At 43.8% G+C, this 55,335-nt stretch overlaps 1 pseudogene across 1 annotated transcript; it reads left to right on the top strand.

Moving 5' to 3' along the window:
- Nucleotides 1-5,682: 5,682 nt before the first annotated feature.
- LOC309889512 (mitogen-activated protein kinase kinase kinase 1-like) lies at nt 5,683-43,412 on the top strand (annotated as a pseudogene). The gene is made up of 20 exons: nt 5,683-5,943; nt 14,186-14,392; nt 15,528-15,728; nt 16,758-16,874; nt 17,398-17,516; nt 18,030-18,148; nt 18,792-18,873; nt 19,004-19,181; nt 29,642-29,932; nt 30,390-30,516; nt 31,077-31,187; nt 31,445-31,634; nt 31,963-33,241; nt 34,357-34,509; nt 34,867-34,950; nt 36,836-36,914; nt 40,107-40,238; nt 42,549-42,691; nt 43,151-43,282; nt 43,404-43,412. The product of its transcript is annotated as a mitogen-activated protein kinase kinase kinase 1-like (transcript).
- The last annotated feature ends 11,923 nt before the right edge of the window (nt 43,413-55,335 follow it).

The raw sequence follows: 55,335 nt of genomic DNA, 5'->3' as shown, positions 1-55,335 counted from the left end.
CCGGCTTTGGGATTACCGGATCTCTCGAAACTCTTTTGGTTGTTTTCTTATGAGAGACAAAGGGATAGCTTTGGGAGTACTAGCACAAAGATTGGGTCCCTATAAACGAGCAGTAGCTTACTTCTCTAAACAACTAGATGAAGTAAATAAAGGATGGCCCGGATGCCTTCGAGCTGTTGCAGCTGTTGTTATCAATATACAAGAAGCTTGGAAGTTTACAATGGGACGGAAAATGACAGTGTTAGTCTCCCATATGGTCTCAACAGTTTTGGAACAAAAAGGAAACCGTTGGCTTTCACCACAAAGATTTTTAAAATATCAAGCAATATTAGTGGAACAAGAGGATGTGGAAATTGTGGTCACTAACGTTGTAAATCCAGCTTCTTTCCTTAGCGGAACTCTGGATGAACCTATAACCCATGATTGTATAGAAACAATGGAGGCTGTGTATTCTAATCGACCCGATCTTAAGGAAGAACCTTTATAAGATGCTGATGAATCATTGGTATACTGATGGAAGCAGCTTTGTAAAACAAGGACAACGTAAGGCAGGATACGCTGTTACAAATGCTCAACAGGTAATCGAGTCCAAACCATTACTCCCTGGGATGTCCACCCAGAAAGCAGAGATAATTGCACTTACGTGAGCACTGGAACTGGCAGCAGGAAGGAAAATAAATATTTGGACAGATTCTAAATATGCATTCGGCGTGGTACATGCTCATGGAGCAATTTGGAAAGAAAGTGGATTACTGACTGCTCAGGGAAAACAGATAAAACATGCTGAAGAAATTTGAAAATTGTTAGAGGCTGTAAAACAACCAGAAAAGGTAGCTATCATGCATTGTTGGGGACACCAAAAGGGAAACGCTGATTTTGAAATTGGAAATCGATTGGCAGATCAGGAGGCTAAACGGGCAGCTGAAATAACTGAGGTGAAGGCATTGTCTTTGATACCAGACGGTAAAATCCAAACTATATACATGAACCAAAAAGCCAAATTATACAAAAAAGACTTAAAATTAATTGAAGATTTGAAAGGTAAAATGAAACCAGATGGATGGGTATATTTAAAAGATAGCTGCGTAGTAATACCCTCTAATTTGACATGGCCCATAGTTCTTACAGAACACAATAAAACACATTGGGGAGAACAAGTAACTCAACAATGTAGCATCTGTTTACGCAATAACCCCAATACCAAGAATAGAATAAAATTTGGGATAATCGGTAAAGGAAAGTTATCTGGGACAACAGTGGTAAATTGATTTTTTCAGAACTCCCTAGAAAAGGGGGGTATTGTTATTTACTGGTTCTGACTGACACGTTTTCAGGATGGCCCGAAGCTTTTCCTTGTCGAACAAACAAAGCAAGAGAAGTGGTTAAAGTCTTGTTAAATGAAATAATACCATGCTTTGGGATTCCAGTAGCAATGTCTTCTGAGAGAGGTTCACATTTTTGTGTGCAAGTGGTACAACAGATAAGTAAGATTCTAAAGATAGATTGGCAACTGCATACTCCTTATAGACCGCAGGCAAGTGGACAGGTAGAAAAATGAACCATTTAATTAAACAACAAATAGCTGAAATCGGACAAGAAGCTAATTTGTCATGGCTTCTATCCCTTCCTTTAGCATTACTTAGAATCAGAGTTAAACCTAGAGTAAAAGAGAATTTGAGCCGCTTTGAAATCTTATATGGAAGGCCATATCAATTTCTATTTAGTGGAGAAGATCTAACGCAGCTGGGATCAGAATATTTATATACTTATATAACTGAACTTCAAAAACAATTAAATAAAGTACATAAATTTGTGTTAGGGACCAGGGCTAGAGGGTTGGATCAACCAATCCACCCCTTTAAGCCTGGGGACTATATATATATAAAGACTTTTTCAGGACAAAGCCTTGAGGAAAAATGGAATGGACCCTATCAAGTGTTGCTGACAACTCACACTGCTATCAAGATTAGAGAACAAGCTGCTTGGATCCACTATTCCCGAGTGAAGAAGGCTCCAGGAGCTCCTTGGAAAGTAACACTAGGTGACGATGAACTGAAACTAAAGCTTAGTCGAACAAAATGAGGACATTATGGTTGTGAATATTTAGTAATACAGTTGGCAGAAAATTTGTTCATAGAATTGTTTTGTTTTTATGGCTTATAGTTGTAATTGTGATTCAAGAAGGTGCCTCTGTGATAACAGAGAATGGTGAGTGGCTTTGAACTAAAGCCGTAACAACCGAGGATAAGAACTTTAATGGAAAGTTAGCAGTTATGGTCATCTGGCGAACAAATGGTAACTATTTATATAAACCATCAGAATGGTGAAAATTAGGAGCACAAGATAATGTATCCTTAGCTCTTAGTTGTATGCAAGCACAGTTATGGTTGCAGGCAACGGCTGCCTTGATTATTAGGGAAGGAAGTGAAGGCATTTTTCCGGCTAAAGTCCGAAAGGCTGTTTGGGACAATGCCAATGATTTTGAGAAGAAGTTCCAGTCCTTGTGGACCCTGGTAAATTGTACTTATGATCCCATTGTTAACATGGCTACTGCCTTCGTGCTTACTATACGTAATGCCACAGTTTATGTTATCCACCTGATCATTGCACTAGGATTAAACCATGAGAAGACAGTGCTCTATCCTTCGGAGCATAGAACATGGGCACGGATGGAGAATGGGAAATGGCAGTCTGTAAATCTAGAATCATGTGTTACCCGTGAACAACAAGGATTTATTTGTGAAAGCAATACAATTGATGCTCAGGATGTATGTTTTGACACGGAGCAAGGTATCTGTCACTTTGAAATTCATCCAAATACTAGTCAAAAGACTGTGCTTGTATATGTTGGTCAAGGGTATGTGTGTTTAAGAACTGCTTGTGATTTTGTAGAAGTAGATAAGGAGAACATAACTCTCCATAGCAAAAATCATTCTAATTTTTGTATTTGTAACTTTGTTAGAATCGTCGGGTGTGATTTTCTACATTTGGCACCAGTGGTATCCCACCAGCTGATCAAGTCTAACAACACAGTGTATCATAAGTTATTACCTACACCTATTGGGATGAACCTCGCACTAGTGAAGCAATTAGTTAAACACCAAGACCTGATTAAAATTTTAAAAGGCATTCAGGAAAATGGAGAGAAGACTCTAATCACTGTCCATCATGATACAAAGGAAATAAGCAGAGTTTTGCAAAGAGTAAAACAAGACACAAGTCACAACTGGTGGGATACAGTCTTTGGATGGTCGCCAACTGCAACTGGGATTTTGAACACGTAGAGTCACCCAATTATTCTTTTATTGATATTAGTTGGTATAAGTTTAATATTGTCTTTTATATTACTTGCTTGGAATTGGAAATTTTTACAACGAATGTCCACATTAGCCTCCTTGACAAATATGTATGGCAAGGTATTGAGGGGTACATATCATAAGACTGGGAAGAAAATTTTCGTATTAAGTAAAAGAATTTACTAGATTTTCCAGAAAAGGGGGGAATGATATTGTATAAACTCACTTTAGGATAGAATAAAACTTGTGGTTAAAAGTTAGCAAGGACAAAGTAAATGACATCTTGTTATCTGTAGACCTTCTGTTATGTTGAAGCATCTTGTTATTTGAAAACATCCCGGTATCTGTTAACCGTTAGTCAGGCTGAGACTTGAGATAACTTGAGTCAACTGTCTGTTATGTCTTGTTAACTGAGACTTCCTGTTATCTGCCGACCCTCAGTTAAACCGAAAGCCAACTCAGCATATTTACAGCTTGGAAAACAACTGATTAAGCAAAAGGTGAAAAGTGCATCACGAGGAAGTCCTACGGCCTTCCTCCCAAAGACCACTGCCCACATCCCGAAGACCCCGGCCCACAATTCTTGGAAGGCTTTGCGCAAGCTCAAGGACTGATAAGCTAATTAGCATACGAAGCGAGAGTAGGCGGGGTTAGGTAATGAATATGTATAGGCGCTAATAGAATATTCATTGTTTCGGTGTATAAATATGAGATAGTTTGTCACTTCAAACATGCATGATAGGCGGAAAGATCCCCCGTGCATCCAGCGCTGCAATAAAGAATATAACACTTAAGGAAATTCGGCTTTGATCTTTAAATCACTGGTAACAATATTTTTCTGAATTCCTCAATTGGGCGATGTGGGAACACTTTTGATGTGGCTACAAATGCGAATGTAGCCGTGGCTATCAGATGAATCCTGCTACAGGAACCTGGAAAAGGCTATACGGGTATAGAAATACAAATAACACTTGTGATTACAATGACACTGCTAAGCAGGGCTTAGGGTTTATGGCACGGAGACAAGGGGTAACAACTACAGTGTTTGGAACAATTGTACAGCTTTGGTCTTACCTCCTGATGTTTTTCTGATTTGTGGGGATAGGACCTGGCAAGGTATCTCTGCAAATGTTATCAGATGTCCATGTTACTTAGATAAACTCATTGTATTTGCTCCTAGCTTGTTACAGTTGCGTGAGATCATCAGACATAAATGGGCATTGCTTGCACCGGATTGCAATGATAATGTTGAATTGTGTGGGGTTGCAGCTAGAGCGGCATTGGCAATTTTAGTGCCTGGAGTGGCATCTGCGGCCGCACGTAACAACTGCTCGGCTGCGGGGATCGGCTGCGGCGTGGACGCCCCTAGGTGCACCCTGAGCGTTTTGCTCGGAGGGGACTCCACTCTCAGCTGCTCACCGCAGGAGCAAAGATCTCCTGAAGCTGCAGACAAACGGTATGTTTTCGGCTGCTGGAGGGATACTAACTGGAGTGTTAATAATTGTATGTGTTTTTAAATGTCCAGGTATTTTGTGTTGAAAGTATTTGTGTAAGTGTAAGGATTTAAAACAAAGTGTTACAAGTCACTTCACGAAGAACACAGTCAGAGACAATACTTGTTTGTTTGGTTATCATTCTAAATTATATTCTTGTGGTATGAATGAGATGTGCAGAGGCCTCTGTGTGCGATTGTGCTGTGTGAGTGAGAGTGCGCTTTTGCCATAGTGCAGGAAGGAAGGTTGCCATAGTGCAGGTTTTTGCCATAGTGCAGGAAGGAAGGTTGCCATAGTGCAGGATATTGCCATAGTGCAGGAAGGAAGGTTCCCGGGATATTGCCATAGTGCAGGATATTGCCATAGTGCAGGCTGATAATAGGAAAATAGTGCTGGCAGGAATCATAGGAAAATGAAGGACGAAGTAGCCTTAGATTTATTACAGCGCTTTTTAGAAAAACGTTGAGTAGAATGCAAACAACTAGCGAGACTGGTTGCGATCGGTCGAGCAAAATCATGTTTCACAAGTACGGAGTCATTGTTTGAAGTAGCCGCTTGGAGAAATTTAAGGGAATGTACTGTTTAAATCTTTTTGATCATAATGAGTCAATTCACAAATCCATTACTTTCCTGAAAGAGCACATGAGAAAGAGTCAATATGGTATCCTTTCAATCAATGGTTCACTGATTTGTTTGAAACAATGCCTAGATGGTTACTGGGATTAGTCAAAGAGGGATTAAGGATTCTGTTTGCTGTGGTGTCAATCATCATTGCATGTGGTATTGTGATAAATGTGGTTAAAGGGTTACTTGCAAAAATGTTATATTGGGCATTTGAAGCGGTGCCGGAAAAATGTCACACAGGACCCTTTCAGGGCAATAGACCTACGGAAATGAAGGTCTACTATAGGGACTTATCCACAGGGCAATGGAGTGGGCCTGCCATAGTACAGTATATCGGCAAAGGGTACATGTGCGTGCTCGCGCCTACAGGTACCCAGTGGATCCCTGCAAAGTGGACTAAAGCAGCCATAGAATCGGCACATGCTGAAGACGACCATGAAGAGGTTCCTGATACTCATTCTGACAATGATACGGGCTGCGGCACTCAAGGACTGTCAAGGACAGCCTTCGATCCTAAGGAGAATGTCTGGGTATCGCTGGCTAGGGAACTGAATCTTCTGTGCAAGTCTAGCCAGCCCTAGCACACCTGCTGTTACATACCTTGTCGGGGTACCATTAAGTGATTATAGTAATTGTAGTGTTATTAGGTTTAAGTTGTGTTATGTCATGTATTCGACGTCTGATGGAAAACACCTTCGGCCAAGTACTGCTCGTACTAAAAGAAAAAGGGGGAATTGTTGGGAATTGGCACAAAGGGCGTGGACATGAGTCCGTGGAACAATTGTTCGATCTGAGCTTGCTTTAAGCAACCAGGAGTAGGCCTTAGCAAATCCCTTGGCCTGCTGTAGCTGAGCAAACCAAGCTACCAGGGCAACTATGAGAAGTTCCCACGAAAGTGTTCCCACATCGCCCAATTGAGGAATTCAGAAAAATATTGTTACCAGCAGCTGGCTTCAAGGACAAGGTCTGCGTGACTGCTAATCACAAGGGGGTTGTTTTCTTGCAGGTGGGGTTGTTTTCTTGTAGTTGTTTGTCTGAGTGCTTTTGACCAATAATCTTGTGTGAAACACTGTCTGCCCCTGTTAAGTTCACTATAAAAGTTAGGCTATTCCGGCAATAAAATGGAGCATGATCTGACTCTACTGGTGTCTGTCGTGCTTTCAGCCGTGCGTCCTCTAACACCCTGGCAATTCCAAAGAGATACAAATCACTGCAATGTTCTGGGACTTGGCCTATGCTTAGTGAACTGCAATCAACGCCAGCCCAAACCCTGCAATCGGCCCTACAGCACTTCCAACCCCTGTGACGGGCCATGCAGCCACTCCAACCCATGTGACAGGCTCCAAGGTTGGCCAGGGAACCAAACTGTGCTAGTATTAGTTGCCCCTGCATCCAAGATGAAACAACAGATGAGAAAGTAAGTTCATTTAGAAAGCAGAGGAACTCCTACTCAGACTGAGGAGGAAGAAGAAGGCTACACCGAAAGTGGCTGGGCCATCAGATGAACAGGAAGACAAAGAGGAAGCTATCATAAAAGCATCAATAACTACCCAATGTCTATCCTAGGGTGAGTTATGAGATATACATAAAAGATTTCAGCAGTTGTCCAATTGAACATGTTGTCACCTAGCTGTTCCAGTTCTGGGATAGCAGGACCAATAGCCTGGAATTAGAGGGCATGGAAGCCAGGCGGCTGGGATCTCCTCCCACAGACACAGGCATTGACAAAGCTATTCGAAAAGGAGCGCAAATCTTCAGCCTCTGGAGGTGTCTCCTGTCAGCTGTGAAGGAAAGGTATCCCTTCAAGGAAGATCTTGTATGTCAACCAGGCAAGTGGGTGACCATAGAGGAGGGAATCCAGTACCTGAGGGAATTAGCCGTATGGGAGGTGATTTATGATGACCTAGAAAAAGAGCAGCTATCAAAAGAACCAGATGAAGTCGAGCATACATGACCCATGTGGTGGAAGTTTGTACAGAGTGTACCGTGATTATATGACAGCTCATTGGCAGTAATGACCTGGAAAGACCGAGAGGAATCCATGATGGAAGAATTGACTAGGTAACTCTGGCAGCACGAAGAAAGTCTTTCTTCTTCCCTATGGGCCTTCATTTGGGCTGTGGAGAAGCTTTCTCTAGAGGTCCACCAACTTAAAGAGAATTTATCTTCCTCCCCATCTCTACAAACCAGTGTCTCAGCTATCGGGGTAAGCGTCCCTCTGTTCAAGAAAAAAGATATAGTGGGTATACACCCCATGCCACCCTGTGGTTTTACCTGCATGACCATGGAGAGGACATGAGAAAATGGGATGGAAATTCTACCTTGACCCTAGAGGCATGGGTACATGAGGTGCGAGGAAAAACAATTGCAAAAGGGGGGTTCTCTGAAAAAATGGCTGCTCCAATTTCCAGCAGGCAATCCCCCAGACACAGTAATGAATATTATGACCAGGAATAGAGGGGCCCTGCTTCCAGCCAGGAAGTAATAGTCCCATATGGCCAGTGCAAAAGTCTAATGGTGAATGGAGACTAACAGTGGACTACTGTGGCCTGAAGGAAGTCACGCCACCAATGAGTGCTGCTGTGCCGGACATGTTAGAACTCCAATATGAACCGTAATCAAAGGCAGTCAAGTGGTATGCCACAAGTGATATTGCTAATGCGTTTTTTCTACATCACGTTGGCAGTAGCGTGCAGGCCACAGTTTGCTTTTACTTGGAGGGCCGTCCGATACACCTGGAATCGACTGCCTCAGGGGTGGAAACACAGCCCTACCATTTGCCATGGACTGATCCAGTCTGCACTGGAACAGGGTGTGATGGTTTCACTCAGGTGGGCAGCCAAACTCCACCATAACCGCTCTCTCATTCCCGCCTCTCAAAGGGAAAGAGGGAGAAAATATGATGTAAAGGGCTCAAGGGTTGACATAAGAACAGAGAGATCACTCAACAATTATTGTCACGGGCAAAACAGACTCAGCATAGGGAGATTAATAAAATTTATTACCTATTACTAACAAGTTATAGAAGTGAGAAACAAAAAATTATTTTTTTTTAAATTAAAGACACCTTCCCCCCCATCCACCCTCTTCTACCTCCTCCCCACGAGCAGCACAGGGGAAGAAGGAAATGGGGGTTGTGGTCAGTCTAGAGCACTTCATCTCCGCCACTCCTTCATGGTCACTCTCTTCCCCTGATCCTGCATGGGGTCCCTCCCTTGGGATGCAGTCCTTCCCAAACTGATCCTGTGTGGGCTTCCCACAGGCAGCAGTTCTTCAAGAACTGCTCCAGATATGGGTCCGTACCACGGGGTCCATCTGTCAGGAGCAAAATGCTCCAACATGGGTCCCCCCATGGGTGGCAGCTCCTGCCAGGTCACCTGCTCCTGCATGAGCTCTTCTCCACGGGCTACAGGTACGGCCCAGAGTCTGCTCTAGTGGGGGCTCTCCACACGCCACAGAGTCCTTCGGGTCATATCCACCTGCTCCACTGTGGGCTCCTCCACGGGCTGCAGCATGGAAATCTGCTCCTCCGTGGTACACCATGGGCTGCAGGGGGACAGCCTGCTCCACCATGGGCATCTCCACAGGCTGAAGGAGAACTTCAGCTCCAGCACCTAGAGTACCTCCTCCCCTCCTTCTTCACTGACCTTGGTGTCTGCAGGGCTGTTCCTCACTCCTTACTCTCCCAGCTGCTGTTGAGCAGCATTTCTTTTTCTTTTATTAAAAATGCTCTCACAGAGGTGCAACCTACATCGCTTATTGGCTCGGCTCTGGGCAGTGGTGCGCCCTTTTGGAGCCAGCTGAAACTGGTCCTTAGCTGACATGGGGCAGGTTCTGGGTTCTTCTCACAGAGGTCACCCCTGCAGTCCCCTGCTACCAAAACCTTGTCCCTATACACAGTGGGAAGCTCCTGAACACCTGCAGTACATCGATGACATCATTGTGTGGGGTGACACAGCAGAGGAAGTTTTTGAGAAAGGGAAGAAAATAGTCCAAATCCTTCTGAAGGCTGGTTTTGCCATAAAACAAAATAAAGTCAAAGGACCTGCACGAGAGATCCAGTTTTTAGGAATAAAATGGCAAGATGGATTTCGTCAAATCTCAATGGATGTGATCAACAAAATAATAGCTATGTCTCCACCAACTAGCAAAAAAGAAACACAAACTTTCCTAGGTGTCGTGGGGTTTTGGAGAATGCACATTCCAAATTACACTCTGATTGTAAACCCTTTCTATCAAGTAAACCATATGAAGAACGACTCCAAATGGAGCTCCAAGCAATGACAAGACTTTGAACAAATTAAACGGGAGACAGTTCATGCGGTAGCCTTTGGGCCGGTCAGAGCAGGACCAGATGTAAGGAATGGGCACTGCAGCCGGGGAGAATGGCCCCACCTGGATCCTGCTGTTGGCTGGATGCTACCTGGTTTGGGGCTGGATGTTGAAAGGAAGGGTCTCCTCTACACATCATGCAACTGATGCTACGTGGAGTAAGTGGGTTGCACTGATTTCTCAGTGGGCTCAAATAGGAAACCCCAGTCACCCAGGAATCTTGGAAGTGACTGTGGACTGGCCAAAAGGCAAATGTTTTGTGATATCACCAGAGGAGGAGGTGGTCCGTGCTGAAGAAGCCCCACTGTACAACAAGCTACCAGAAAATGAGAAGAAATATGCCCTGTTCACTGATGGGTCCTGTCGTATTGTGGGAAAGCATCGAAGGTGGAAGGCTGCTGTATGGAGTCCTACGTGACAAGTTGCAGAAGCTGCTGAGGGAGAAGGTGAATCGAGTCAGTTTGCAGAAGTGAAGGCCATCCAGCTGGCTTTAGATATTGCTGAATGAGAAAAGTGGCCAGTACTCTATCTCTATACTGATTCATGGATGGTAGCAAATGTCCTGTGGAGGTAGTTACAGCAATGGAAGCAAAACAACTGGCAGCACCAGGGCAAACCCATCTGGGCTGCTGCACTGTGGCAAGATATAGCTGCCTGTGTGGAGAACCTGGTTGTAAAAGTACGCCATGTAGCTCACAGAATCACAGAATCACATAATCGTCTAGGTTGGAAGAGACCTCAACATCACCTAGTTCAACCTCTGACCTAACACTAACCAGTCCTGCACTAAACCATATCACTAAGCTCTACATCTTTTAAAGACCTCCAGTGATGGTGACTCCACCACTTCCCTGGGCAGCCCATTCCAATGCCTCACAACCCTCTCAGTAAAGAAGTTCTTCCTAATATCCAACCTAAAACTCCCCTGGCGCATCTTCAGCCCATTCCCCCGCGTCCTGTCACCAGGCATGTGGGAGAATAGACCAATCCCCACCTCGCTACAGCCTCCTTTAAGGTATCTGTAGAGAGCAATAAGGTCGCCCCTGAGCCTCCTTTTCTCCAGGCTGAACAACCCCAGCTCCCTCAGCCGCTCCTCGTAGGACTTGTTCTCCAGACCCCTCACCAGTTTCGTCGCCCTTCTCTGGACTCTCTCGAGCACCTCGTTGTCCTTCTTGTAGCGAGGGGCCCAAAACTGAACACAAGACTCAGGGTGCGGCCTCACCAGAGCCGAGTACAGGGGGACAATCACTTCCCCAGACCTGCTGGCCACACTGCTTCTTATACAAGCCAGGATGCTGTTGGCCTTCTTGGCCACCTGAGCACACTGCTGGCTCATATTCAGCCGACTATCCACCAATACTCCCAGGTCCTTCTCTGCCAGGCAGCTTTCTAACCGCTCATCTCCCAGCCTGTAGCCCTGCTTGGGGTTGTTGTGCCCCCAGTGCAGGATCCGGCACTTGGCCTTGTTGAAGCTCATGCAGTTGACCTCAGGCCATTGGTCCAGCCTATCCAGATCCTCCTGCAGAGCCTTCCTACCCTCGAGCAGATCGACACACTGTAGTGGGTTTACGTGGCAAGTTTTTGGTATCAGGGGGCTATAGGGATGGTTTCTGTGAGAAAGATCTAGAAGCTGCCCCATGTTTGGGAAGGGCCCCATTGTTTTCCAGATCTGAGCCAATAAGCGATGTTGTTTGCGCCTCTGTGAGAGCATATTTAAGACAGGGAAAAAACGCTGCGCCAGACAGCAGCCGGGAGAGTCAAGGGAGTGAGAAACAGCCTGCAGGTGCCAAGGTCAGTGTAGAGGGAGGGGGAGAGGTGCTCCAGGCGCCAGAGCAGAAGTCCCCTGTGGCCTGTGGTGAGGACCATGGTGAAGCAGGATGTCCCCCTGCAGCCCATGGAGTACCACGGTGGAGTAGGGTTCCATGCTGCAGCCCGTGGAGGAGACCACGGTGGAGCAGGTGGCCCTGCACCGACGGAGGCTGCCGCCTGTGGAAGACCCCTGCCGGAGTAGATTCCGGGCCAGACCTGTAGCCCGTGGAGAGGAGCCCACGCAGGAGCAGGTGACCCGGCAGGAGCTGCTGCCCGTAGGGGAGCCAGGTTGGAGCAGTTTTCTCCTGAGGGGTGGACCCCGTGGTACGGACCCATATCTGGAGCAGTTCTGAAAGAGCTGCTGCCTGTGGGAACCCCACGCCGGATCAGTTCATCAAGGACTGCATCCCGTGGGTGGGACCCCACAGCACAGGGGACGAGAGTGACCGAGAAGGAGCGGCAGAGAAGTGCTGTAGACTGACCATAACCCCCATTCCCCGTTCCCCTGCGCCGCTCGGGGGGAGGAGGTGGAAGAGGGTGGATGGGGGGGAAGGTGCTTTTGGTTTGCTTTTTCCTTTGTTTTCTCACTTCTCTCGCTTGTTAGTAATAGGCAATAAATCTTACTATCTCCTTATGCCGAGTCTGTTTTGCCCGTTACAATAATTATTGCGTGATTTTCTCGCCCTTATCTCAATCCTTGAGACCTTTTCTCATATTTTCTCCCCATTCCTCTTTGAGGAGGGGGAGTGAGAGAGCGGCTGTGGTGGAGCTCGGCTGCCCACTCGAGCGGAACCACGACACACACGCACCTACCTTGGTGTCATCTGTGACCTTACTGAGGGTGCACTCGATCCCCTCATCCAGATCATCGATGAAGATATTAAAGAGGACCGGCCCCAGCAGCGAGCCCTGGGGAATGCCACTAGTGACTGGCCTCCAACTGGATTTGACTCCATTCACCACAACTCTTTGGGCCCGGCTATCCAGCCAGTTTTTAACCCAACGAAGTGTACGCCAGTCCAAGCCATGAGCAGCCAGTTTCTTGAGGAGAATGTTGTGGGGAATGGTGTCAAAAGCCTTGCTGAAGTCAAGGTAGACCACATCCATAGCCTTTCCATCCACCCAGTGTGTCACTTTGTCATAGAAGGAGATCAGGTTCGTCAAGCAGGACCTGCCTTTCATAAACCCATGCTGACTGGGCCCGATCGCCCGCTTGCCCTGCAAGTGCCGCGTGATAACACTCAAGATAATCTGCTCCATGAGCTTCCCTGGCACTGAGGTCAAACTGACAGGCCTATAGTTCACCGGGTCTGCCCTCTGGCCCTTCTTGTAGATGGGCGTCACGTTTGGTAGCCACCAGTCAACTTGGACCTCCCCCAGTAGCCAGGACTGCTGATAAATGATGGAAAGCGGCTTGGCCAGCTCCTCCGCCAGTTCTCTCAGTATCCTCGGGTGGATCCCATCTGGCCCCATCGACCTGCGCACATCCAAGTGCTGTAGCAGGTTGCCAAACATTTCCTCATGGATAGTGAGGGCCACATCCTGCTCCCCATCCCCTTCCACCAGCTCAGGGTACTGGATATCCAGAGAACAACTGCTCTTGCTGCTAAAGACTGAGGCAAAGAAGGCATTAAGGCATTAGGCCTTTCTAATTTTGTCCCTGCACAGCCTCGCAACATCCTTATAGTCCTCCCGCATGGCCCGCCTTCTTATGATCTCTCAAAGATCATAAACCCTCTTTTGTCTCCTATACTCAAGCCACAACTATCTGTTGAGCCAGGCCGGTCTTCTTCCGCGCCGGCTTGTCTTTGGGCACATGGGGACAGACCGCTCCTGCGCCATTAAGATTTCCTTCTCAAAGAGTGCCCAGCCTTGCTGGACTTCTCTGCCCTTCAAAACCACCTCCGAAAGGGACTAAAATATTCCATATCTGTGTCTAAATTGAGTGTTGATGCAATAGAGCGCTTTATTAGGAGTATAAACGATTACTCTGGTTGAGCATTTTTCTGTGCAACACCGTGCACAGTGATTTGCTTCCAGTATCTGCGCTAACTAACTGTTTCATCTGTATTGCAGGCAGAAAAACAGTCCAGGGTTCTTACAGGGCACAGAACACCTTAATTTTTCTGTATTGCTTCCAGGTTTAAAGTAATTTTATTTTGTAACAAGTGGTCATACTGTGCTGTAGAAATAATAAACCTAATATTTCTCGTCTGATACATACAGTATATAATAAATGGATTCAAGGTTATAACTCTTATATAGGCAGACAATGACTGTAGGAAAAAAAATCATTTTAATCCTACTGTCCAAATGGGGGAACTGCTGTCCTTTGGGATACCATGAATGACAGATAAGCACTTTAAGAATAAATCAGTTGCTTCTACAACTAATGGAAGTGGCACAAACGGACGGGAAAAACGTTCTTGTTTTTATATGTTTTGCATATAGACTAACAAGAAAACACCTATGAGATGTTAATATTGGAAACTAGCAAATTTGCAAACTTTGTATGTCTGAATTATGGCTTAATTATATAATGCTAGAAAAACAAGTTTTGATGGGTTTGCGTTGCTTTAAAGTGAAATGATTAATTTGTAATTCTAACACTCATGGTTTAATTCCTGCAAGGTGGTGAAACCTATCCCTGTGAAAGGAGATGCATATGAAAAGAACAAGATATCTCAAGAACCTCAAGCTGAAGGACAAAGCACTGCTTGTTCACCTATGCAGAAAGGAAGGCATAGTCCTTCTCCTGGTAGCTCCTCTTCATCGTCCTCTAGGACTGTTAAATCTGAATCACCAGGTGTTAGAAGAAAAAGGGTATCTGCAGTACATGTAAGTTGCAAGCTGTGATGTAATTACTAATTTGGCTATATTCTGCAATCTTTTGCTTAAAAGAGAGGCAATTAGTATGTAATCCTCGCTGGGTAGGGCAAGATGCTGATGTAAAAAAGGGGTGTTATGACACAGTATCACTTGAGAGTGTTACATTTCTCTTATGTATGGAACTTTATTCTCTGCTCTTAGGTGTGTTTCTTCTTTTTAATTCAGTCATGCTTTCGGTTTTTTGTTTGTTTGTTTGTTTTGTTTTGTAGGAAATAAATGAGGCCATATGTTCTCTTAGTTAGATTTGCACAAAGAGATGTCAGTAGTTTTTCTCTGTAGTTTTGCATGTCAGTTCTCCAGGCAAGTATATTCCCTCGAGGAAAAGATTGTTGATTAGAGTAAGATTCCTGTAGAAAAGAGTTACTGGTATGCTATTTGTGATCCTCTGTTTCAGGACTGTTCTTTGCATACAGATTGGTGACGTTTTAGGTATTTGCATTGTTAGATGATAAAATCTATACCATTGCATTTGAGAAGATCAGGAATGGAGTGGAATATTTTGAGCATTAATTACTGACTTCATTAGAGAAGATCAGGAATATAGTGTTTTGAGCAATAGTATATAACAGATTACAAACATACTCATCCACAGTTAATCTTCTGTTGACTTGTATACAATTTCACAATGCAATTAGAGTAAGAATAAAGTCTAATTGCTTTTATTGTCCCATTGCTCTAACAAAGGATTCCAAAATCAGTAAAATATGTACTGTTATTCCACTGAACTAGGAATTAATATCACACAATATAGCACTGTAGAACAAATCCTTTCCTCTTAATAAGAGAAATTAAAATGTTAAAAGGCTATTAATGAAGACTTGAAAACTGAAGCAACTTAAAAGTCTCCTTTTGTGTCATAATACCAGACAAAATTTCAGTTATAAAAATTTCAATTAAAAATTCTTGTTTTTCTTCTGCCCTCTAGTTCTGGTCATAAAAGAAAATTAATCATTTTAAATTCATGTAGTCTAATCAAGTTGTAGTTTCTTCAGGTCTGAGGGACTCTTATTCTATGACATTCTGAACAAAATGCATAGCTAAACTTTCTATTTCCTTCCTGGAAACAATGGAACCACTTTTGTAGCATCAGAATGGACGAATAACACTGCCTCAAAGAGCCCCATCTCCAGATGGCTTCTCTCCATACAACCCTGAAGAAACAAATCGTCGTGTCAATAAAGTTATGCAAGCTAGGCTGTACCTGCTGCAGTAGATAGGACCCTACTCTTTCTTAATTGGAGGAGACAGCCCTGATAATAAATACAGAGTGTTTATTGGGCCTCAGATAAAGAACATTGTTGTGTTGTCTGTATCTTTTATTAATTTATAATAAATTATAATTTTATTAATTTATAATTAATCTTGGAAAACCGTTGTCCTGGTTTCAGCATGTTATCAACACTCTTCTCATCCTAATCCAAAACACAGCACCCTACCAGCTACTAGGAGGAAAATTAACTATCCTAGCTGAAACCAGGACAACTGTACAAAACCAAATTAGATTGTCAGTCAGCAACCCATGCTAATGGTTCTGTAAAGCAATGTTTAAAAGATGTAATACGTGCTCATATAGCATAGTAATCAGCTTGTATTTTTATCAAATATGTAGCAAGTACTATTTTTGTCCGAAGTTTCTCTTAAGAAAAAGATTCTAGTTAAAGAAATCTTTACTAACGTTCCATATATTTCTTATTCCTACAAGTAGCTCCTAATTATATGTCTTATTAAGCATTTTTTGGCTAAAATTTGGCCACTTACTTTCCTGGTTTCTCACCCTGAAATGCTTTATTTCTTTAACTATGGGGTAGCTATAAATGACAAGCAATGTCATAATTCCTTTAATGGAGTGATAATATCATTAATACCCATAATAAGGTCCTTTTCAGAGACTTTCATAGTACTACTGTGATGCTGTATTGGGGAACATGTAGGTTTTTGTGTAAGCAGAAACATGTCATTTAAGTTTGCCGTCATGTTACAGATATATATTATGATTATATGCATAAATTCCTTTTAGTATGGAGAGTAACAATAGCTTTCAGTTGATTTTTTGAAAAAGAAAGGAGAAAACTGATGCTATAATTGTCAGTTTTTTTTCAGACATATTCCTAAATAATATTTTGGGAATTCCCTTTTCTGAAAGGCCATGTAAGAAGATATTTATGCCCATATTTGAAATACTATTTTGCATTAAATACTCTTTTTTGAAAAGTAGGAGGGCCTAGTATACACTTCCATGATGCACCTAAATGTGGAAAAATGATCCATGTAATTATCAAGTCAGTAGAGCCCTAGCTTATACTTTTCTTTGCAGACTTGTAGCTGTGGCTGTGGAACATTTTATATTCATCTGCTATTTGTTATGCTGCGTGTATTCCAGCTTGAACCCTCAGACCCAATGCTATGGAGAAAGACACTGAAGAACTTTGAGGTAATCAATCTCATAAAGATCTAATGGCAGATCTAAAATATACTCCAGGTAGAATTCTTTAGGGTACTGTCTTAAAAATGCTCAAAACTGCTGCATTTCAAAGCAACAAGAATGTGGTTTTAATCGTTTTTAATTCAGTTTCAAGAGCTATGTAAGTAGAAAAAAAATCTGCAAATAAAAGATGTAACTAAAAGAATTAGTAGAGAGCTGCAGTTTAGTGAATGATTCAAATTTAATGTCGCCATGAGTTGAAAGATAAGCAGAACAGGGGTCCTCAGAAGTATTTGTATATACTTAAAGCTGTAAGCTATTTTTAATAAATAAATAGCTTTTTGCTGTAAGCTGTGTTTCTTGTGATCTGTTGATTAGTAAGACTTCTGAAATTCCTGTTACTTCTGCTGCTAATACATTATTGTGAAGGTCAATAGATCTTTAAGCAGTAGTTAAGCTTTAGTAACGTTGCCTTTAAATATAAGCAATTCATAGCATAAATACAACTGTTGCTATATTTTTCTGATGGTAGGTTGAGAGTTTGTTCCAGAAATATCACAGTAGGCGTAGCTCGAGGATCAAAGCTCCATCTTGTAACACCATCCAGAAGTTGCACCTGCTCCTGCGTGGGCTCCTCTCCATGGGCTACAGGTCTGGCCCGGAGCCTTCTCAGGCAGAGGCTCTCCATGGGCCGCAGCATCCTTCAGGTCAGAACTACCTGCTCCTCCATATGCTGCAGTGTGGAAATCTGCACCACCGTGGTACACCATGGGCTGCAGGGGGACAGCCTGCTCCACCATGGGCATCTCCACAGGCTGCAGGAGAACTTCAGCTCCTGCGCCTGGAGCACCTCCTCCCCCTCCTTCTTCAGTAACCTTGGTGTCTGCAGGGTTATTTCTCACTCCTCTCTCCCAGCTGCTGATTCACAGCAGTTTTTCCCTTTCTTAAATTTGCTCTCACAGAGGCACAACCAGCATTTCTCATTGGCTTGGCTCTGGCCAGAGATGGGTTCCTTTTGGAGCCAGCTGAAACTGGCCCTTATCTGACATGGGGCAGCATCTAGACTCTTCTCACAGAGGCCACCACTACAACCCCCTGCTACCAAACCCTTGCCATGTAAACCCAATAAACAATCACGATTTTTTTTTTTTTTATTATTTTTAGTAGTATAAAGGATGAAGAACAGATGTGCTCCATTTGTTTGTTAGGCATGCTGGATGAAGAGAGCCTGCCTGTGTGTGAAGATGGCTGCAGGAACAAATTACACCACTGCATGTCAATATGTATGTTATCATCTTTGTCTCATTAAATTCTGGTGACTCTAAATATCAAAAAGTATTATAACTTTGTGTGTTGTTTTTTTTTTGTTGTTTATTCACAAATCAAGCTTGTAATTTAGTGCTTTTAGAAAGAAGTTAACTGAAGGGCTAGAGGTTTGAACCTCTTTTACCTGAATGAGATTATGTCCAATCTCAGAGCAAGGTTAGGAGCAGACTTTATTCCTCTGCAACTCGACATTAGAGTTCATGAGAGTCATCCACGATCAGCTTGGATTATATAGTAAATTATGGAATATTCTTACATACTACATTAAATAAAGTATATAAATAGCTAGTTTGCTTTAGCAAATAAAATTCAGTCTCATGTATATTAGTACTTTTTTAAAAACATTGCTTATGTTTGACGTATAAAAAGACCCATATTTCAGTTCATAACTTTTAATATTAATTATAGTGCTAGACTGAAGCATTTCTGCATACAGAAATGTTTAAATGCACATATTTATCAGGCTGCTGCAGTGGCTCAGTTCAGAAACGTTTATCCTGAAACTGACATTCTTCAGTAAAATTTAGGTATACTAATGCCATCTTCTGGTTATATACACTATAAAACTGGAATACATATTATCCTGTTGCTGTGTTCCAGGGGCAGAAGAATGTAGAAGAAACAGAGAGCCACTTATATGTCCTCTTTGTAGATCTAAATGGAGATCTCATGATTTCTATAGGTAAGCAGTCAGTCTGAGTATAACAAACTATCTGTTTCTGGATCTCTAGAAGTATTCTTAAATACAGTGAAGTATTTACTTTGGTCAGTGTTTCGTTTGTTAATCCATGTTATTTGTTGTTAATCTGTAGTCATGAATTGCCAACCCCTGTGGTTTCTTCTGTTCTCCATGTGGTTCAGCAACAAACTCAACAGCAATCTACAGTTGGATCACAGAGGAGAACCCAAGATAGCAATTTTAACCTTACTCACTATGGGGTCCAGCAGATCCCTTCTGCCTATAAAGGTTTCGCTGAGCCATGGATTCAGGTAATTTTACTTTGCAAAAGAAGCTTCAAATGTAAAAAATGATTTTGAACCATTACGCTAGATTTGCTATACTTGGTGAATATTACATTTACACAGCACTAATGCAAAACTACTTTAATTTCCTTCAGAAGAAACTATGATCATTGTGCCTACTGGCCAGTAATGAAATATGCTTATGCAGTATTTGCTCCTGCTATTTTTAATAACTGAAGGAGCTTTCTTCTGAAAGAGCTTGGAATGAGGAAAGTTATGTTGGGAATTGGCATACAGGACGTGGACATGTGCCCGTGGAACAATTGTTCAATTTGAGCTTGCTTTAAGCAACCAGGGGTAGGCCTTAGAAAATCTCAGGGCCTGCTGTAGCTGAGCAAACCAAGCTGCCAGAGTAACTGTGAGAAGCTCCCACGGCTATGACTCCCACATCGCCCAATTAAGGAACTCAGAAAATACTGTTACCAGCAGCTGGCTTCAAGGACAAGGTTTACGTGACTGCTAATCACAAGGGGTTCTTTTCTTGCAGGTGGGGTTGTTTTCTTGTAACTGTTTGTCTGAGTGCTTTTGACCAATGATCTTGTGTGAGACACTGTCCGCCCCTGTTAAGTTCACTATAAAAGTTAGGCTATTCGGGCAATAAAATGGAGCTTGCTGATCACTCATATTGAGTGCGCTTGTCTTCCTTCCGTCGACAACAAATGTCCTCGCAACAAATGGCGCCCGAACAGGCTGAGACCTGAACGGGATCTGGACACCGCTGGCGGTGAACCTGGGCCACAGTTGGACGGAATACGGGTACCGGTCCTGCAATGCAGCCCAGGAGATGAAAGGGACGTGGATCGCGGCTTGGTCTGACAGGTGACAGGGACGAAAACTTGGAACCCCTGCACCCGTGTCGCCGCGGTCTGCAAGGTGAAAGGGACGAAAACTTGGAACCCCTGCACCCGTGTCTCGGAAGGTGAAACGGAGTCCCCGCACCCGGGAGCGCCTATAGAGGGTCCCGCCGGTCATGCGCCGCCGAGGTCTCGCAAAGGCTGCATCGGTGCTAATATAAATAAAGGTATGGAGAGACAAGCGGCACATGATTTGCTCAAATGCTTTTTAGAAAAGCGGAGCAGGCAGCTTATAGACTGCAAAAAGGATTTAGCGCAGGGTTGTTTTATCAATCCTGATACAGTTTTTGAACAAACAGAGTGGCGTAAATTTGGGGACAAATTGTTTGATGAAGTTATTAATGAAAATAAGGCTGCTAAAAAATTATTGAAGCCTTGGAGAGCAGTCACTAACGCTTTAGCTATACATCAGGCTGAGCAGAGAGTCGCTGCTGCCGCTACAGAGCGACTGGGATTGCCGGGAGGTGCTGCTAGTGTTAACCCTCAACAGGGAGGGAAGGAGGGAGCTGGGGATTGCCCACTGCCGCCTTCAGTGAGAACGATAACGCTGCCTCAGGGGGCTACGGGGCAATGGGAGCCTCCCCCCCCCCTCAGTCACCGCCACGGGCAGCGTTGCGCTCCGAGCTCCGCGGAATCGAACGGCAGCCGACCCTCACTGTGTGGCGAGTCGGCACAGAGCAGAGGGACAACATCAGGACCCTGCAGACTGTCTGACGTAACCATGGAAGCAGCGGCGGCTGTGCTGCTTCTCTCTGGCATTCTTTTTATAAGAGGTTTATCTTGCAATGCAAAAAAGACTATTCGTCCCCAGATCGGTGTTATAACTACGTTTCTGGATAAGATTCCGTGGGGTTGCCACATTCTACGGATTACTAATGACGACTTAGCTCTATTACAGGGCAGGAGTGCAGAGTCGCAGATTACACTGCCAAATGACCACCGGCAGGCTCCTTCACAAACAGCTTCTAAGGTTGCAGCCGGCACTGCCTGCGGCCGTATAGCAGACGTTACACTCTCTTTTCTAACTAGTAATCGTGTGTCTCATCCATTTGTGGTGAATGGTCAGTGGCAAAAAGAAAAGGGGGAGAGTAAGGGGCGACAAAGACAGAAACGGTACCAGGAGGATGCCGCTGACACTAACAGCACGGGTAATAGGAGTAGTATAAATGACACAGGTGATGGCAAGGGTGGAATGATAGGGCAGCATTGTCGAGTTCTGGAATGGATTTTCCTACAGATTCATCCAAAAACGAATGTTCCGTTTTCTCCCACGGGCCAAGTGATGGTTGAACGATCACATCGGGTTTTAAAGGAACAATTAGTGAGATTAAAAGAGATCAAGAACATCAATGAGCGATTGCCCAAGGCATCGGTTGTTGTGAATCACTTATGTTTGATTAGGGACCGAGAAGACCGTCCTGCGAGTATTCATTCTCAAACAATAAAAAACACTGCTAGGCAGGGTTTAGGGACTTATGGCACGGAGACAAGGGGTAACAACTATAGCGTTTGGAACAATCGTACAGCTATGGCCTTACCTCCTGATGGTTTCCTGATTTGCAGGGATAGGGCCTGGCAAGGTATCCCTGCAAATGCTATCGGACGTCCACGTTACTTACGTAAACTTACTATATTTGCTCCTAGCTTGTCGCAGTTGCGTGAGGTCACCAGACATAAATGGGTATTGCTCGCACTGGATTGCAATGATAATGTTGAGTTGCTTGGTGTTGCAGCTAGAGCAGCATTGGCAATTTTTGTGCCAGGAGTGGCATCTGCGGCCGCACTTAACAACTTAGAAAAATTGGTATGCTGGGCCAAGAAACAAGCCCATGCCACGACAGAGATACTTGAGGAGATGTTACCAGATCAAAATAGTCTGCGACATGCGCTCTTACAGGATCAAGCTGCTATTGACTTCTTGCTTTTGGCTCAAGGGCATGGGTGTGAGGACTTTGAGGGAATGTGCTGTTTGAACCTTTTTGATCATAATGAATCAATTCATAAATCCATTACTTTCCTGAAAGAGCTCATGAGAAAGATTCAATATGAAATCAATCCTTTCAACCAATGGCTGTTGAGGGATTTTTGAAACAGCAAAGATCCCATGGCTTGCTGCAGCTGAGCAAACCAAGCTACCAGGGCAACTATGAGAAGTTCCCATGACATTGTGATGAAATTGATGATAGCAGTGATGAAATTGTGATGGCAGTGATGAAATTGTGATGGCAGTGATGAAATTAACTGCCCTTCTTGGACCTGCAGGCCAGACCAGTTCAGATGTGAAGATGGGAACTGTGTCCATGGGAATAGGCAGTGCAGTGGTGTGAGAGACTGTCTGGATGGCACTGATGAAGCAAACTGTAACAATGTTATTCAGTGCTCTGGACCTGGCAAATTCAAGTGCAGAAGTGGAGAATGCATAGATATCAATAAAGTGTGTAACCAGCAGAGAGACTGCAAGGACTGGGGTGATGAGCCCCTGAAGGAATGCAACATAAATGAATGTGACTGTCCAGCTGGGTTTGAGTTTGTAGACAAGAGAAACTGTGGAGATATTGATGAACGCCAAAACCCTGGTATCTGTAGTCAAATGTGTATCAACCTGAAAGGTGGCTACAAATGTGAATGTAGCCGTGGCTATCAGATGAATCCTGCTACAGGAACCTGGAAAAGGCTATACGGGTATAGAAATACAAATAACACTTGTGATTACAACGACACTGCTAAGCAGGGCTTAGGGTTTATGGCACGGAGACAAGGGGTAACAACTACAGTGTTTGGAACAATTGTACAGCTTTGGTCTTACCTCCTGATGTTTTTCTGATTTGTGGGGATACACCGGATTGCAATGATAATGTTGAATTGTGTGGGGTTGCAGCTAGAGCGGCATTGGCAATTTTAGTGCCTGGAGTGGCATCTGCGGCCGCACGTAACAACTGCTCGGCTGCGGGGATCGGCTGCGGTGTGGACACCCCTAGGTGCACCCTGAGCGTTTTGTTCGGAGGGGACTCCACTCTCAGCTGCTCACCGCAGGAGCAGACAAAGATCTCCTGAGTCTGCAGACAAACAGTATGTTTTCAGCTGCTGGAGGGATGCTATCTGGAGTGTTAATAATTTTATGTGTTATTCTTAAATGTCCAGGTATTTTGTGTTGAAAGTATTTGTGTAAGGGTAAGGTTTTAAAACAAAGTGTTGCAAGTCACTTCATGAGGAACACAAAGAGAGACAATACTTGTTTGTTTGCTTATCATTCTAAATTATATTCTTGTGGTATGATTGAGGTTGTGGTATGATTGAGAATGAGATGTGCCAGAGGCCTCTGGGTGTGCAAGTGTGCTGTGTATGTGCGAGTGTGCTGTGTACTGTGTTAGTGAGAGCGCGTTTATTGCCATAGTGCAGGCTGAAATCATAGGAAATTAGTACTAGTCGAGCAGAATCATGTTTCACAAGTATGGGGTCATTGTGTGAAGTAGCCACGTGGAGAAACTTAAGGGAACGTACTGTTTAAACCTTTTTGATCATAATGAGTCAATTCACAAATTCATTACTTTCCTGAAAGAGCACATGAGAAAGAGTCAATATGGTATCAATCCTTTCAATCAATGGTTCACTGATTTGTTTGAAATAATGCATAGATGGTTACTGGGATTAATCAAAGAGGGATTAAGGATTCTGTTCGCTATGGTGTCAATCATCATTGCATGTAGTATTGTGATAAATGTGGTTAAAGGGTTACTTGCAAAAATGTTAAAAAATGTTATAGAGATTTTGAAGTGGTGCCGGAAACAGGTACCCAGTGGATCATTGCAAAGTGGACTGAAGCAGCTTTAGAATCTGCATACGCCGAAGACGACCATGAAGAGGTTCCTGATAATCATTCTGACAATGACATGGGCTGTGACACCTCAAGGACTATCAAGAACAGCCTTCGATCACCATCAAGTGATTAGGTTTAAGTGTGTTACTATTAAGTTGTGTTACTTACTATTAAATTGTGTTACCATTAAGTGCTTAGAGTAATTGTAGTGTTATTAGGGTTAAGTTGTATAGTTGTGTTATGTTATGTATTCGACATCTGATGAAAAACCAAGTACTGCTTGTACAAAAAGAAAACGGGGGAATTGTTGGGAATTGGCATACAGGACGTGGACATGTGCCCGTGGAACAATTGTTCAATCTGAGCTTGCTTTAAGCAACCAGGGGTAGGCCTTAGAAAATCTCAGGGCCTGCTGTAGCTGAGCAAACCAAGCTGCCAGAGTAACTGTGAGAAGCTCCCACGGCTATGACTCCCACATCGCCCAATTAAGGAACTCAGAAAATACTGTTACCAGCAGCTGGCTTCAAGGACAAGGTTTACGTGACTGCTAATCACAAGGGGTTCTTTTCTTGCAGGTGGGGTTGTTTTCTTGTAACTGTTTGTCTGAGTGCTTTTGACCAATGATCTTGTGTGAGACACTGTCCGCCCCTGTTAAGTTCACTATAAAAGTTAGGCTATTCGGGCAATAAAATGGAGCTTGCTGATCACTCATATTGAGTACGCTTGTCTTCCTTCCGCCGACAACAAATGTCCTCGCAACAAAGTTATGTTTTGATTTATACCATCAACTTTTTTCACTTAAAAAAAAAAATGCTCGTTGATGCTTGTTGATGGCACATGCAGAGAGTGAGTTTCTTAACACTATTGATTTTGAAAAAGGTTACCATAGTGATGTTAGCGTCTACTGAATCCACCTGGTGGAACAGAGAATATTATGACAAATATCTTCTCTCTTTGCTCAGACATGAAAATGAAATGACAAACTGGACAATTTGAGGTAGAGCCATAATAGGATTCTAGTGTATGAGTGTCTAATTTTGACACAATTCTAAAGCATCTGTAACAATTCAAAAATTATTCTGAATCCCATCTGCTTAATGATTTATTATTATTGGAAAGAATTATATTTAATTTGCATCAGAAAAAAGGTTTTGATATTGTATAGACTCACTTTCGAATAGAATAAATCTTGTGGTTAAAAATTAATGAGAACAAAGTAAACGACATCTTGTTATCTGTTGACCTTCTGTTATGTTGAAGCATCTTGTTATTTGAAAACATCCCGTTATCTGTTAACCCTCAGTCAGGCTGAGACTTGAGATAACTTGAGTCAACTGTCTGTTATGTCTTGTTAACTGAGACATCCTGTTATCTGCCGACCCTCAATTAAACCGAAAGCCAACTCAGCATTTTTACAGCTTGGAAAACAACTGATTAAGCAAAAGGTGAAAAGTGCATCACGAGGAAGACCTACGGCCTTCCTCCCAAAGACCACTGCCCACATCCCGAAGACCCTGGCCCACAGAAGTCTTTGCGCAAGCGCAAGGACTGATAAGCTAATTAGCATATGAAGCGAGAGTAGGCGGGGTTAGGTAATGAATATGTATAGGCGCTAATAGAATATTCATTGTTTCGGTGTATAAATATGAGATAGTTTGTCACTTCGAACATGCACGATAGGCGGAAAGATCCCCCGTGCATCCAGCGCTGCAATAAAGAATATACCACTTAAGGAAATTTTGGCTTTGATCTTTAAATCAGTTTCCCAGTAATGTTTTCACTGTTGTTTTTTTTTAGTTTCAGAATTCATCTCAGGCTGTTGAGGGATTTTTGAAACAGCAAAGATCCCATGGCTTGCTACAGAGAGACCTGACAGAAGCCGAAACACCTGAAAGACATTGAGAAACTCCAACCACCGACCGGACAAAGGACTCACGGGGAGACGCGGGAAACAAAGGAATTGCGGTGAGACGCGGGAAAGTGACGTCATGCTTCTCTCTAGCATTCTCTCTATGAGAGGCATATCTTGCAATGCTGGATAACATTCAGAGGGGTTGCCACATTGTACGGATTACTAATGACGACATAGCTACATTACTACCTTTATTGCGGTGCAGGAGTGCAGAGCCACAGATTACACTACCAAATGACCACCGGCAGGCTCTTTCACAAATAGCTTCTAAGGTTGCAGCCAGCACTGCTTGCAGACATATAGCAGACGTTGCACTCTCTTTCCTAATTAGCAATCATGTGTCTCATCCATTTCCGGTGATTGGTCAGTGGCAAAAAGAAAAGGGGGAGAGTAAGGGGCGACAAAGACAGAAACGGTACCAGGAGGATGCCGCTGACACTAATAGCACGGGTAATAGGAGTAGTATAAATGACACAGGTGATGGCAAGGGTGGAATGATAGGGCAGCATTGTCGAGTTCTGGAATGGATTTTCCTACAGATTCATCCAAAAACGAGTGTTCCGTTTTCTCCCACAGGCCAAGTGATGGTTGAACGATCACATCGGGTTTTAAAGGAACAATTAGTGAGATTAAAAGAGATCAAGAACATCAATGAGCGATTGCCCAAGGCATCGGTTGTTGTGAATCACTTATGTTTGATTAGGGACCGAGAAGACCGTCCTGCGAGTATTCATTCTCAAACAATAAAAAACACTGCTAGGCAGGGTTTAGGGACTTATGGCACGGAGACAAGGGGTAACAACTATAGCGTTTGGAACAATCGTACAGCTATGGCCTTACCTCCTGATGGTTTCCTGATTTGCAGGGATAGGGCCTGGCAAGGTATCCCTGCAAATGCTATCGGACGTCCACGTTACTTACGTAAACTTACTATATTTGCTCCTAGCTTGTCGCAGTTGCGTGAGGTCACCAGACATAAATGGGTATTGCTCGCACTGGATTGCAATGATAATGTTGAGTTGCTTGGTGTTGCAGCTAGAGCAGCATTGGCAATTTTTGTGCCAGGAGTGGCATCTGCGGCCGCACTTAACAACTTAGAAAAATTGGTATGCTGGGCCAAGAAACAAGCCCATGCCACGACAGAGATACTTGAGGAGATGTTACCAGATCAAAATAGTCTGCGACATGCGCTCTTACAGGATCAAGCTGCTATTGACTTCTTGCTTTTGGCTCAAGGGCATGGGTGTGAGGACTTTGAGGGAATGTGCTGTTTGAACCTTTTTGATCATAATGAATCAATTCATAAATCCATTACTTTCCTGAAAGAGCTCATGAGAAAGATTCAATATGAAATCAATCCTTTCAACCAATGGCTGTTGAGGGATTTTTGAAACAGCAAAGATCCCATGGCTTGCTGCAGCTGAGCAAACCAAGCTACCAGGGCAACTATGAGAAGTTCCCATGACATTGTGATGAAATTGATGATAGCAGTGATGAAATTGTGATGGCAGTGATGAAATTGTGATGGCAGTGATGAAATTAACTGCCCTTCTTGGACCTGCAGGCCAGACCAGTTCAGATGTGAAGATGGGAACTGTGTCCATGGGAATAGGCAGTGCAGTGGTGTGAGAGACTGTCTGGATGGCACTGATGAAGCAAACTGTAACAATGTTATTCAGTGCTCTGGACCTGGCAAATTCAAGTGCAGAAGTGGAGAATGCATAGATATCAATAAAGTGTGTAACCAGCAGAGAGACTGCAAGGACTGGGGTGATGAGCCCCTGAAGGAATGCAACATAAATGAATGTGACTGTCCAGCTGGGTTTGAGTTTGTAGACAAGAGAAACTGTGGAGATATTGATGAACGCCAAAACCCTGGTATCTGTAGTCAAATGTGTATCAACCTGAAAGGTGGCTACAAATGTGAATGTAGCCGTGGCTATCAGATGAATCCTGCTACAGGAACCTGGAAAAGGCTATACGGGTATAGAAATACAAATAACACTTGTGATTACAACGACACTGCTAAGCAGGGCTTAGGGTTTATGGCACGGAGACAAGGGGTAACAACTACAGTGTTTGGAACAATTGTACAGCTTTGGTCTTACCTCCTGATGTTTTTCTGATTTGTGGGGATACACCGGATTGCAATGATAATGTTGAATTGTGTGGGGTTGCAGCTAGAGCGGCATTGGCAATTTTAGTGCCTGGAGTGGCATCTGCGGCCGCACGTAACAACTGCTCGGCTGCGGGGATCGGCTGCGGTGTGGACACCCCTAGGTGCACCCTGAGCGTTTTGTTCGGAGGGGACTCCACTCTCAGCTGCTCACCGCAGGAGCAGACAAAGATCTCCTGAGTCTGCAGACAAACAGTATGTTTTCAGCTGCTGGAGGGATGCTATCTGGAGTGTTAATAATTTTATGTGTTATTCTTAAATGTCCAGGTATTTTGTGTTGAAAGTATTTGTGTAAGGGTAAGGTTTTAAAACAAAGTGTTGCAAGTCACTTCATGAGGAACACAAAGAGAGACAATACTTGTTTGTTTGCTTATCATTCTAAATTATATTCTTGTGGTATGATTGAGGTTGTGGTATGATTGAGAATGAGATGTGCCAGAGGCCTCTGGGTGTGCAAGTGTGCTGTGTATGTGCGAGTGTGCTGTGTACTGTGTTAGTGAGAGCGCGTTTATTGCCATAGTGCAGGCTGAAATCATAGGAAATTAGTACTAGTCGAGCAGAATCATGTTTCACAAGTATGGGGTCATTGTGTGAAGTAGCCACGTGGAGAAACTTAAGGGAACGTACTGTTTAAACCTTTTTGATCATAATGAGTCAATTCACAAATTCATTACTTTCCTGAAAGAGCTCATGAGAAAGATTCAATATGAAATCAATCCTTTCAACCAATGGCTGTTGAGGGATTTTTGAAACAGCAAAGATCCCATGGCTTGCTGCAGCTGAGCAAACCAAGCTACCAGGGCAACTATGAGAAGTTCCCATGACAGTGTTCCCACATCGCCCAATTGAGGAATTCAGAAAAATATTGTTGCCAGCAGCTGGCTTCAAGGACAAGGTCTACGTGACTGCTAATCACAAGGGGGTTGTTTTCTTGCAGGTGGGGTTGTTTTCTTGCAGCTGTTTGTCTGAGTGCTTTTGACCAATAATCTTGTGTGAGATACTATCCGTCCCCGTTAAGTTCGCTATAAAACCTAGGCTATTCGGGTAATAAAATGGAGCATGATCTGACCGTACTAGTGTCTGTCGTGCTTTCGGCCGTTCTTCCTGCAACATATGGCCTCTTATTGAAGGTCCATGTAATAAAATATAGTATTCCTAATTTTGGTCTTAACTGTGCAAGTGTCACATAAATACAAAATTGGCACTTACTTAAGTTGCATTGCAAATAGCCTAAATACTCTCTAGCCTAGAGGTGGGTTCAACTGAGCAGGGATTATACACTTAAAAGAATGGGAGAATGTATGTTGCCTATATTTTTGCTGTAATTTTTGTCTAGCATAGCTGGACCTCTATTTCAGGGTTGTTTACATCAGCATCTAAAAACAAACTCCATACTAAGTAATTAAACCATGGTAAATGAAACTACCCATACTGTCATTCCCCCACATGTCCTAGCAGAGTTTTTGGAGAACTGATGATTCATCATTTATGATGGTTGATTTCTATCATAGAATTTTTTAAGACTGTATACCCTCTGACATATTTTTGCTGTCAGACTACTTAAAATGATTTTTCACGAGAAACATTTCTTTGCTCTTTTTTGATTGCTCTTCTTAAGTTGTGACATTATTCAATTTGACTCATGTAAGGTTGCTTTTTCCTTGGCAGGTATTTGGAATGGAGTTAGTTGGCTGCTTGTTTTCTCAAAACTGGAATATACGAGAGATGGCACTTAGACGTCTTTCCCATGATGTTAGTGGTGCTCTATTACTGGCTAATGGTGAAAGCACTGGAAATTCTGGAAGTAGCAATGGAAACAACACAAGTGTTGGAGCTCTGGGAGCAGCTAGTGGGTCATCTCAGAACACTACCTCAGAAGATGTCGTGGTTAAATCCTGCTGCAGTGTGCTGTCCATGGTCTGTTCTGACCCTGTCTACAAAGTGTATGTTGCTGCTTTAGTAAGTAGCTGTTTACTCATTGTATTCTAGTAATTTCAAAGCTGCTTCATTTTTGAAGGGGAAGGAAAAGGGCATGTATGAAGTCAAGAATGCTAATTATTGTTGTTGAGCATCACTGCTGACAACTATTAACTATCATCTGAAAGTGGGATGAACAAAATTCTCAGCAAGGGTGAATTGGCATGACTCCACTGGCCAAATATAAGGAAATGCTTGCTACAGTGTTTAGCATTAACAGTAATTGTATGACCAGGTCACTTGCTATTCACAAAGAGTACATGACTAACCTAAGAGTGAATGCATATTAAGCTATTTATCCTTTTAACATTTCAGTCATATTTTAATGTAATTTATATGAATCTATTCACAACTTAAAAAAAAAGAGCAAACAACAACAAAAAACTATTTGTGTAGCTAATTTAATGTCATATATATTGTTTTTTCTCCTTTCTCTTAGAAAACCTTAAGAGCCATGCTGGTGTATACACCTTGTCATACTTTCGCAGAGAGAACTAAACTATGGCAACTTCTCAAACCAGTTGTAGAGACAATATTAGTTAAATGTGCAGATGGCAACAGGTATGGTGTCTCAAATTCATTTTGGATTGTTACTGAAATGTCTTGCAGCTTCATTTGTTGCTATTTTGTGTGAAACCAGAAGACTATTTATAGGTGGTGGTGAAATAAAGTGTGTGGATAATAAGTATAAATTTATCATTGTATGTTTTTGTTAAAATCTAGTTGCTACAGCCAACTTCAGTCTTGAAAGATGTAGGTTTTGAACACATCTGATTATATTTTTCCAGCATTTACAGATCTTAAATGATGCTTTGCTTTCACAAGGACTTTGTGCCTTAAAATGAAGGAAGATATGTTGGGTGCAGTCATCAACCATCCCCTCCCTCTCAGTTAGTTGGACTGTTTTGGTCTAATTCTCATGAATCTCCTTTAAAACTTTTTCGCAAGTACCAATAATCAAATTTTATATATTTAATATATTTGCACGTATTTCTTACTTCAACAAAAGCTGCTGTAGATCTGTTTCATTAAGTGTTAACATAATGCTGTTACTTTTTATTTCATAGTATAATGTTAGGAGATGGCTATTCTGAGTGAATGCCTTTGGCAGGTCTGGCTTGAGCAGGCTTTGTCTTGTCCCAATCTACCCTGTCTGCTCTGTCAGTCTCAGCACTACTGAAGATGTGTAAAGGCCAAGCGGGAGAGCTGGCAGTTGGGAGAACAATACTTAAATCTGGTAATAATAGCTCTTCATACATAAATGAATTATAATTACAAGCAAATATACTCAAGTGTTTTAAATTAAGTACTGGATTTATCCAAAATCAGCATGGCAAAGAGAACGGTGTTGTTCTTTGGAGGTTCGGGTGGGGTTGGTTTGGGCACACATGTATTTCTGTGTGACACAGTTCTGATCTTTATGGAATTTAGACTGTGAACATATCAAATCCTTATTTTTATCAACTTTTTTTTTTTTTTTTTTTTTTTTTTTAGAGTCCATTGGTATTGGTGGTGTTGATTATGTCTTAAACTGTATTCTTGGAACCCAAACTGATTCTAGCAACTGGCAAGCACTACTGGGGCGACTTTGTCTTATAGACAGACTTCTGTTGGAATTTCCTGGTGAATTTTATCCCCAAATTGTCTGTGGAGATGATTTACAGGCTGATACTGTAATAAACAGGTACTTGCTTACACTATTTGACTATTTGTAGTTGAACATTGTTGGTGATCTCTTCCAAAAATAGTGGTTTTAATATCTGTAAACAAGTAGTGCATATTTACATGCAAAAGTGCACATACTTTAGAGTAAATGGTTACCATTTTTAAACTTCTGACCTGTCAAACAATTCTGAAGCACCGGTGCAGCAGTAAGTCTTTGCTCTGCTACTGCAGAACTGACAGCTAAATGCATTGTCCTGAAATGGCTTTCTTAGCACTAGTTAACTAGAGCATTGTATAAAACGCTACTTTTTTTTTTTTTTACTTTTTTTTTTTTTTTTTAATTTCAGGTATAAGAAACTTCTCTCCCTCTTAAATTTTGCCTTGCAGTCAATTGACAATTCCCACTCAAGGACTGGTAAACTATCATGGAGAGTATTTTTGAGTGCAGCAAGAATTGTCGCAAGAGTACCTCATGTTTTTGTAAAGCTGTTAGAAATGTTGAGTGTGACAAGCTCAACTCATTATGCAAGGGTGCGTTGACGTCTGATGGCAATTGCAGATGAAATGGAAATTGCAGAAGCCATCCAGCTAGGCATGGGAGAAATGCAGTCTAGGGAATGCCAACATAAAGTCTTTTTGCAGCTACCTGTACCAGATAACTCTCCAGAAGCTGCAGAAAGTAATACTCCTAACAATACTGTCCAGTTATCAGGGAAAAGTTGGAAAGGTTTAAGTGATTAAAAACTGAGTGCCACTCCAGAGGACGTTTTAAAGACATTGGCTGGTCTTGCTGTGGGACTTCCCATTTCATCAACTGAGCAACCAAAGACAACTGTTCAAACAAAAGGAAAACTCCACAGTCAGTGTTTGAACTCTTCTCCCTCATCCAGTCATTCCCAATCACTATTCCCAATGCTTCTCTCTCCTTCAAATCCATCTGTCCCAGCTGTCACTGTAACAGAAGTCTCTAAACTCAGATCTCAGGGATTCATTCCCACCAAAATCCCCTCACCTTCTTCTCAAACACAGCGGAAACTTTCTTTCCAGTTTCGGAGAAGGTGTTCTGAAAATAAAGAACCAGAGGAACTTTCTCCAGTTTTTATCCAAGCCAGGCCACTGCCATCCAGTCACATACACAGGCCAAAGCCATCACGACCCACTCCAAGCAATATGAACAAGCAGGGAGAAACCTCAAAAAACAGTATGACACTTATGACACTTCACCTGGATGATATCTCAAAGTTCGATGGCAGTAGTAGTAATAGCAGTGTAGTTATACCAATTGAAGGGATGGTGTTCACACCAGTAGATGAGAAATGTTGGTTGGATGTTAATGCAGAGCTCAACTCCAGTATTGAACACCTACTTGAGGCCTCCATGCCAACAAGTGATGGCACAGTTACATTCAAGTCTGAAGTTGCAGTTCTCTCTCCTGAGCAGGAAGAAAATTATGACACTTATAAAGATGATGTAAATCATAATAAAAAATGCAAGGAAGAGATGGAAGCTGAAGAGGAGGAAGCTTTAGCTATTGCTCTAGCAATGTCAGTGTCTCAAGATGCACTGCCAATAATTCCCCAACTACAGGTTGAAAATGGTGAAGAAATCATAATTATTCAGCAGGATGTAAGTATACATATGGGAATTTAACATGTCTCTGTTGTGGTTTAACCCATCAGGCAGCTAAGCACCACACAGCCATTTACTCACTCCCCACCCCCCACAGCTTGTTTTTTTTTTTTGTTTTTTTTTCTGTCCTATTAAGCTGTCTTTATCTCAAGCCACAAGTTTTACTTGTGGCTTGAGATAAAGACAGCTTAATAGGACAGAAAAGGAAGGGAAAATAATAATAATGATAATAATTATATATATATATATATAAAACAAGTGATGTACAATGCAATTGCTCACCACCTGCTGACTGATGCCCAGCCCCTCCCCGAGCAGAGCAGTGCACACACACACATACACCAGTTTTTTATTGTTCAGAATGATGTCCAATGGGGTATGGAATATCCCTTTGGCCAGTCTGGGTCAGCTGTCCTGGTTGTGTCGCCTCCCAGCTTCTTGTGCACCCCTACCCTCCTCTCTGGCAGGGCAGCATGAGAAGCTGAATATGTTTGTTTGCAAGTATACAAAATCACAAGAAATAAGAATAGAGAGAGAAAGGAGTATTTTATAAAAGTTCACAAAATATTTGAGTATATTGACTTGAGGGAGTAAGACAGGTGCTGGAAGCTTATGAGGCTACATGCCTAGGAAAGGCAGCAGAATTGATAGTGTTGCTGGGAAGAAGAAAGAAATCTCATGTTGGTTTTTGTGATCATTTGCATGAGGTAACAACACGTGAAGCACAAAATGCCAGGAGTAAATTAAGTAGAAAACATGATTTTGGTTGTGTTTAGTGCAGATGATAAAAAAACAAAAAAAAAAAAAATAGACATGAGATTAGGAATAGAAAAAAAGTTTAGCTTCTATTTGTGTCTTTACATCTTGTCTTTCATCTTCAGTTAATAACACAGAGGATGTGCTCTTTTCTTACATACGGTAGGAATGTGTGGATTATAGAAGATGTGGATTATATGGTGTTCTAGTCTCAACTGAAACATATAACATGCAATGTAAATAACTGTAAGGGAGAGGAGAGGAATATAAACTTGGATATATCATAGCCTTCCAGAATGTCTACATTTTAGATGCATGCTAGTAAACATGTAATTGATTTGGAATTTAATTTGCAGATACCAGAAACCCTGCCTGGACATAACAAAGCAAAACACCATTACAGAGAAGATTCAGAATGGCTTAAAGGTCAGCAAATTAGTCTTGGAGCTTTCTCTTCCTGTTACCAAGCACAGGATGTAGGAACAGGGACATTAATGGCTGTAAAACAGGTAAATATTTCACATTCTTGAATGTATTCTGCTTGCTCTTCAATATTTTTTTGAATATTAAATATAAAAACCTTTTGCTCTCACAAACTGTTCCCTACTTCCTCTGCTCCCCACTCCAGAGATTCTGTTGGTATTTCCCCAGAAGATTGCTCTTACTTTTTCTATGACTGTCTCATATGGAGATGCATTTTCAGCTGAACGGACTTGAGGTTAGAAGAACAACTGCAGTTTTTGGATGGTGAACAGAGATGGAAAACCATCCATTGTCATTACTGTACTGAATGGGTTGTGGGAGGGGGTGTGGAAACACAATTGATAATTATATAAAGTAAACCTGAATATCATATTTCAAAAAAGGTGACGTATGTCAGGAACACATCATCTGAGCAAGAAAAGGTAGCCAAAGCACTGAGGGAGGAGATATGGATGATGAGTCATCTGAACCACAGAATCACAGAATCTCAGAATTTCTAGGTTGGAAGAGACCTCAAGATCATCGAGTCCAACCTCTGACCTAACACTAACCAGTCCTCGACTAAACCATATCACTAAGTTCAACATCTAAACATCTTTTGAAGACTTCCAGGGATGGTGACTCCACCACTTCCCTGGGCAGCCTGTTCCAATGCCTCACAACCCTTTCAGTAAAGAAGTTCTTCCTAACATCTAACCTAAAACTCCCCTGGTGCAACTTTAGCCCATTCCCCCTCGTCCTGTCACCAGGCATGTGGGAGAACAGACCAACCCCCACCTCGCTACAGCCTCCCTTGAGGTACCTATAGAGAGCGATAAGGTCGCCCCTGAGCCTCCTCTTCTCCAGGCTGAACAAGCCCAGCTCCCTCAGCCGCTCCTCGTAGGACTTGTTCTCCAGGCCCCTCACCAGCTTCGTCGCCCTTCTCTGGGCTCGCTCGAGCACCTCGATGTCCTTCTTGTAGCGAGGGGCCCAAAACTGAACACAGTCCTCGAGGTGTGGCCTCACCAGAGCTGAGTACAGGGGGACGATCACCTCCCTAGCCCTGCTGGTCACACTGTTCCTGATACAAGCCAGGATGCCGTTGGCCTTCTTGGCCACCTGAGCACACTGCTGGCTCATATTCAGCCGACTATCCACCAATACTTCCAGGTCCTTCTCTGCCTGGCAGCTCTCCAACCATTCCTCTCCCAGCCTGTAGCTCTGCTTGGGGTTATTGCGCCCCAGGTGCAGGACCTGGCACTTGGCCTTGTTGAACTTCATGCAGTTGACCTCAGCCCATCGGTGCAGCCTATCCAGATCCTCCTGCAGAGCTTTCCTACCCTCAAGCAGATCGACACACGCACCTAACTTGGTGTCATCTGCAAACTTACTGAGGGTGCACTCGATGCCCTCATCCAGATCATCGATGAAGATATTAAAGAGGACCAGCCCCAGCAGCGAGCCCTGGGGAATGCCACTAGTGACTGGCCTCCAACTGGACTTGGCTCCATTCACCACGACTCTTTGGGCCCTGCTATCCAGCCAGTTTCTAACCCAACGAAGCGTGCGCCAGTCCAAGCCAAGAGCAGCCAGTTTCTTGAGGAGAATGCTGTGGGAGATGGTGTCAAAAGCCTTGCTGAAGTCAAGGTAGACCACATCCACAGCCTTTCCCTCGTCCACCCAGCGCGTCACTCTGTCATAGAAGGAGATCAGGTTCGTCAAGCAGGACCTGCCTTTCATAAACCCATGCTGACTGGGCCTGATCGCCTGCTTGCCCTGCAAGTGCTGCGTGATGACTCTCAGGAGGATCTGCTCCATGAGCTTCCCTGGCACTGAGGTCAAACTGACAGGCCTGTAGTTTCCCGGGTCTGCCCTCCGGCCCTTCTTGTAGATGGGCGTCACGTTTGGTAGCCGCCAGTCAACTGGGACCTCCCCCGATCGCCAGGAGTGCTGATAAATGATGGACAGTGGCTTGGCCAGCTCCTCTGCCAGTTCTCTCAGTACCCTTGGGTGGATCCCATCCGGCCCCATCGACTTGTGCACATCCAAGTGCCGTAGCAGGTCACCAACCAGTTCTTCGTGGATAGTGAGGGCCACATCCTGCTCCCCATCCCCTTCCACCAGCTCAGGGTACTGGGTATCCAGAGAACAACCGGTATTGCCGCTAAAGACTGAGGCAAAGAAGGCATTGAGCACCTCCGCCTTTTCCTCATCTCTTGTAACTAAGTTTCCCCCCGCATCCAGTAAAGGATGGAGATTCTCCTTAGTCCTCCTTTTTGTGTTGATGTATTTATAGAAACGTTTTTTGTTATCTTTAACGGCAGTAGCCAGATTGAGCTCCAGATGAGCTTTGGCCTTCCTAATTTTGTCCCTAACCATCCTAATATTATTCGCATATTGGGTGCTACATGTGAGAAGAGCAACTATAACCTCTTTATTGAATGGATGGCTGGTAAACAACTACATGCCAAATAAAATTAAAGTATCGGTTGTCTTGGAACTATGTAGTTTCATACTGCAAAATATTCCATGCATTGCTTCAGTTCGGAAAGTTATGTTTTTATTGCTGATTTAAAGATTTGTGCTAATTAAAGCATAAAGATTTACTTACAAAACAGTTTAAGTGGTCATAGCAATATTCTTACTGGCATCTTTCATTTGATTTGGAATTATCCATGCATAATTTGTCATACAGTTAATGTAGTTTAAAGCCCTGAACAAAAAATCAATTACATTTTCCTCAATTTCTGCATCCAAAAGAGGAATTAAACTTTGAGATACAGACTCTTCAGCTTTCTATATTTCCAACTGTTGCATTTTCTGTGTAGCTGTGTAATTTTAAATGATTATTAAAAATTACTTTCCTAGAAAGTTTGCGATGCCCGTCACTTGTTTTTGTCCCAAGCATTTTCTTTAAAATTGTGTGAGGGGACATGCAAAAGCACTTGAGAACTTAAAGTAAATTTCTAATAATAGGTAGTAAACAGGTGGGGTGGTTTTACCGTGCTGGGCAGCTAAACTCTACCACAACTTCTGTCTCACTCCCCCCCCCTCAATAGAAGAGGGGAAGAAGAAAGTATGATGGAAAGAAAAAAACAACTCACAGGTTAAGATAAGAATAATTTAATTAAAAGAAAAAAAAAAAAGAAAAAAAAAAAAAAAAAAAGAAAAGGCCATGCTGAAGAAAAGGGGAAAGAAAAAAAATCATTCTATATTTCCCATCAACGAGCGTTGTTAGGCCATGTCCTGGGAAGCAGGGCCTCAATACGCATAGGGGATGATTGGAAGGACAGATATCTTCACAATGAGAGCCCCACCCTCCTTCCCCTTTCCCACCTTTTATTGCTGAATGTGACATCATATGGTATGGAATATCCCTTTGGTTGGTTTAGGTCAGCTGCCCTGGTGATGTCCCCTCCCCACTGGCTTTGGGGGGTTTGGAGAGAGTCTTGATGTTGTGCCAGCACTGCTCAGCAATAGCAAAAACATTGGTGTGATATCAGGGCTGTTCCAGCTACAAGTGCAGAGCACAACACTATATGGGTCGTTGCAGGGAAAGTTAACTCCATTCCAGCCACACCCAGTACAACAGGATGCTTCAGGAAAACCATGTTAAAATACTATCTGTTTAACTATCTGTTAAGTGGTACTTTAGTAGTAATTATTTTTCATTATTGTATATGGCAGTGCCAAGTAAGTTTATATCTTTTATTTTTTTAAGAAGGAGCTTTATTTTCTGAATGGGACTATATGTCATTGCATTCTGGTTAACAAGACTAGATTTGGTGTTTTCATAGAATCACAGAATGGCTTGGGTTGAAAGGGACCTTAAAGATCATCTAATTCCAACCCCCCTGCCATGAGCAAGGACACTTTCCTCTAGACCAGGTTGCTCAAAGCCCCATCCAGCCTGGCCTTAAACATTTCCAGGGATGGGGAATCCAAAACTTCTCTGGGCAACCTGTTCCAGTGCCTTACCACCCTCAGAGTAAAGAATTTCTTCCTAATATCTAATCTAAGTCTACCCTCTTTTAGCTTAAAGCCATTACTCCTTGTCCAATACTACACTTCCTGACAGACTCCCTCTCCAGCTTTCCTGTAGGCCCCCTTTAGGTACTGGAAGGCTGCAATGAGATCTCCCTGGAGCCTTCTCTTCTCCAGGCTGAACAACCCCAACTCTCTCAGCCTGTCTTTGTAGGAGAGATATTCCAGCCCTCTGATCACCTCTGTGGCCCTCCTCTGGACTCGTTCCATGTTCTTCTTGTGCTAGGGGCCCCAGATCCAAACACAGTACTCCAGGTGGGGTCTCATGAGAGCAGAGTAGAGAGGGGAGAATCACCTCCCTCAACCGTCTCGCTATGCTTCTTTTGATGCAGCCCAGGATATGGTTGACTTTCTGGGCTGCAAGCGCACAATGCCTGCTCATGTTGATCTTCTTATCAACCAAGACCCCCAGGTCCTTCTCATCAGGGCTGCTCTCAATCCATTCTCCTCCAAGCCTGTATTTGTGCTTGGGATTGCCTCAACCCAGCTGTAGGACCTTGAAGGTCTTGTTGAACTTCTAATGAGGTTTGCATGGGCCCAACTCTCAAGCCTGTCCAGGACCCTCTGGATGGCATTTCTTCCCTCCAGCATGTCAACCGCACCACACAGCTTGGTGTCATCGGCAAACTTGCTGAGGGTGCACTCAACCTCACTGTCCATGAGAGAGATGATCTCCACTAGAGAGATCATCTAGTTCCAACCCCCCCCCCACCCCGCCACCCACTAGATCAGGTTGCCCAGGGCCCCATCTAACCTGTCCTTGAACACCTCCAGGGATGGGGCATCCACAGCTTCTCAGGGTAATCTGTTCCAATGTGTTACCTTCCTCAGTGAAGAATTTCCTCCTAACATCTAATCCAAATCTACCCTCTTTTAGTTTAAAACTGTTTCCCCTTATCCTATCATTATCTGCCCCTGTAAAATGTCACTCCCCAAATCACACTCTCCAAATTTCCATCAAAGGATGTTTTATACATCCTTATTTCCTTATGAAAGAAGGCATTGCACCTTAACTTATGTTCTTCGGCAGAAATCACTTAGCAATACCAGAGTGCTAACAAGCAAAGCCCAAATACGTGTTATTACAATCAATAGTGCAGAAAATATTTTCTTGAAACTAAGGGTGTTTTTTGTATTTTCTTTGTGTGTGTATTTTTTTAACTTATCTCATTTTTTCTTAATTTTTAAAGTTTATGTTTTATGAAATAATATTGCTTAGATAATGAAATGTCTTTGCATCATTCAAGTGCAGGTTATATTACAGTACTTCGAGAAGCACAGTGGAAATTCAAATCCTTGAGGTTCTATATGCCACTATTTAGTATACTAAAGTATTCATACTTTTTTTTTTTTTTTTTAAGGAAGGATGAAATTATTAGGAAGAATAAAGACCTATGCCATTATAATGTGTACAGTTCCAGGCAGAAAGTAATTAAGTAATCAACTATATTACTTTTTACCTAGAGAATTTTTAACATATTTTTAAGAGGAGAAATCTAGGTATAAATTAGGAATACCGATACCAAGCTCCAAATTTAGGAGGCAGTGTCGCATTCTACTAATACAAATTGTGTTGATAAATTCCTTTGTTATCTTCTAGGGGGTTCAGTTGCTCATTTATCAAGTAATTATGGAGCCTTCAAAGAATCAGTTATTATTAATTACACAGAACAACTCTTATGTGGCCTTTCTTACCTACATGAGAATCAGATAATCCTTAGACATGTTAAAGGTAAGAATTATTTAGAGTATCTTTTAAAAAGTAATATTTGGAAGGCAACATCTATTTTGGCTTGACACCTATTGCTTCTCTTGTATGCCATCTCAAGAGTAGTATCGCTATTGGGTTTATCTGATCATACTTAAGAACCTTTACTTTACAGAAATTAACCAGAACATTCATGGAGTGGGTTTACGTGGCAAGGTTTTGGTAGCAGGGAGCCATAGGGGTGGTTTCTGTGAGAAAGATCTAGAAGCTGCCCCATGTTTGGGAAGGGCCCCATTGTTTTCCAGATCTGAGCCAATAAGCGATGTTGTTTTGCGCCTCTGTGAGAGCATATTTAAGACAGGGAAAAAAACGCTGCGCCACACAGCAGCCGGGAGAGTCAAGGGAGTGAGAGAACAGCCTTGCACCAAGGTCAGTGTAGAAGGAGGGGGAGAGGTGCTCCAGGCGCCGGAGCAGAAGTCCCCTGCGGCCTGTGGTGAGGACCATGGTGAAGCAGGATGTCCCCCTGCAGCCCATGGAGTACCACGGTGGAGCAGGGTTCCACGCTGCAGCCCGTGGAGGAGACCACGGTGGAGCAGGTGGCCCTGCACCGACGGAGGCTGCCGCCTGTGGAAGACCCCTGCCGGAGCAGATTCCGGGACGGACCTGTAGCCCGTGGAGAGGAGACCACGCAGGAGCAGGTGACCCGGCAGGAGCTGCTGCCCGTAGGGGAGCCAGGTTGGAGCAGTTTTCTCCTGAGGGATGGACCCCGTGGTACGGACCCATATCTGGAGCAGTTCTGAAAGAGCTGCTGCCTGTGGGAAGCCCACGCCAGATCAGTTCATCAAGGACTGCATCCCGTGGGTGGGACCCCACAGCACAGGGGACGAGAGTGACCGAGAAGGAGCGGCAGAGAAGAAGTGCTGTAGACTGACCATAACCCCCATTCCCCGTTCCCCTGCGCCGCTCGGGGGGAGGAGGTGGAAGAGGGTGGATGGGGGGGAAGGTGCTTTTGTTTTTTTTTTCCTTTGTTTTCTCACTTCTCTCGCTTGTTAGTTGTAGGCAATAAATCTTACTATCTCCTTATGCCGAGTCTGTTTTGCCCGTTACAATAATTATTGCGTGATTTTCTCGTCCTTATCTCAATCCTTGAGCCCTTTTCACATATTTTCTCCCCATTCCTCTTTGAGGAGGGGGAGTGAGAGAGCGGCTGTGGTGGAGCTCGGCTGCCCACTCGAGCGGAACCACGACAATTACACAGAACAACTCTTATGTGGCCTTTCTTACCTACATGAGAATCAGATAATCCATAGACATGTTAAAGGTAAGAATTATTTAGAGTATCTTTTAAAAAGTAATATTTGGAAGGCAACATCTATTTTGGCTTGACACCTATTGCTTCTCTTGTATGCCATCTCAAGAGTAGTATCGCTATTGGGTTTATCTGATCATACTTAAGAACCTTTACTTTACAGAAATTAACCAGAACATTCATGGAGTGCTTGGGAACTGCTGTTGCCAGCACATGGAGTGCTGAGCCAATAGTTTAGAAAAATTGGTTTTCTGGATTTTTTCAAATAAAATATAAAGTTACCATATAGCTTTAAAGATTAGTTAGTTAAATTTATGTAAATATTTACTGCGAAGTGATAGTAAAATCTGTGAACGATCCAAAATAAAGAGGTCATCTGGTCTCTAATGTATAGGAATATTGTGATGGGTTTTCTTCCTTCATCCTAATTGAACATAAACACATTTGTGCTGTGTGACAAACAAAATTTGGACTTTACTGGGAAATCCCAGTCTTATTAAACTTCAGCCTTTAATGTCATTATAACTATCCACGAACTGGAGAGAGATCCAAATAAGTAGCAATGTAACAATGACAAACACTTGCCTTCTAATATTTTTTCTTTAAAATAGGAAAATTTTCAATTGCTATGTAATTATCTTCAAGACATCTCAAAGCTAAATAAGAACGAAATGTGTAAATTTCACAGGGAGGTGCAGTCACTGAAAATCTTCAGGGTTTGAGTGCACCAATTTCTTTCATTATTCTAGCTTCAGCCATTGTTCCAGAATCCAGTGTTTGCCCTACTTTGAAAATTTGATTGCTTCTCTAAATCTCTCAGATGTCCTCAAGTTGTGTGCAGTATCACTCAGGCATAACAGAAAAAGTGACATTATTAGACTTGTCCTTAATTTTTAGATTTTCTTGATACTGAGGGTGGGAAGCATCAACCTATTTATAGTTTTGAAACAGAGGGAGGAAGATTGTTCATCCATTTGCCTTTAATAGAAAACCAACTAACAGTATTTTTATTATGCTGTTGACAGGTGCCAATTTGCTAATTGACAGCACAGGTCATAGATTAAGAATTGCTGATTTTGGAGCTGCAGCCAGGTTGGCATCAAAAGGAACTGGTGCTGGCGAGTTTCAGGGACAGTTGTTGGGAACTATTGCATTTATGGAACCAGAGGTAAGAAAACAGTTCTAGAAGTTACTTCAAAAAGTTTGTTTGAACTCTGTAAGCTAATTCATGCAGTCAAATAACAGAAAACTGATGTAAATGCTTCTAACATATTTTAAGTGTACTTGTTCTAAAGAATAGAAATTATTTCAACATGGCAGTAATTAAATTTCTTTCTTGTTGTCAAAGTTGTTATAAGTAGTTCGTTGCAAAATATAGCATGAGTACTGTTACAAAAGCCTAAATAACCATTTGGTCAAAAGCTTGCAAGATTATTTGATTTGTCCCTTGATCAGGCACTTTGTTTCTACAGCTGTATAAGTCTAATGGCATTTGCATCACTGATCACTCTGTTAACCTGAAATGTTAATCAGAATGCACTTGATTGATTTTTTTTCAGTATCTAAATTACTTAGTTAGGAGACTTTGAAGTGGATAATCTGAGCTTTAATTTGTCTATCTGTTCAGGTTCTGAGAGGTCAGCAATATGGTAGGAGTTGTGATGTGTGGAGCGTTGGCTGTGTTGTTATAGAAATGGCTTGTGCTAAGCCTCCCTGGAATGCAGAGAAACATTCCAATCATCTTGCTCTGGTATTTAAGGTGAGGTATTTGTTGCTACAAATGACACTGACCAATTTCATATACAGAAGTGTGAATTTTAGAAAAGTATGCAAGTAGAAGGGGTTGCTGGGGTTGTTCCAATGGCCCTTCTTTATAATAGAGCTGTTAGTAAAAAGGTAATACTGATATCAATATACTAATCATACTGACTTTGAAAAAAAAAAAAAAAAAAGCTACCAGCAATAATATGCAGAAAAATCCCTGTTAGAAGACACATAATGTAACAGGCTAAAAAAAGTTAGGAAGTAGAGATCCAATCTTCTTCCTAGAGTCAAGAATTTGAAGTCTTTTTTACAATCCTGTAAAATATGGGAGCAAAAGAAAAGTGTTTCTAACATAAAACATTTATATGTGTATTCATATTTCATAGTGGGGAATGCTGTTTGGTGAAACGTGATTTTCCACGACCAGATTTCACTGAAAGATATTTACCATTATGCCATACTATATATGAGTATTGTCCCTCCCTTTTGTAGGTCATCAATTTCAGCATTCATTTTTCTCACTAAAATCAACTAAGTATATTTGTTTCTAAAAATCAAGTTGAACTGTAGGCATGAATGAAGAAAATACTGTCACAGGTGAAGAAAGTGATTAGCATCTTCGCTAGCGTGAGTGAATAAAGTGTTTCCACAAAACAGAACTAGCACAGCAATAAGCTCTTCAGAAGGGACAGGCAGCACAGAAGGGGTGGTGGTGTGGCTCTCTGTATTAGAGAATCTTTCGATGTTGTAGAACTTGAGGCTGGGAATGACAAGGCTGAGTCCCTGTGGGTTAGGATCGGCGGGAAGGCCAACAAGGCTAGCATCCTGGTCGGGGTCTGTTATAGACCGCCGAACCAGGATGAGGAGATGGATGAGGAGTTCTACAGGCAGCTGACAGAAATTGCGAAATCGTCGGCGCTTGTACTCGTGGGGGACTTCAACTTCCCTGACATATCCTGGAAACACAACACAGCCCAGAGAAAGCAATCTAGGAGGTTTCTGAAGAGCATGGAAGATAACTTCCTGATGCAGCTGGTTAGTGAGCCTACCAGGGGTGGTGTCCCGCTAGACCTTCTCTTCACAAACAGAGAAGGACTGGTGAGAGATGTGGTGGTCGGGAGCTGTCTTGGGCAGAGTGAGCACGAAATGGTGGAGTCCTCTATTCTTGGCGAGGCCAAGAAGGGGACCAGTAAAACTTCTACATTGGATTTCTGGAGGGCTGACTTTGAGCTGCTCAGGACACTGGTTGGCAGAGTCTCTTGGGAGGCGGTTCTGAAGGGCAGAGGAGTCCAGGAAGGCTGGGCACTCCTCAAGAAGGAAATCTTAATGGCGCAGGAGCGGTCTGTCCCCACGTGCCCAAAGACGAGCCGGCATGGAAGAAGACCAGCCTGGCTCAACAGAGAGTTGCAGCTTGAGCTTAGGAGAAAAAAGAGGGTTTATAATCTTTGGAAAAAAGGGCGGGCCACTGAGGAGGAATATAAGGATGTTGCGAGGCTGTGCAGGGACAAAATAAGAAAGGCCAAAGCTCATCTGGAGCTCAATCTGGCTACTGTCGTTAAAGACAACAAGAAATCTTTTTACAAATACATCAACGCAAAACGGAGGACTAAGGAGAATCTCCATCCTTTACTGGATGCAGAGGGAAACTTAGTTACAAGACATGAAAAAAAGGGTGAGGTGCTAATGCCTTCTTTGCCTCAGTCTTTAGCGGCAATACCGGTTGTTCTCTGGATACCCAGTACCCTGAGCTGGTGGAAGGGGATGGGGAGCAGGATGTGGCCCTCACTATCCACGAAGAACTGGTTGGTGACCTGGTACGGCACTTGGATGTGCACAAGTCGATGGGGCCGGATGGGATCCACCCAAGGGTACTGAGAGAACTGGCGGAGGAGCTGGCCAAGCTGCTTTCCATCATTTATCAGCAGTCCTGGCTACTGGGGGAGGTCCCAGTTGACTGGTGGCTACCAAACGTGATACCCATCTACAAGAAGGGCCGGAGGGCAGACCCGGGGAACTATAGGCCTGTCAGTTTGACCTCAGTACCAGGGAAGCTCATGGAGCAGATTCTCTTGAGTGTCATCATGCAGCACTTGCAGGGCAAGCAGGCGATCAGGCCCAGTCAGCATGGGTTTATGAAAGGCAGGTCCTGCTTGACGAACCTGATCTCCTTCTATGACAAAGTGACGTGCTGGGTGGGTGAGGGAAAGGCTGTGGATGTGGTCTACCTTGACTTCAGCAAGGCTTTTGACACCATCTCCCACAGCATTCTCCTCAAGAAACTGGCTGCTCTTGGCTTGGACTGGCATACACTTCATTGGGTTAGAAACTGGCTGGATAGCCGGGCCCAAAGAGTTGTGGTGAATGGAGTCAAATCCAGCTGGAGGCCAGTCACTAGTGGCATTCCCCAGGGCTCGCTGCTGGGGCCGGTCCTCTTTAATATCTTCATCGATGATCTGGATGAGGGCATTGAGTACACCATCAGTACGTTTGCAGATGACACCAAGTGAGTGTGTTGATCTTTTTGACGGTAGGAAGGCTCTGCAGGAGGATCTGGATAGGCTGCACCGATGGGCTGAGGTCAACTGCATGAAGTTCAACAAGGCCAAGTGCCGGGTCCTGCACCTGGGGCGCAACAACCCCAAGCAGAGCTACAGGCTGGGAGATGAGTGGGTGGAAAGCTGCCTGGCGGAGAAGGACCTGGAAGTATTGGTGGATAGTCGGCTGAATATGAGCCAGCAGTGTGCTCAGGTGGCCAAGAAGGCCAACGGCATCCTGGCTTGTATAAGAAGCAGCGTTGCCAGCAGTTCTAGGGAACTGATTGTCCCCCTGTACTCAGCTCTAGTGAGGCCTCACCTCGAGTACCGTGTTCAGTTTTGGGCCCCTCGCTACAAGAAGGACATCGAGGTGCTCGAGCGAGCCCAGAGAAGGGCAACGAAGCTGGTGAGGGGTCTGGAAAACAAGCCTTAGGAGGAGCGGCTGAGGGAGCTGGGGTTGTTCAGCCTGGAGAAGAGGAGGCTCAGGGGCGACCTTATCGCTCTCTATAGGTACCTCAAGGGAGGCTGTAGCGAGGTGGGGGTTGGTCTGTTCTCCCACGTGCCTAGTGACAGGACGAGGGGGAATGGGCTAAAGTTGCACCAGGGGAGTTTTAGGTTGGATCTTAGGAAGAACTTCTTTACCGAAAGGGTTGTTAGGCATTGGAACAAGCTGCCCAGGGAAGTGGTTGAGTCACCATCCCTGGAGGTCTTTAAAAGACATTTAGATGTAGAGCTTAGTGATATGGTTTAGTCGAGGACTGGTTAGTGTTAGGTCAGAGGTTGGACTCGATGATCTTGAGGTCTCTTCCAACCTAGAAATTCTGTGTGTGATTCTGTGTGATTCTGTGAGATATTCAAATAAGAGATCTAATTGTCTTAATGATTCAGTGGTCTGTGTGAATCTGGTGGTGTAATCCTAGTGTTCCATCTGAGAAAGACTGCCCTTCAGGGTGGTAGCAGAAATGCAGTAAAGACAATGCAAGAAAGCATACCCAGTTTAACATATATTGTAGCATCGTTCTGTTAAATCTATCTATGTGCTTGCTTATGCTATTGTCATGGTTTAACCCAACCGGCAGCTAAACACCACACAGCTGTTCGCTCACCCTCCCCCCTCCCTCTCTGGGACGGGGGAGAGAAATGGAAAGTGAAGCCCGTGAGTTGAGATAAAGACAGTTTAATAAGACAGGAAAAGAATAATAATAATAATAATAATAATAATAATAATAATAATAATAATAGTGATAATAGTACTACTAATAATAATGTGTACAAACAAGTGATGCACAATGCAATTCCTCACTACCCGCTGACCGATGCCCAGACTAACCCCGAGCAGTCCAGCCCCCCCCTCCCGGAGCTGGAGCGGCTGCAGGAACTGGAGTTGGAGCAGTTGCAGGAGCTGGGACTGGAGTAGCGGCAGGAGCTGGAACTGGAGCGGTTGTAGGAGCTGGAACTGGAGCAGCTGCAGGAGCTGGAACTGGAGCGGCTGCAGGAGCTGGGACTGGAGCGGCTGCAGAGTCCACCGTAGGGGTCACAGTGGCCCTTGGATCTGTCACAGGGCTTGGAGTGGCCGCAGGGTCTGTCACTAAGTTGATAGCAGTATCAATGGCAGCTCGATAGGCATGAGCCAGGCCCCAGCATGTTACAATGATTTGTGTCACTTTGGAACTGCCAGAATCATGACACCTTTTTTTCAAGCATTCTGCCAGTTTTTGAGGATTTTGCAGTTGTTCAGGGGTGAATTTCCAAAACACCGGGGGTGCCAACTGCTCTAGATGCCTGCCCATATCCTCCCATACTCCCTGCCACCCACAACTATACTGCCTCCGGGCAGATCTCCGGATGAGCTTCCTAAGTAGTTGTTTAACTTTAAGCAGAATCTGAAGTGCATTCAGGAGGCAGAACAACAAGACCATGCTGGTCTGAGTATCCCAAGGATATTCAATATCTTGGAGAGCTATTGTAACAAGCTCGCAGGATAAGAGGGTGGTGAAGGAGGAAGGGAGAGTGATCCAGGAGGATACAGGGGTGGTGAAGGAGAAAGGGAGAGTAATCAAGTAAGAAAAAATATCTTCCCCTTTCCCCTCCACAGATTGACTCCCTAATGGAAAAAAACAATAGGTATAATTGCTAATAGTTTCCAAGATACAGTTTCCAAAGTACAGAGTCGACGATGTTACTGAGTACAAATACCAAGTTAGAGTCATGACCAGATATCTCATCGTCTCATAAGCCATTGCTACAACACTCAGTACCATAATGATCTGAAACCAGGGCCCGGAGAGGATAAACAACATGACAGAGAGCAAATACAGAAAATAATGCACTATAATACTCAATTTGGAAAACAGGCGCAGCAGAGTTGAGATTAAAGCAATCAGCATTATGACAAGTGACTATTAAGCAGGTCTAATACTTACACCAATTTTAGTTTAACACACTCTGGTCAGATCTGCCCTTATCTCAACCTTTCGAGCCCCACGTTGGGCGCCAAAAAGACTGTCGTGGTTTAACCCGGCCGGCAGCTAAACACCACGCAGCCGTTCGCTCACCCTCCCCCCTCCCTCTCTGGGACGGGGGAGAGAAATGGAAAGTGAAGCCCGTGAGTTGAGATAAAGACAGTTTAATAAGACAGGAAAATAATAATAACAAAAATAATAATAACAATAATAATAATAATAATACAATGGTGATAATAGGAAAGTAATAATAATATGTACAAACAAGTGATGCACAATGCAATTGCTCACCACCTGCTGACCGATGCCCAGCCTAACCCCGAGCAGTCCGGCCCCCTCCCCCCGGCTAGCCACCCCTATATATTGTTTAGCATGACGTCAGATGGTATGGAATACCCCTTTGGCTAGTTTGGGTCACCTGTCCTGGGTCTGTCCCCTCCCAGCTCTTACTGCACCCCCAGCCTGCCTGTTGGCAGGACAGAGCAAAAAGGCTGAGATGTCCTTGGCTTGGTATAAGCACTGCTCTGCAACAATTAAAACATCGGGGTGTTATCAGCACTCTTCTCATCCTAAGCCAAAACACAGCATTCCACCAGCTACTAGGAAGAAAATTAATTCTGTTCTAACTGAAACCAGGACAGCATTCTACCAGCTACTAGGAAGAAACACCCTCATCATCAATCTTTAAACAGCAATTACTAAAGTTAAATTTTCCACAGACTTCTCCTTCTTGTGCTAGTAAATAATCCAAAGCTAAGCTATTTTGATACAAAGCAGTTCTCATCTTGGTATTTTGCTTTGCAATTAATCCAAGTGCATCTCCGGCTTTATTTATAACTATTTCTATTACAGCTAGTAACCTAATTATTCTATTAAGTATATATATTGGGGTCCTATAGCCCCAGGATCTGTCTTCTGCCCACATAGCTGGATCATAATAGGCAAACGCCTTCAATCAAGGGGTTGGGCCTGCTTTCAGGGTCGATTGAGGCTTGTGTTACCGTTCAGCCTATCAGGGTGATCCAGCTCCTGGAAAACTAATCACAATTTTATATAGGTTTAAAAAAAAAGAGGTTCTTATGTTATTTTCTCAGGACAACCTGACCTTAGTGTGGGAGAAGTCCGGTCAAGGCCCTCTCACTCGGCAGTCAATACCCATAGGGGTTGCCTCCCTCGGTAGACCATACATACCGCAGTGGAGGGTCCTGCCCCGGTCTTGCCTTCTCCCTTTCCTCCCTTCAGGCTTGTCCCCTTTATTTGGCATCCTTAATTCATGCAGACCCTCGTTGACAGAATATTAGTTCTTCCTTAGCTTGCATTTCAGTTCCCCAGGAGCGGACTCAAACCTCCAAGTTGAACATATAAAACCAAAAGCACCTAAACCAACCAAAGGGATATTCCATACCATATGATGTCACACTCAGCAATAAAAGGTGGAAAGAGGAAGAAGAGGGGAGGGGTGAGCTCTCATGGTGAAAACGTCTGTCCTCCCGAACACCGGCTATGTGCGTTGAGGCCCTGCTTCAAGGACGTGGTCAAGCATCGCTCATTTGTGGGAAGTAGAGAGTAATTTCTTTCCTCTGCACTTCCACATAGCCTATACTTGTTTTGTTTTGTTTTTCCCTTTCCCCCTCCCTTTTCCCCTTTCCCTTTTTTCCCTTTAAGCCAATTGTTTAATTAATAATAATCTTTCCTTAATATTTTTTTACCTTTTAATTAAATTATCTTTATCTCAACCCGTGAGTTGTTCTTTCCATTCCTTCTTCCCTTCCTCTTCTACAGAGGGGGAGTGAGAGAGCGGTTGTGGTGTTCAGCTGCCTAGCACAGTAAAACCACCACAAGCATGCTGCTCCAACTTCCAGCAAGCAGTCCTTCAGACAAAGAAATTAAGGTTCTGACCAGGGGCCCTGCCTCCAGCCGGGGGGAGGAAAGGGACAATCGAGTTTATTGGACTGTGTGGATTCAATGGCCTGGCACGTCAGACGCACAGAAGTATAAGGCTTTAGTAGACACCGGTGCACAATGTACTGTAATGCCATCGAGCTATAAAGGGCCAGAGCCCATCTGTATTTACGGAGTGACAGGGGGATCTCAGCAGTTGACTGTATTGGAGGCTGAAGTGAGTCTGACTGGGAATGAGTGGCAAAAGCACCGTATTGTGACTGGCCCGGATGCTCCATGTATCCTTGGCATAGACTATCTCAGAAGAGGATATTGCAAGGACCCAAAAGAGTTCTGGTGGGCTTTTGGTATAGCTGCCTTAGAGACAGAGGGCATTAAACAATTGCCTACCTTCCCCGGTCTCTCAGAGGACCCTTCTGTTGTGGGGTTGCTGAGGGTCGAAGAACAGCAAGTGCCAATCGCTACCACAACTGTGCACCGGCAGCAATATCGCACCAACCGAGACTCATTCACCTTTTAATAGTCCCCTATGGCCAGTGCAAAAGTCTAATGGTGAGTGGAGACTAACAGTGGACTATCGTGGCCTGAACGAAGTCACACCACCGAGTGCTGCAGTGCCGGACATGCTAGAACTCCAGTACAAACCAGAATCAAAGGCAGCCAAGTGGGATGCCACAACTGATATCGCTAATGCATTTTTCTCCATCCCTCTAGCAGCAGAGTGCAGGCCACAGTTTGCTTTCACTTGGAGGGGCGTCCAATACACCTGGAATCGGCTGCCCCAGGGGTGGAAACACAGCCCTACCATTTGCCATGGACTGATCCAGTCTGCGCTGGAGCAGGGGGAAGCTCCTGAACACCTGCAGTATATCGATGACATTATTGTGTGGGGTGACACAGCAGAGGAAGTTTTCGAGAAAGGGAAGAAAATAGTCCAAATCCTTCTGAAAGCCGGTTTTGCCATAAAGCAAAATAAAGTCAAAGGACCTGCACGAGAGATCCAGTTTTTAGGAATAAAATGGCAAGATGGACGTCATCAAATTGCAATGGATGTGATCAACAAAATAACAGCTATGTCTCCACCAACTAACAAAAAAGAAACACAGACTTTCCTAGGTGTTGTGGGGTTTTTGAGAATGCGCATGCCAAATTACAGTCTGATTGTAAGCCCGCTCTACCAAGTAACCCGTAAGAAGAATGAGTTTGAATGGGGCCCTGAACAACGACAAGCCTTTGAACAAATCAAGCAGGAAATAGTTCATGCAGTAGCCCTTGGGCCAGTTTGAACAGGACCAGTTGTAAAGAATGTGCTCTACACTGCAGCCAGGGAGAATGCCCCCACCTGGAGCCTCTGGCAGAAAGAGTCCTGGGAAACGCAAGGTCGTCCTCTGGGGTTTTGTAGTCGGGGATACAGAGGATCTGAGCTTGGGGCCATAGGAGTGGCTTCTGTGAGAAGGATCCATGTTTGGTAAGGGCCCCGCTGCTGACCAGAGCCGAGCCAATAAGTGATGGTTTTTTGTGCCTCTGTGAGAGCATATTTAAGATAGGGAAAAAAACGCTGTGCCTCACAGCAGCTGAGAGAGTGAGAAGAGTGAGGAACTGCCTTGCAGGCACCCAGGTCAGTGAAGAAGGAGAGGTGCTCCAGGCACCGGAGCAGAAGTCCCCTGCGGCCTATGGTGAGGACCACAGTGGAGCAGGCTGTCCCCCTGCAGCCCGTGGAGGAAACTATGGTGGAGCAGGTGGACCTGCACCGACAGAGGCTGTGGCCTGTGGAATACTCCTGCTGGAGCAGATTCCGGGACAGACCTGTAGCCCGTGGAGAGGAGCCATATGGAGAGGAGCAGGTGACCTGGCAGGAGCTGCTGCCCATGTGGGACCCAGGTTGGAGCAGTTTGCTCCTGAGGGATGGACCCCATGGTACGGACCCATATCTGGAGCAGTTCTGGAAGAGCTGCTGCCTGTGGGAAGCCCACGCTGGATCAGTTCACCAAGGACTGCATCCCAAGGACTGACCCCACAGCACAGGGGACAAGAGTGACCTGGGTCTGTTCAGCCTTGAGAAGAGAAGACTGAGAGGGGATTTTATTAATATTTACAAATACCTTAAGTGTGGGAGACAAAGGGATTTGGCCAACCTCTTTTCAGAGGTTTGTGGGGACAGGGGAAGGGGCAATAGCCACAAAATGGATCACAGTAAGTTCCGCACCAACACGCGAAAGAACTTCTTCACAGTGAGGGTGACGGAGCACTGGAACTGGCTGCCCAGGAAGGTTGTGGAGTCTCCTTCTCTGGAGATATTCGAGACATGTCTGGACTCCTACCTGGGCAACCTGCACTAGGGAGCCTGCTTTGGCAGGGTTGGTTGGACTCAATGATCTCTTGAGGTCCCTTCCAACCCCTACAGTTCTGTGATTCTGTTAAAATGTCGGAGGTGGAAGGCTGCTGTATGGAGTCCTATGCGACGAGCTGCAGAAGCTGCTGAGGGAGAAGGTGAATCGAGTCAGTTTGCAGAAGTGAAGGCCATTCAGCTGGCTTTAGATATTGCTGAATGAGAAAAGTAGACAGTTCTCCATCTCTACACTGATTCATGGATGGTAGCAAATGCCCTGTGAGGGTGGTTACAGCAATGGAAACAGAGCAACTGGCAGTGCAAAGGCAAACCCATCTGGGCTGCTGCATTGTGGCAAGATATAGCTGATCGGGTAGAGAACCTGGCTGTAAATGTATGCCACATAGATGCTCACATGCCCAAGAATCGGGATACTGAAGAACATCAGAAAAACCAGCAGGTGGATCAGGCTGCTAAGATTGAAGTGGCTCAGGTGGACCTGGACTGGCAACATAAGGGTGAATTATTTATGGTTCGATGGGCCCATGACACCTCAGGCCATCAAGGAAGAGCTGCAACATACAGATGGGCTTAGGATCAATGGGCAAACCTGACCATGACTGCTATTGCACAAGTTATTCATGATTGTGAAACATGCTGCAATCAAGCAAGCCAAGTGGTTAAAGCATCTTCGTTATGGGGGAGGAATGGAGAGGTCCGATGTGTACCTCAAGGGGATCTGATGTTGGGTGGGAATAGCCCACGAGTTGAATTGTATTATGTTAATTATTATATAATGCTGTATGTCATCACTACCTTGATTGCTACATGTCAATGTCCCATTAATGGTATCACAGTAACAGCCATGCAGATAATGATGAATGAATTTTGATAGAATTGGACAAGCACAGTGGTGTGATGGAACCAGAACGAGCTTTAGCATGTGATGATCCAACATCACACATCATCCCTTCTGCCCTGAAAGACTGCTGGGACAGATAGAGCCCAAAGTCAGTCACAGACTCCACAAGCTCAGTGGACATTTTATATACATATATGAAGGTGGTGACTAATTGGAATGTATTGGGAAGTGTGGGACCTAAGCATGACATAAATGGTATGGAATAAGGGGTGGCTATTGTCCTGGTTTTGGCTAGGAGAGAGTCAATTTTCCTCCTAGTAGCTGGCATGGTGCTGTGTTTGGGATTTAGGATGAGAATAATGTTGATAACACACAGGTGTTTTAATTGTTGCAGAGCAGTGCTTACACTAAGCCAAGGACTTTTCAGCTTCTCACTCTGTCCTGCCAGCAGGCAGGCTGGGGGTGCAGCAGGAGCTGGGAGGGGACAGACCCAGGACAGGTGACCCAAACTAGCCAAAGGGGTATTCCATCCCATCTGACGTCATGCTGAACAATTAATATGGGGGGCTGGCTGGGGTGGGGAGGGATGGATCTGCTGCTTGAGGATAGGCTTGTCAGCTGGTGGTGAGCAATTGCATTGTGTATCACTTGATTTGTACACACTATTATTATTATTATTATTATTATTATTATTATTATTATTATTATCCTTTCTTTTCTATCCTAATAAAGTGTCTTTATCTAATCCCATAAGCTTTCACTTTTTTTTCCTGATTTTCTCCTGTCCCACAAGGGGGTGGGGGGAGGGTGAATGAACAGCTGTGTGGAGCTTAGCTGCCAGCTGGGTTAAACCTCAACAATAAATCATCTTAATTTCAGTCAGCCTATTGTAAGTAGACGCATTAGTTATTAGGCAACTGATTTGTATTGTCTGTCCTGAAATGGCTTGAAGTTCAGCCATCCGAAGAGAGTCATTCCAACTCCACTCATCTTTTGAAAACACTTCATCTCCTTGTATAGCTAGAGTTGAGAGATTTAAGTTCTTTTGTTTTGCAGTTTTCCAACACTTGCACTATATCGTGACAATGCATTGTTCCAAGGGTCATTATGACATGTCATGGTGAAACACCTCAGCTCCATGCACAACCACAGTAGCCAAGTTTAAGTTTTCCCTGACGGCACGTGTTCCCTTAATTCCAGTGTATTTAACGTGGACTTGGGATCGTGGCCATTCTGTGTCTTTTTGGCTATGAACCAAAGGGGATTGCATTAAGGTCAGGGTAAAGTATAGTTTTATCAATTCAAACTGCTGATTTTTCATTCTCCAACTGTCTACATGCAGTTCACTCAGGATTCCTGTGAACACAAAAGGAAAGAAAATATGCTTGGTTGTATTCAACCGGCAGGGTTAAAAAGAGGGTGAAATCCACTGAGTGCTAATCCGGTGTACTTTTCCTGAACAATCTTTGGCTTGCCATGCGTAGAGTTTTTTGGGGATAGTTGGTACCATTGCTACTGTTCCAGTCTGAGGCATTTTTACCAGCACAGGTTGTCCAGTGTGAAATCCTGTAGGATATTCTCCTGGTTTAGTATAATGCTTGGGGTGATTGTATTGCTAGATGCACAGACTTTCATTTTGGTGCAGCCATCTAAGAATGGGCAGCACCTTGTATCAATGTCACTATTTCTGCCATGTTTGGAACTGTGGCAGTCAAAGGTATGGTATTAGCATTTAACTGTCTGTAATCCATGGTAAAACACCATTGCCCGGTTGGTTTCTTTACCAGCCACACCAGTGAACTGTAAGGTGAATGAGTCCTTTTAATAATGCCTCTTTCTTCCAATTCTGTTACCACACTGTCAATCCCCATAAGTGCTGCTGCTGGCAATGGATATTGCCAAACATTAGTGATTTTAGAGGGGGGTAAGGGTATAAATGTTTGTAACAGACAATCTCAC

The sequence above is a fragment of the Aythya marila genome, assembly GCF_965140915.1.
Source record: "Aythya marila genome assembly, chromosome: W".
NCBI lineage: Eukaryota > Metazoa > Chordata > Aves > Anseriformes > Anatidae > Aythya > Aythya marila.
The sequence above is the reverse complement of the archived record's forward strand: the minus strand, read 5'-3'. Positions and strand labels throughout refer to the sequence as shown.